Source organism: Teleopsis dalmanni, chromosome 1 (genome assembly GCF_002237135.1).
Source record: "Teleopsis dalmanni isolate 2A chromosome 1, ASM223713v2, whole genome shotgun sequence".
In the NCBI taxonomy this organism is placed as follows: domain Eukaryota; kingdom Metazoa; phylum Arthropoda; class Insecta; order Diptera; family Diopsidae; genus Teleopsis; species Teleopsis dalmanni.
Window position 1 is genome coordinate 196,712,569 of NC_051846.1, and position 69,070 is coordinate 196,781,638.

The 69,070-nt window shown below is 26.8% G+C and overlaps 2 protein-coding genes across 7 annotated transcripts; one reads left to right on the plus strand and one right to left on the minus strand.

The window, feature by feature from the left end:
- Positions 1–1,227: 1,227 nt before the first annotated feature.
- LOC119673375 (antigen 5 like allergen Cul n 1-like) lies at positions 1,228–2,295 on the plus strand. The gene is made up of 3 exons (XM_038084641.1): positions 1,228–1,401; positions 1,466–1,863; positions 1,923–2,295. Exons 1-3 carry the CDS (start codon positions 1,282–1,284, stop codon positions 2,164–2,166), a joined length of 762 nt encoding a protein of 253 aa, XP_037940569.1. The 5' UTR covers positions 1,228–1,281; the 3' UTR covers positions 2,167–2,295.
- Positions 2,296–7,933: 5,638 nt separating this feature from the next.
- LOC119671131 (Ca(2+)/calmodulin-responsive adenylate cyclase) lies at positions 7,934–60,558 on the minus strand (the record flags this gene model as incomplete). 6 transcript variants are annotated; one of them, XM_038081654.1, is given in 25 exon segments in its annotated part: positions 7,934–8,294; positions 8,362–9,107; positions 9,279–10,402; positions 11,589–11,768; positions 11,853–12,576; positions 12,639–12,813; positions 12,912–13,046; positions 13,436–13,520; positions 14,495–14,656; positions 15,265–15,505; positions 15,691–15,801; positions 15,876–16,051; positions 16,109–16,573; positions 20,787–20,918; positions 22,180–22,185; positions 22,721–22,957; positions 23,026–23,329; positions 23,453–23,580; positions 23,836–23,947; positions 25,675–25,943; positions 26,065–26,238; positions 27,798–27,977; positions 28,052–28,338; positions 51,166–51,212; positions 60,521–60,558. In XM_038081654.1, coding segments are annotated over 23 exon segments (6,360 nt in total). In that variant the 3' UTR covers positions 7,934–8,001.
- Between the last annotated feature and the right edge of the window lie 8,512 nt (positions 60,559–69,070).

Sequence of the window (69,070 nt, forward strand, 5' to 3'; positions counted from 1 at the left end):
AACGTGTTTTTGCATTCCATTTAGAGCTACTTCAGCACATTTCATGTACAATGCTGCTAGGAGATGGTAGATTCCCTAGAGTCTCCACTAATAGTTCCCCTTCTTCATGAATCTGGTCGCAGCGAAACTCCACATTTTCTGTGGATGTCATCTGAAGTATTTAATTGTCTATAGTATAGAATGAAAATTGATTACTAGTATATAGAAACAATATTATTATTAATATAATTTACAAAACATCGCGCTAGTTAACGTACTTCACGTTTTCAGAGGATTTCTTTGGTATATTATACCAATTATTTTACTAGAAGTTTATCCAAAAGCGTATTTTTGTTAGCATAATTATCTGAAAATATGGAAATGTATGTGAGAAACAAATTTTGTTTAAACATTGTGCTTCATTCTGTACTGAACTAAAAATAGACAGCTGTGACAAGTACTTTTGTCTGCATGGGATATGATTTTCCTACATAAAAGATGATCTGCCATACTTCAGAAAGCATATTAATTCTTTATAATTATAGTCTCTTTAAAGGCATAAAAGATCTATTAGAAGTTATGATGTCACCGCTATAATGGAAGAAAAAACGGTGATACATGTAATATATAAGAAAATATATTGTTTAAACATTGTGCTTGGTTTTATTCTGAACTAAGAATAGAGAGTTTGACAAATTGTCTATATTGGATAAGATTTTCCTGAAAAAAAAAAAGATTATCTGGCATGCTCGAAAAAGTATATTGATTTTTGTTTTTACAGTATCTTTTCAGGCATAAAAGATTCATGAGGTCATAATGACACCGCTATGATCAAAGTCTTTTATATTCCGTTATAATCATACTATTTTATTTATAATCATTTATTTTGTATGACGTCCAATTTTTTCTAACTGTTTTGAAAAATGTAGACTTCGATCTTAAAAACAAATGATTAAAAATATTTATTTTTATTTTATAAAAAAACACATGTCATCCTGAGAATGAATCAAACGACGTAACTCATAGTTCCAATGGATGATACAGAATTAATAAAATAAAAAAAAAAACAACTAATGTTTTGGTTGGACTTCATTACTAAATAAAGTTCTGTTTAAAAATTAACATTTGTGTCAACCTTAACTTTTTATCAAAATAGTTTCAAATTTCGTCTCTGTAAATAACTTCTGCATAAAAACAGATTTATTCATTGTACTCATTGGAAAATTTTACTATAAATTGATTTGTTCCAAAGCAAAAATTTATAGTCGCCAGTCTCAATTGTGTAGAACTACAAGCTAAAAAATGTATTTATTGCTTTCGTTAATTGTTATCTTTGGGGCCCATAATGCCTTGGGCGAGGAAGAAAATTATTGTGAAATTTACCATTGTGGTGAAACGCATATAGCCTGCAATAATGATGGAGTTAGCATAGCATTAGAAAAATAATTTATTAAAAAAAATTTTAAAATATGTTTTTTATATCTAGAACTTATCACCTGACTGTCCTTTGGGTACTGCAATTGTTAATATGACTCATCACGAACAATTTATTTTGGATCTACACAACGCAGTGCGTAATAAATATGCAGGTGGAGTTCCACCGTTGCCAGTTGCTGGACGTATGGCTCAAATGGTTTGGTGTGAAGAGTTAGCTGCATTAGCTGAATTGAATGTCAAAAAGTGTATATTGGAACCAGATGCATGTCATAGTACTATGAGAGCTCGCTACTCTGGGCAAAATAGTGGTATGACTATTTATAAGACATCACAAACCATCACTACTTTGGCTTGGTTAATCGAAAACCGTTTCGATACTTGGGTTAGAGAAGGTGAATGGGTAACAATGCAACAAATAAAAAAATATCCTGATATTGAACCAGCACTGTATGTTGCAAAATATATATAAAGTTTAACTTTTAATAAATTGTCAATGTTATTTTCAGACCGATCGGGCATTTTACGCTTATTATCAATGAGAAAAATACGCATGTTGGTTGTGCTGCTGTAAGATATAAGGAAGAAGCTTCTAGAATTTTCTTGTTCACATGCAATTATGCAGCTGGCAATATTATAGGTAAGCCAGTGTACACTGAAAGTAATGTACCAGGTCAAGAGTGTGAAACTGATACCAGCATACAATACCCTAACTTATGCGAAATTGATGAAGCGTACGACAATACACAATAAATTAAAATAGCTTATAAATTTGCTATTATATAAAAAATATGTTATATATTTATTTATTATATTATTATGCATAACCTGACATAATTGAATGACTTTTATTGAATTTAAATAAAAACCATATTTTCATTATCTGTTTGTTTTTATTTTATAATTAAATACAATGACAATGATACAATGATTCAAAATAATGTATTTAACGCAGAGAGAGAGAGAGAGAGATAATAGTTCAATAAATTATTAAACTTCTTGAAAACTTTAATTTAGGTTCTTAGGATTAAAAACACAACTGAACAATTAAATCCGCACAGACTATTTGATGTACCTAATTTAATAGAAAGAGACTTCGAAATTAACACCAAAAAACTGGGAAGTAATTGTTAACAAATTTAAAGAACATATGGAAACCAAAAAGTAGTCCACAACACCTAATATTTGAAGTATTTCTTGCAATAAAAGTGTTCTCAAGAAACCAAATTGTTAATTGTGATTATTATTAATTATTATAAACGAACACCTTATTATACTGATAAAAATTGCAATGGAACTATATACGTGACTGATCGGTTCTAAAATTTTGACCCAAACTGAGAATGGGTTAAAGGCTCAGGTTAAGTTAGAGTGGCAGTCCTGTGACTAATTGAAGTTGTTTTATATAATTTGGAACTCAAAAACTGTGTAACGTGCCCATTTGCAAAAACTTTCATCTAACTTATTCTTTCACTCATATAATTCATATAATTTATAATTCATGTAGCATTTAACTACAAAACAGAAGAAAAGTTTAACAACCTATTGAGTTACATGACGATTAATGAAAATCCCACTATAGTTGCAATAATAAAAAAAAAATAGAATTTGTTCTATTTCACTTCAATTACTATAAAATAAAATAAAAATAGAATAAAAATAGAATAAAAAATAAATAAAAATAGAATTATTGAACAGAATTACGTTTTATGCCAACGGAACCCAATTTATGCGGATGCATGTGTAGAAGGTTTAGTATTTCCGAATTATAATAATAATAATGTTTAGCTATTTTCGAAGACTTCATGACAATAGTCCCATTTTTTTATGGAATGTGTAAGCATAATACAACAAAAAGTAGGATAAGTTATTGGATAAGTCAGTTAAAAATTAAATTAATTAGATTAGAATGGCTAAATAGTTTCATATATTTTTCAAATGTAGTCACCTTTTGATTCGAAGGTTTCAATGGTGTTAATGCGTATTCCTCTGTCCAAGTGACACTTTTGCACAGCTTTGTTAACACAACAAGATATGAGTACGCGATGAGTATTGGATCCAACTAGAAAAGTGCTATTGGAACATCTTTGTTTGGATATATATCAGCCGGACTGATTAGTTCGTAGACTTCCATAGTGTAATGTCTTAATATTGCTTAGTAGTGTTTTAGTTTATTAAATATATTCCAATGGTATCTCGAGTTATTTACACCTTAATAATCTATAACTTTTTTCACTCATCCCATAATTTTAACTAAAATTGTGTTTAAATATTTTCTGGGTACATCTAAAGATGACATGTATGTATATATAGATAGATGTTGATAGATTTAATTTTATTTAATTATTTAGTAGTGAATAGTTGTTATGCAGTTTATCAAAAATAAGTATTGAAATCAGTAAGAAATTAATTAAACTGACTACAAGTCTCGATAAAAATGAATAAAAAAATGTTATCATGCTAGCTTCACTTAACTATTTATATATGAAAATATTACAATTATTCGATAAGTCAGTTTTTTAATTAATGTTCGATGTTCAAAAATAAATAAAAAAAATTTAAAAAAAAAAAACAAAAAAAATTCTAATTAAATTAATGCAAAAGAGATATGAGTTACTTGCACTTGAGAAAAATTTATCTGCATTTCTATTAATTGAAATAAAAACACATTGCTTTTTATTTTTGTATATTTTATTATTATACATAATTTGTTATTATTTAATTAAATCTAAATGTTATTTAAATATATATTTCACTTAGTTTGTAAATGTTCAGTTTTATAATGAAGTATATTTATGTGTTCCTGCTGTCTTTAGCAATTTTAGTGAATTTTTGATATACTTTGTTAAATAAATAAACATCATCCTTTATGTATATAATATATATATAGACATTATGTATATATAGTTTTTGTATGTATATAGTTTGTATATGTTTTATAAATTTATATATGAATACTTTATGTGTCTGTCCGTTTCCTATGCAATCTTTTAAGGTGTTTTCTGAGGTGTTTCTTGATGCGATTTTATTAGTTGAAAATATTTATTTTTAGTTTTTATTTTTTTATTTTTTTGTTAATAATCTGAATAAAAAATATTTTAATATTTTTTGTTTAGTGTTCCAAATATATATATATATCTTTTCAAAATGTTAGGTGATATTTTTGGTTTAGTATATTGTTAGCATGTATTTGTCTAGATTAATTCAATCATAATAAAATTGAATTATTTTGTATTTATTTTATATTATACATTCACATTATTTATTAATAAATTAGATGATCAAAATTTAGTTTATCGTATTACTTTTACAATATTTAAATTTCGTGCAAACAACTTTTGTTTCAATATAATTTATTGCAACTATAGGTTTATAGCATTATGGAACAATTTCATTTTTTCTTATAGGAAAAGATCAATAATATTTTATCATTAAATAATAAAATAAATAAAAATATTTTTATTGGATTTTAATATGTAAACTAAAATAAATTGATATGATTCGCTTCTTCTATTACAAAAAAAAGTTTGAGTTTATATAAAGAGGTTATTAAAAATAATTTTTTTTTTAAATTTATTAAATAAAAGTAAAAAATAAAAGTGTGCTAAGTAAATAGCAAATGTTAATACACTAGAGCCCTCTGTCATAGGGTAGACACATTCGATGTTATATGATTTCATGTTGTCTGAATCACTTATAGCTTACACATTCTATAGCAACTATCGTACTTGAAATAATTAAAATGGTTTTCTTTTAAAATTTATCCTTAAGATAATATGGCCATGATATCAATTATAGCCATTAAATAATAAATGTCTTCTTTTACAAGAAATGTACATATAAGTGTTGTCGTCTTGTACTAGCAAGATCACAATTTCTCTCTCGTGTGATACAAATCCATCATAAAATAACGCTTACTAAGAAGGAATCTAGCACTGTAAGAAAAGCATATCATATAATATTTTTTTTGTATATCTTTTTTTATATCTTCTTCAATGTCATATTCATAAAATGCAATGTTGGGGATGGATAAAAGAATAATGGACTATCTTGTTGTCTTTAGAAAAGTAAAAACAATTTCATAAATTAATTTTTATAAAACCTGTATTGAATAGCATAATAAATTTAAGTCGAACATGGAGGATATATGAGCAGAAAGCAACAGGTGTATTTCGAAAAATCTTAGCTAATTGGTTTCAAATATTTAATAAACTTAAACGACATTGAACAAAAACCGGTCAAAATATACAATTCCGTGTAAACCTACCTACCTGTTTTATCTGGGTAGTTATATATTTTTACCTTGTCCAGACTATTTCATTATTTTAATTTCACTCATTTTTTTATATTAGTTCAATTAAACTATAGACAGACAAAAATATTAAATCTAAATGACTTTATATATGTATATGAAAAGAGAATAGTGGATAGTGAGATTTTTCTATTTTAAAATAAAAAAGAAATAAATAAACTCGAAATGGAAGCTTTGGTTTGACTTGAAAGCTTCGATCTATTGGATTGGTAGCTGCGAGATACAAATCCATGTGTATCTAAAATATTACAAAAACAAAAACGTTTGAGAAAAACATTAATTGAAATAATGTATGGATTTGTATTGAAATCCTTTGTTAGTACCATTACATTCATGCGATAACTAAAACGTTTCGTATAAAAGCTTTTAGTTACTTTAAAGCGTTAGCTATTATAGACATTATTAAGAACCAAGCCGACCTATAAATTTATGTTGTGATCTTTCAGTATATATAATTAGCTCTTAATTAAGACAATTGTAAAAACGAGAAGAATCTATAAATTTGTGATAAATTGCCAGTACAGATAATGAACCCTTAATTCAGACATTATTAAGAACCAGAGCCAACTATAAATATAAATTTAATTCACAGGCAACTGGAAATCCAGTAGGCAATTAGAAATCCAGTGGGCAACTGGATTTGTTTTTGCTTATGCATTATTTTCCATACGAATAAAAAGTAAAGGTACAAAGATATATATTGTATATATTTTACGAAGTCAATAAAAGCTGGTGTCTAAAAAGACTTGTACCTTAGCGTAGTTGCATATTTTGCTATAAGGGGAGGTTAGCACCTACTCAAGGGTCTCCATTTATATAATCAATTATGAGTCAAAACATTGTTACATATAAGACTCTTAATGATATTCTTATATGACCAATATGTGATACAATTAAACCAAACTAAATCAAAATATTTTAATAATATATAGTAATCATAAAATCAAAATTTTGTGTTGTCTAGTAATAGGATGATTTCCTATTAACCCCATATGATTTAATGAAACATCATAGTTAAGTAAAATAATTTTGGGGTTTAAAGAACTTCTCATAATAAAATTGTGTTTAATAGGTAAGGATAAGTTCTACATTTGACTTATACATATAAAATTTTTATTAACATTAATTTTCGACTTATAAAAATGAAAATTTACATACATACAACATGTGGTTTTTATTACGTTTTTTTTTATTTTATTTTTAAGTGTTCGCCAAACTTTGTATTATTTTCGATAACACAAATTTTAAAATATAACTTTAACTTATTTAATTAAATTATATACAAAGTACAATTATTATTTTAAATTTATTTAGCAAAAGCGCTGAAAAACTAAAATTTAATTTGTGCATTTAATTTATGTTTGTTTCTGTAATTCTTAAGTTTTATTATTAAATAAATAAAAATACTAATATGATATAGGCATAACTCCTTTTATTACAATAAATATGTCAAATGTGTAAATAAATTAAAAGTGTAAAATATTTCGAAATTTTTACTGAACTTTTCAAAAACAAACGATCATGTATGAAATGTATATATTGATTTTATATGGGCTTAAAAAAATATTTAATTATAAAATTCAGCATTAAACGAAGTACACAAATAAGATGTAACTTAAACAAAATATAATGATATCCAGAATCTAATCTGATATACAAGTATATATAGTTGAAGCTGGAAAGCTCTTATTATAATTGAATTTTATTTGAATTTGATATAAATTCTGCCTGTATACAAAGGCCTACCTTAAATTAGATGATTCAATTTTTTACTTTATATAAAAGGCTTAATATATATTTATATTCTTAATAATCACACATAAAAGTAGTAATTTATTTAAATACGTATGCAATATAGTTTAAACCAGACATTTTTTAAAATTATTTTCTTTGATTTTAAATGTCATGAAAGCGCCGGATTTAAGATTTGATTTTTGTATGTTTTTAACATTACGAAAAAATTATTACAAGCTAATATTTAAATAAAAATTTGTATAACTAAGTTTAAGTATACAAAAGCAACAAATTGCGTATTAAATTAAGTTTAAGTATTTGTTTGTCATATGTAGTTCTATAACTAAGTGAAAGTATGTTACACACGTCTTAAAGCATAAATACAGCATTATGATATTTTTTGCAATTTAAAATTAAGTTCCTTATAATATATATACTTTTATACTACAACTTTAATTTGAATGAATTTTTGTGTTTTAATTTTTATTTTTTTTTAATATAATAGACACCGCTTCTTTTTAATTAAACATAATTAAGTTAAATTAACTTTGTTGTTGTGGCCCAAATTTACTTGTGATCTTATGTGAGACGTTCACAATTGCCATTTCATGTTTAGAATCTAAATCACAATCATATAAACCACTCAAGGAATCTAAGCTTAATAGTCTTGAACTAGCACGACTTGATACTGATGTGTCATCAACATCGGGTGCATTGTACAAGGAGTTAACATCTGAGAGTGCGCCTTCCGCATCGGTTAGGCCAGCTTCATTTAATAGTGATATATTTTCAAGTCCAGGTTCATCAGTTATATAGCCAGTAGACTCAGCACCACCTAAGTTGAGAAAAAATTTTTCCATTAAAATTTTCATTTAAATTTAAAATTCAAAGAAGTGATTTACCTGTTGCTTCTTCACGGCAGTCATCATCCGACCATTCTGATTGACTTTCCAACGGGTTTGAGTCTACTGACTGATGATTATGATGACCGGCACCATATTTCAATTCGTCATTTATCACATTCACATCTAAATGATGCTCGTCATTAGTAACATCATTGCTTAAAGCACTAACTTTGTAATCGTCTATATCTTCCAAATCTTCCTCATCGTCTACAACATCGTTCACATCGTCATTGCCACCATTCGTTTTATTATTTTTAATATTATAATGCTCTTCATCACGTTCGCGATTTATACCATTTTGATGCTCGGACGATGTAAGTAAACGTTTTTTCCTCACATCACGTCCCACTTCATCATCTTCAAATTCTTCATCGGCTAAATTATCTTCAGTGTCATCACGTTCAAGTTCATCATTGTGCAGAGATATGTGGTTATTACGCTGTCTTTGGTGATGATGATGATGATGGTGGTGATGTCGTGTATAACGCTGTGGTTGTGGTGGTTCTACACCATTTGCTAATTGCTCTATGCTATCAGAGCGATTTTGATCGTAGTCCTTCGAGCGTGGACGTTGACGATGTCTGTGGTTGTGCTCTTTGTTCTGTTGTGGTGTTTGATTTGGCATATAATTTGTGCCAGTAGAGGTGGATGATTTATTTGTTAACTGTGTGTCTAAAACAGCTGCGTTTATGTGATTACGGTTATCGTGTAAAATTTCACACGATTCGGTGTCTGATGTTTGCCTATTTAATATATATTTCGGTTAGGTAACATGGAAAATAAGCAGTTGTGTAATAGTATAATAAAAAATATAGTTATATAGATATTATAAATTATACATATATATATGTATAAGAGTATACATTGCTATTATTATATTGATCTAAATCGGTTTAAAATTATGTAGTACTTACATTTGACTTGATTCCGATGGATTCTTGTTTCGTGTAATTTCCTTTATAGCCTCTAGACCCACAGGATGTTTGGCAATCATGAAACTTGTACTTACAGGTATTTTAGAGTTAAGTCTACCTGTTGGTGATGCTAAATCATTTAAAATAGTAGCTGCCATAGCTGTGGTTACTGATTTTGTATTATTATTTCCACTCATAGAATTGCTGCCACTTAAGTTGCCATTACTGCCAGTTGCTATACCATTATTAGAACTCAATTTGCTGTTGCTAGCGGAATAGCACAGCTCTATGTTGTTACGACTACTGCTATTGCTAGTTGTATTGCCTTCCTGATTAGAACTAGAAGTAATATTACCACCATTAGATGAGGTTGCGGCCATAAGTCCACGTGCACGTGATGATTCATTTAAAAGTCTTTGCAGTTCCCTCTCAAATGGTGACTTTGCTGTCGAATTCGTAGCCGATGCTGTTGCGCCCACATTTTGTGATTTATTATTGAGACCAACACGGTCTTGATATTCAAAGCTATTGCAGGAGTCACCTTTATTTTGTGTCGTATTCGTATGCTGCCCCTGACTTTCTGTGGTGGAACTAACTTCAAAGTCTTTAAGATTTGACATATCGATTACTGGTGATGTTGGATCGACTTGGATATCACATGGATATAGCCACTGTAATGGATTACCATTACGATTAATATGATTTGCAGCTGTTATGCGTGGTGAATCGTCATCGGCTTCACCTTCTGTTGTCTTAGAGTAACTTTCATCTGATGAACTCATTGATGGTGAGTGCGGACGTGAACTTAGATCATCGGTGGAAGACATCTCGCGATTCTCTTCAATATCTGTCGGTAGCTTTGGCAGGGGCTTCATATATGTGCGTAAGAGAGGTGTATTTTGTTTCAGACTTGATATAACATTTGTGGATTTAGGTGGTGGAATGGGTAATGGAGGTTGTGTGTGTTGGTTAAAGTGTAAGTATTGTTGTTGTAATTGTTGTTGATGATGATGATGTTGCAACTGTTGCTGCTGCTGTTGCTGAAGCAATATATTATTGGGACAGGTATAACGTGGTGGTTCGTATTTAGGTGGATGCATTTGTGCGTGTTGCATTGGTAAAATCTTTTTTTATTGCATTTAGCACATTTTTAGCACATTTAACACATTGATTCAGGATTTTAGTAACGTTGATGAAACGGGAGATAGGCAGCAAATGCGTACACATTGATTATCACATTGACATAGATTTGAATTATTTGAGTAAGGCATGCAATAAAAAAATGATGTTTGTTTAATAACAAATGAAATTGGAATTAGTGACTAAAATAATAAAAAATATATGATCAAGAAAATTTAAAAATTAAGAACTTAACTTAGAGACAAATTTTTAGAGATAATTATAATACACAGTTTTAAAAATAATAAATTATTAACCCAATTTTTTCTATTAATTAACACCTATAGTCAATATATATAGTCACCCATAGTCAATATTATAGAGGATAGGAATTATTATAAAACTCTTATTATGTATGTATTAAATTATGTATTTATTATGCATTTATAAATATGGATTAGAGATCTTAAAATTTCTTAAATCTTTTATAATTTTTAAAATTAAAAAATTTTTTTTAAATTTTAATTATAAAATTTTAAACTAGTTGGAAGTCAGTATAATTACGGATTTATTAAAAATTTTGAAATACAAGGAAAGGCTTAAGCGTACAGAAGAGTTAGGCGCAATGCAAAAGAACGCCTTAATTAAGGCTCGTTTAATTATTAAATGATATTAAAAATGTCTCTGGAAAAACTAAAGTAGGTTTGACGTGGGCTTTCGATTGAATTTTGATCATGATAAAGATAGACGATATATGTTTACTTATGTTTTTGTCTATCCGTAAGGTAAATAATATTTTGTGTTGGTTTAATAAGTTTTTACTAAGCTCAAATATAGATTTGAAATTATAGGTGATTACTATTAAGTACTTGAATAGTATTATATTTTTCAGTTATTGAATTAATTTTAAAATAAATTTTCATTGCTTTATTCCAGCTATGTAGATATATAGACGATATATGATATATATGACACTATTAATTTTTTTAATTTATAATGTTTCTATAAATAACAATCAGTTATTAACAAAATGAAAAAGGTTTATAATAATTGTATTGGATTTAATAACATCTAATGATGGGCCCACCACATATATTAGCTGAGTGAAAATATTTATTGGTTTGTATGTATAAATGATCATAAGAGTATTTCCTCATTCCAGATATACTCAGCATACTCATCATCACTCACCTTGGCAACTGGTGCGGCATGCAACAACGGTTCACTTTCATGGCAATTATTATAATTGTTACTATTACTATTGGTGGTGTACGACGACGAATGTTGGTTGTGATGCAAATGATGGTAGTTGCGTGATGCATGCGTATCGCGTCTACCACCAACACCAAACAAATTGTTATAACTGTCCACCTGAGCATAAGGATCATGATTTTTATAATCGAAACGATTACCACTGGGATTTTCAATAATATTAAATTGTTCACGTAACATTACCATGTGTGCAGGTGGTAGTGCTGGGGATGCTGCCATCGCGACACCCATACCGCTCAAAGAGCTTGAAGAATGATTACGCTGATGTTGTGCATTATAGTTGTTAGCAAATTGTTGCTGTTGCTGCTGCTGCTGTTGCTGATATGAGTTGAAAGGATAGCTTCCGGTATGTTCGCCATTATTACCATTTTCACGTATATTCGGTAAACCGCCGTTTGCTATGAAATTTGGTAGCTTTTGTAATTTACTATTGAGCCGCTGTTGTTGTTGCTGTTGCAGGTGGTGATATTGCTGCTGCTGCTGCTGTTGTTGTTGTTGTTGCTGCTGTTGATGCAATAATAGTTGCTGCTGTTCTTCAAGTAGTGTTCCGGGAGACGGTTGCAATATTTGATTGTTAACCATGTCCACATTGTTGTAACCATAATTATCTTTTTTAATGTTATAGGTGTCATTGTTCATGTTGGAGTGATAGTTTTTATTTTGAAATTGTGCTTCTTTTTGATAAAACTCCGATGTATGATTGTGCAATTGCAAAGCATTTTGTTGTTGCTGAGCCGGGGGCAATTGCGATTGTTGCTGTTGGTGTTGTGTTATACTATTGCTCTGCACAGGATGGTTGCCGATCATTGCATTACGTACTTCGCCATTTAAAGCATTATTTGAGGAATCACTTAGGAAATATGTAATCATATCACCTTTACCCTTTACTTTAATTGTGCCACGACATCTAGTGGAGAAAAAATATTAATTTAATGTTATTTCTTTAATAGAATTTAGTCTTTGTCATACTTGAATTCGAAATGTGAACCATGTAAACTGTCCACTACTTCTTGAGTTACTTGTGTATAGCCTGGTATACCAGTAGAGTCCATGCGACTCGCCACATTAACTGTATTACCCCAAATATCGTATTGAGGCTTGCGTGCTCCGATCACACCGGCAACAACAGGTCCTATATTAATGCCTATAAAAAGTTTTAAATTTAGTAAAATAAAATAAAAGTAAATAAAAAATAAAAATTGTTAAATTATAATAAATATATGAACTTTGTATATAACTTACCCACTCTCAGCATGAAATTGTTATAGGAGTGACTGTTAATTTCTTGCAATGATAGGCGCATGGCCTTTACATATTCAATTAATGCCGTCATATGTCTTCGCACAGAGTTTGGATCTGCAGCATTAATTTTATAATCTACAATTAAATAAATAAAATAAGTTGATGCATATATATCTATAAAACTTTTAAATATTCAAGAAAACAACAACAATTGTCAGCTAAAATTACAAACAAAACTCTTGTGTGAATCCAGTATTATATTGTACGTTTAGAGTAATATCTATTATGTGTAAATCATTTAAACAAAAAGACGTTATTATTTTCTGAAATATCTTTTGAATTGCTGCACAAGTCTACTGGGATATACACACGTCCATATCTTTATTATCGATTATACTAGAAAGAAAACGGTATAGCCCCAAATACTCTCCTTGGCATATAGTGTGCTTAAGGGGGCCTATATGTGTTCCTTTACAATGCATATGCATTCAAATAAATATGACAGAACATGTATTTGAACTTACCTGGTATTAAACCTACAACTGCCATATAAGTACTGCCAACTGTTTTAATTTTATCGATGCCATGAAAACGATCTTCCTTTAACAACTGTAAATATATAAACACAATATTATAATTAATTTATATTAAAAGATGCTTTTATGTTTCAATATTAATAGCAGTGACGACTGCTCTAAGGTGCGGAGGTGTGCGGTGAACACCCTAACATAATTTGCAAAATGTCAAATAACATAGGTATATAAATTTATTAAGTATCTTCACATCAAGACTTATTATTATGTATTACATTTATATATAAATATATATTTTTAAAGTTTTAGCAAAAACAATTAAATATAATTGTCTATGAAAACTCAATCAATTTGCTTCTGTTATGCTGTACTGAGTGTGCTATAATTTAGCAAATCCAGAACTTTTATTATTTCGTGTGAAGAGTTGGCAGCACAATACGTTGCATATAAAAAATAATTTTTCGTTCGTAATATAGATAGAGATTTTTGTAATTGTATGAATAATCTGCATCAATACAACTCATGCAACGAATCAACATATGATTCAAGTGGTTGCGTGACGGCTGAAGTTTGCAGCCATCTAGCATACATTTTATACATTCGTCTCTTTTTAACATAGCACCCACGAATTTCTGTTTACTGTGCGGGTACTTGTGCGCACAATACGTTGCAAGTGGTTCGATTTTGTTTGATCACTGCACAAACATGTATGTTTCTAAGACAAACTCTTTTGTTTGAAAATTTGGTTTGATGTTACGAGAATTATGTGAAAAGTTTTGTTTCTTCCATATTGATATTATTAAACTTATATATAATAATTATTAATTTAATTTGTTTAATATATTATTTTGTTAATAAATTGTTAATATAATATTGCGAATATATTGTTGCCTTATACAATATAGTTATTATTAATAAAAGATCTCATATATTTTAATATAAGTGGTACATGTAAAAACAACATTATAGAAGGGCCGCACACCCTTCCAGATAGGGCACGCGTCGTCACTGATTAATAGGTACTATATATAACAAAGATCGATTTATTACCTCATCGAAATCAGCTATTATTTCATTAAGTAATCTTAAACATTCCAGTCCTTGATCGGAACCATCCATTTCGGTATAAAATTCATGAAAATTTGGCACTGAAGCGAATATAACTCCAACCTTTGCATAGCTCTGATGATAAAGTTCCTGTGAGGGAGTGACCTATAAAAGTTAGCAAAACCAGAACTTCTAAAATGATTAAATGGTTCAAGGGAAGGAGTTGGCAACACCGAAATCGTTTGTATGAAAAATATAATTTTTTTATTAAGTAGTTACTCAGTAGTTACGAAACGAAAGTTTTTTAATTGAACTGAATAATACTGGAACAACAATAAAGTCATCAGCAACGTAATAAACGTAACAAACAAGTGTACGGGGTGGAGTATATAAATTTGCTGACTTGGTACTAGATTAAAAAATGTAGTTTAATTAACGTGCAGTTACAATAAATATTTTAAATAATAATTTTTATGGATGCCAACACAATTTTAAGTAGTAGACATGTGGAGATAGAGAGATAGAGTGAGTAAGAAAATTATAGGTGAGGTTCTCTTAAAATCTGACCAAAATAAATGAAAATGTCATATTAATTATATATATTATTAATTACAAATAATAATATTAAGATAAATTATAGTGAAATACCAAATTGCAAAATAATAATGTTAATTTTGTGTTTGAAAAATTGAATTTGGAAAACAGAAATAATTTTTTAAAAATTAATTGAATGAATACAATCGTGCACTTATGAAGTAAACAAAATTATTCACCATATTGCTCCGGAATTGATTATCAAGGAAATGTGCAGCCACATGAGCTGGCAGCAAATTATGTAGTATCCTCTTATTGGATTCCTGCAGTACGTCCATTTCTTTTTTCTCTTGTGATGCTTGCAGTTGCCACAGAAAATCTAAACGTGCTGTCCACTCAACTAAGCGACCATGCACCAATATCGCTATCATGAAGATTATAATGCGCGCCAATGAGATCAAATGAAGTGGAATGGATGCACTGTGCAACAGAAAAAAAACATACAATTAAAGTCAAGAGTTTAAATATATGAAATGTTTAAAACTATGCTTTTGCTTTTAACTAGGTGAAAGGTGTCAATATATATAACAAAGAAATATTGACATTTACAAGGTAGCATAAAATATTATTATGTCAGTAGGGTTAATACATTCATCAGAACTTACTTTACTCGGCCATCGTAGCATTCGAAGATGTTTGTGTGTGATAATTCAATAAATAGACCGTAAATGGTACCCATCATCAAAATGAGAAAGGATTTAAAAATAATTGGTAACCTGCAATTTAAGTTATTTTGGTAAAAATTTTAAAAATAAATGGTAAGAAAATGTTTAGTATATTTTAAACTTGCCTTAAAAATACTGAAACTGATAGAAAAGCAAAGGCAGCGGATAAGGATACATATTGTGGTAGTGAACATTTGCGATGCGCTTCATTCTGATGTGTCAACATCAAAAACTCTTCCTCTAAATCCATTGGAGCTGCTGTAATATTACTTGAACATGGATGATCCGATATGCAAGTAAACTAAAAATGCATTTCTGTCATATCTTTCTGTTAAGTTACATTCATTTTAAAACTTACCACATTAACTTGTCCTACTGAATATATTAATACTATGGTGAATATGGTTATAGCCATGCGAAGTGTAAAACTCTGTGATAAATCCCAAATAATCCATTTTAAGCGCACCGCTAGCAACAGCATTAATATTGCACTTATCCATATGAATGCGGTTAAGAAAAGTAGCAGGAGTATTAGAGTACGCGGTAGAGCTGTCACTTGCAAGGCTGCACCAAGTATAAGTAATAATAATGAACAACCCATGGCCGTTGTAAAACCCAAATCGAAATCCTTGTGATATTCACGCTCCTTGTCACTTTCACGAAAACGTAACGTTATGCGATCGACATGCTCCGATTTATCACAATCGACGGATCGTGCATTGATCGCCTGCGAGAGGAAGCGATTAACGCGATTGGTCGGTTGATGGTGCACAGAGGAGTGACGCTTACGGAAGGGGCGTTTGAACTTATCCGTTACTTTTGACTGTTTACACAATTATTTATTGTTTTTGAATTTTAATTCAAAATGGTGGTGGTGTGGAGAGAGAGTAGCAAGATGGGATTTAGGTGTGTGTGTGTGATATGTGGAGACACATTGAAAATAAAATGAAATAAAAAAACAGTGTAAGATCATTTTTATATTCTTCCATAAAAAAATGTAAAATGTTAAATTTTTTTTTAAATATTGTAACGAAAATATTTGTTTTAAAAAAAAAACATAACTAGAAAATAAATTTTTAATTATGCATGCATGAAATGTACATGACAAGCTGACTATTTTTTACATATGTATGTCTTGAGATGTGGTCTTATATATTTTGATCATGCAAATTCCACTCTAAAAACCAACAAATTCCAATGTAAGATGTTTTATGGAAATTATTATAAAATAAATAGAATCTTAAAATATATAAACTAATTTTATATTTAAATATTTTTCTACTTGTTTTGGATTAATTTTATTTATATAACATATGTTGCATATAATTTATATGTATATATATATAGGTATATTGTAATTACATTTAATACACAAGTTGAGTTTTATAGTTCTATGTCGAAACTGAAAGACTTTGTTTTTTTAAGTTACTGTTAATTAAAATAAAGCATTGTATTGTATTTTGGAAAATAATAAACAAAGTATAGAGTTATAATCTACTAAAACAATATCTAAAAAAGAATTCGTAATTATATTATAACGAAATATCTAATGTAGTATATAAGATATAAATATTTGAAAATATGCTTTTAATTTTACCAATATTTTATTAATACTGATTCCATCTGAAATCGGATTTTTGGATAATAAAATATCAATTATATGGAATGGACTTAACTAAAGATTTTTTTATTTCATTTTACATAGTTATAGTGAAATAATTTCATTAAAAACTATATCACTCTCGCCCCATTACGTAAAGAACTAGAACCGTCTATTTAGATTATTCGTCAAATGTATTTAGTGATATATCATCACTAATATATTCGCAAAGGGTATGATGTTTATAAAGAAATATACAGAATTAAAAATGAAATTTTTCTTTACCATTTTATGATATACTGCTATTGGCAGAGATAATGGAATATTGCGACCTGTACGATCTATTGTATTACATTCTGTGTGAAAAGTATTCGGAATCCATTATTTGAAAAACATTTCTGCAATTTTTTTTCTATAAATTGGTAGCACTACAATGTGTTTTCATACCACATTTAAGAGCGATTTGTTACCTAGTATTTTTACCTAGTATGTATTATTTTTATAATTATCCTTTTGAGTGTTTTGCAATATGCATGATGAATAATTGCTTCAACAAAAATGTTATCTTAACGGTAATTCGTTTATTGTCAAAATATGGGCATTTTAATGATACAAACTTTTTAAAGTACGTCGATATGTGGTAGTTTATCATAGGCTGGTAGGTCTACTACTACAAAAATATTGAAAAAGCTGCTATTCTTAATCTTGTGACATTGGCTCAAGAATTGGATATGTCGTTTAAGTGAATAATATGACTCGTGCTTTGAGAGCATGAAGCCATCTTCAACTCATCATAAAGCATGACATACAAACAAGCCAGCGATTTCCGGAATGTCTCTTCAAAAAGGAAACTTAAAACTGCGTAAAAGTTGTAGTTCAACTATATATTTTCTTTTTGATTATTGTGGTTATACGTCATGAGATTTTTGCCTGACAATATCAACAGAAAATGACCGAAAAAATAGAAAATTTACTAAAGAATTACCTTAATCAGTTTACTAAAAATATACTAGATAGTTTTTTGCATACTTTGCCTGCAAAAAAATAAATTTTGATTGATTGATGATTTTTTTTAATTCAATAATTTAATTCCGAACACTTTTTACACAAAATGTATTTAGATAATATATTTTTCATATTTAGAGTTAAATAAGCCGGAACAACAAAGTTGTCTTATATATGATTTTTAGTACTTATATGGTCACTAATTAATTAAATAATTAATGTTGACGCAATTCATGGGCGATTTATAATCGAATTATTACATTAAATTAAAAAGCCGTGACAAAGTAAAGAAAAGGGTTCTTTAAGTTCTTACTTTAAATTAATCCTTTATTTATTTTTTTATTAAAAAAATTCTAAAATGTGTATTCTAATTATTAAGAGTTATCCTTAATTAAAAAAAAAATTATATTAAATTATAACGTTTTACCATAGACAAATAAAAACATAGCTTAGTTAAAGTTGAAAAATATTCATTCGAAGATGTCATATAAACAATATAATAAAATATTAGAAAGCAATGCTGCAATATATTTTACAAATATTTTAAAAGCAAGTAACGCAAAGGCAACACCAGCAAGTTTTTGGCAAGTTTACAGTATATTATGTATAGTGAAAACTTTTCTAAAAATTGTATTGAAGTTGGTATGAAATTTTTGACAATCTCTTTTTAGAAAATTACTGTGAAGTTTAAAATTTCTTTTGGTTAATTAAAAATTAAATTCAACATATTTCGTACTTGTGGTAAACATTCCAGTGTATGTTCGCAGGATAAAACGCAATGCTTAAATAAGTTCCTACATATGTATTTTATTCTTCTAAATGCAATGAATTTATTTGTCTTTAGTATCACGGCAGAATTATAGTCTATAAAATATATATCCCTAAAAATATATAAGTAATAAATAAAATATACATAGAAGTAAATTATAATAAAAAATAAACTAAATAATAAAAACAAAGATATAAAATTTTGAAGATACTGAAAATGAAACTGTATGAAAAGAATTTTAAACAAAATAAAACCAAAATCAAAATAAAAAGTTTATAAAAATTTTTTAAAAAAAGCAATGTAAGAAATTGAAATTAATCGATTTAAAAAAGCTTTGAAGTGACATAGTACATATCATATGATAAAGTGTGATCCATTTTGTGCTCCTGATTAGGCAATACTATTTCTGTAACATATGTCATCGTCGTCGTACGATTCGAATTATTATATAATTTTGTAGTAGATAAATCTTGTCACAAATTTCTTTTAGTGATGGCACTCATTTCTGTATTAAAAATTTGTTTTTAAAAGAACATTGCATTTACAAAATGGCACTGTATGGGTGTAGCATTTGGTGTAGTTGTACTCATTACATTTAAAATAATGAGCATGTGATATAAATCAACAATTTTAATTACTACAGGTTACTGAATTTAAAGACATACTATAGTTATGGAAGTCAGTGCTACAACACACACAAAACATTCTAGTTTGCCTTTGGTGCGCGTCCGGAAATTTTCCGAACCTCCAATTCCATAATTTGTTATTTTTTATAGGGATACGTAAAGAATTGTAAAGAATAATGTGGACTATACTAAATCTTTCGGTGGCTTAACAACAAATATTCGTCAAATAATGACTCAACTATTTGCAACTATGTCTCGCAGAATATCTTGTGAAAGACATTCAAATAAATTTGTATTTCAAACCTTATAGTAAGTTTCAAATAATATATTGAAGTAAAAAATCTGTTTTATTTGCTTTTACTTTCGGAACCACAAAATGGATAGCTCTGTATATATGTAATCTCTGTAAAAAAGTTCAAACCCACTCTCCAAATTTAGTAAACCATTCAAGCAATTACTTATCGAGTTATTTGCACTGTCAAAGACGATGCTAGAAGTTCACGAAATATTGCTAGAGTGAAATAACTTTTAAGTCTGTTATGAGAGTTCGAAAAAAAAACACTATGTAAATGTAAATTTAAAACCAAAGCACTACTTTTTTTGAATTCTAAATTTAATTAAATTTAGTTGTTTTGTTATTTGAAGAATGATTATTAATTTCAATAAATTGTAACAAGCAACCAAAGTATAGAAGTGGCTTCAAATGCAGTAAAAAAAATTGAAAGCCAACTCCGAAACAGCATGTTTGTAAAAATGTTATATTGAAAAAAGGAAATAATTATATCCAAAACACAGCAAAAACCAAAATCATTATTATAGATTATATATTTATTATTATTAAATTATTGTTTGTTGTTGTTGTAATGTTTTAAATTGAAAGCAACGAAATGTAAAAGAAACGCAACCAAAACGCAATCGAAACGTAACGTAACGCAATTGAAATGGAACATGATATCAAAATATATAACAAATTGAAGGAAACAATATAAGAAAAGAGAGAATGCCAGCAAACCGAACAAACGCATTTGATTCTCACTTTATTATTTTGATTGTGTCTATGAATGCGACTAATCGTATTCGTAGTGGAGTTAGGAGAAGTTCCTACTGATACGGTAACACTGCCACCGGGTGGAGTCGGGGCGTGTAAAATTTTTTGTAGACGTATTACCTAGAGAAAAATAAATAATTGTAAAAAAAGAAGAAACAAAGAACAAGAAAGTAGGTAAGGTAGAATATACAAAATTAAATAAAATTATTAAATTAATGTTTACTATAATTAAATCAAAAGAAAATTATAAAACTAATTAATTATATTAGGAACTATGTAATAACATTAACTATTTAAAAGTATGTAATGCTTTTATTTTGTGGTTAGTTATTGTATGTTAGTAATATGTTTACTGTAATTTTACAAAAGTAATTAAGCACAAATAGTAATTTTTCAATTTATGTAATATAATATATTATCTAATAAGTAAAATAATTCACATATTAAAAATTTTTATCAAGAAGTTTTTTTTAAAAAAATTTTAAGCATAAGGGGCAGTGTAAACATTAAGTAACGCACATTTTTATTAATTTCTACAGTTTTGGATAGAAACAGATTTCTTTCACTTTTAATAAGCATTTAAGTAAACAGTTTTATTTCATTTATATTTTTGAAAATATTTGAATATATTTTATATATTCCTTTATGTTTACTTCACTTTTATTTTTTATTTTCTTTTTTATATTTATTTTTTTACCATTTTTAAGGATTTATCATTGAGTTTTGGAAAAGTCACTTAATGTATTGTTAAATATTATATATACCAATTTTAAAAAAGTAATATTATGTTGAAAGAAGAAATGTAGCTCGAAGCTCTAGAAGCGTTTACCATATATATATCCGTAAATTTTATATATATATATAAGATATATATATATAAGACATAATATAGAAACATTTTCTTTATGATATCTATAAGACTAATCGATGGTATTAATGATGTACTTTTTCTAAGTCTAGTAATAAAATAGTAACTACAGTGCGTATGAGTAATTTTTACTATTAAACTGTTTTTATACGAGTAAATGTATACGTTTATTGTATTTAATAAATTGAAACTCAAAAAAAAATATTTAGAATGATTTCGTACTAAATGTGCTTAATTATATATATTATTTTAGTAGCTAGTTAAGTTAATAATAATTACATTTCTTTTATTAAAATTGTACATAAAATTAAAAACAGGACAACATTTATTACTAAACTAAATAGTTAAGGATTTTTTTATTAAAAAAAACTTATTAGTTACTTTATACAAAAATAATAATATAAACAAAAATTAATTACATTTTTTGTTCTTGTTATTTAGTTCAATTTTTTTTATATTAAGAGCCAAAGAGCTGTTAAAAGGATAGATTCGAATTTGAAATAAAACACTTACCGCATCCTGAAAATAAACAAAAAAATTTAAAAAAATAAATAATATACGCAAAAAACTATAAAAATTAAAAATAATTGAATTTTGATATCAGTGTGAATGTGAAAGCGAATTTTTATTAATAACATAAAAACAAGAAATTTGGAAAAGAAAACATTTGTATAACAAAAACCCAACCAAAGCAACCAAGTAAGCATTGTTTTTTTAGTACATAATGCCAATATTTTAATACAATATAAAAATTGTAACATAAAATCTTTTTAGCTATCTTTATAACTCATGCAAAAAAGCAATATAAACTTTTGAATACTCTAAATCATAATTTAACTACTTCTCACTAAGCCTAAATACTGGTTAATATACTGCAGAGCTTATAAACAGAAAAATAAAGTATTTTAACGAAATTTACGAAATTTACAAGCTAAGTTAATAATTAAACAAAAATTTATTACATATAAAAATAATATTCGTATATTAAATATAAGCATATTTATAAAGCAAAATATTTTATGAAAATAAAAGCAATCTGTAGCAAAACACTTACCTTGCGGGAGCTCTTTTCATTTAACTGGCCAGCGCCATCTGCAGTACTGCCACGGCCACCCGCTGTACTGCCAGCTGATGAAGGGAAGGAACCTGTAGCTATATTTGAAAATGGCACTGGTTCGGAGAATTTAATGGTGTGCAAAAGTTGCATAACAACATTTGAGACATTACGGAACGACAATTTCCGACGGCTACCAATTGCCGAACGTACGCCTAAAGTATTTAGCATAAGCGGCTAAAATAAAAAAATTAATTTAATTAAAATTTTGTACATAACTTCAAAGTGTGCGTATATTCACTTACTTTTCGCCTATGTGGTGGTGGCACAATGAAATATGTATCAACGCCATGATCACGTAGATATGATGAACGTTGATCGCCATGACCAGCTTCTACTTCATATTCGCCAGATAGCGAATCAAGTGTAGCGCGTGTTACATGCACACGTCCTGGTTCTCCACCTGATTCCATATGATTTGCCAAAGTGACATCATTGGACCAAACATCAAATTGCCATTTGCGTAAACCTAAAACGCCGCATAGTACACGGCCAGTATGTATGCCAACACGCATATTTAATATCACATCTGTAGCCTCAACAACCGTGCTGATGAATATAAGATATTGTTATAATTACATTTAAAAAATTATTTATTTAATATATAAAATTATTTAATTATTTTCAAGAAATTATTTTTAAACTTATATACATATTTATTAAAAAACTTACGCAATTGCATCGATCATATCAAGACCCATTTCAACTGCACATTTGGCATGATCCTTGCGTGGCTCCGGTAAGCCAGATACGCAATAATAACAATCTCCCAAAATTTTGATGCGCAAGCAATGGTTGTCCTATTGTGAAAAATTGGATTATATATTTAAATTATATTGTGTACATGATAAATAGAATGTGGATTTTAATCCTTAATGTGGTTAATGTGGTTTATTTACATACAAAAAACTCAAACATAAAGTGATAACTCTTTAATATTTTTTCATTTGATGGATTTTTTTTAGATGGAACTTGTTTTAATAACTTTATGTTTAATTTTTTGTATATCTAAGTATAATACGCATTATAGACAATTGGACTATTATTAAACTTACATGCGCTAATTGATCAAAACGTCCAAAAAGTTCATTCAACAGTCTTACTAATTCCTGTGCACTACACTGAGATGATAATACCGTAAAACCAACAATATCAGCAAACAGTATACTATAAAAATAAGATAAAAATAAACATAAATTAATTTATATTAAAAGTAATAAAAACTATGTATTTAATATATTTATAATTGTATAAAAATCAGCAGAGTTGTATTAAGTACTTTTTTCTTGTACCTAGATATTGTACCTAGAGATAGAGATGGAGATAGAGGAACTGTTTTCAAAAGTGTCTAGGTGAAGATACTTAAAGTTGAAGTAAAGATACACTTTTATAAATAAATAAAATATTTAAGATAAATTATTTTATATTAAAAGAAATATATATTTAAGTTGTGCTTATTGCAATAATAAGAAAATAAAAATATTCAATTATTTATAGATTATTGTTTTTGACTAGTCATACATACGGTAAAATTAATTTGAATACATATTTTCAATATATGTAATTATACATGAACCCAAATATATATACAGTCAAACTTCCATAACTAGAAGTACTATTTTGCAAAGAAAAGGTTCGACTTATGGAGACTTCGAGTTAGAGAATTTTTTAATTTTTTGTTTTTGAAACTAGAATTGCATTTTATTTTATTTTATTTATTTATTTGAAATCAAATAGAGCATAGAAGTTATAGTGAAGTGAAATACTCAGAAATGAGGGTTTCGGATTTAAATTTGTTTTTTCTTATTTTCACTTAAAAATATTCCAATTTATTGTAAACCTTATAGTGATCATCAGCTGTAGTATCATTCGTTTGTTTTAGAAAAAGGGAATTCCCCAACACCAAAATGGATTCATACCTAAAACAAAAATTCGACTTATAGAATGCACTTTTCCATATTCCTAATGGCACGTGATAATCTTTTTATTTGAGTTCTAGAGAAATTCGAGTTATAGAAGTTTAAATTATGGAAGAAGAATTCTATGTAATTTGCTCTCTAAAACCCTGTTGCACTCTTTTTAGTTCGAGTTATAGAAAATTCGAGTTATAGAAGTTCGAGTTATGAAACTTTGACTATATATATATAATTATATTGTATTTTGTTAATTAATCTAAATAATTTCGATATGCATTTAAAACATATTTATAATTTATACATTCTACCGTTTTGATTACTTCTCTAATGAAATGCTATAAAATTTTAAATATTTACTATTATATTAATTCAGAATAATTTATTTAGATTCTTGCATTACTTATGTCATAAAAACATTTCAAAATAATCCATCAAAATCATTTTGAGTTATTTCCCCAGCCAAATGTCATTAAAGCGTTTGCAAAATAAAAATTTCTTGAACTCAAGCCAATTTTTTTAATACAAATTATTTATTCTCCATCTTTACTTAAAAATTTGTAATGTGTATCTTCAGAGTAAACTGACATGAATCAATTATTTGCGGCACAATCGATCATTTGCATTGTTTAAATATTTTAAAATACAATTTTTCATTTTACCACGAAAAAAGCATTTAAATTTTAAATGCACATTTCGTTGATGTTGATTGAGTAAATTTTTGGCTGCACTTTGCCACAGACAATATACACAAATTCGCAGGTAAATACTACAATATCAAAAGTAAATAAATGGAATTTAAATATAAATTTAATGGACACACAGTTGACGTCAACGATATCTTTAATTGCTTTAAAAAAAATTTTTTTTTTTATTTGCTAATTTTAAAACTTAAACAGCCGTTTAAATAAGTATGACGTTATATGCATCTTATTATATATGCAAATGCAATTGAATGCAGTTTAAAATATAATAGCTTACCTAACATTTTCGTGTTTTTGTATGTAAATTCGGTGAAATTGACCAGCCACAGGTGACAGTATATCATTTTTCATCTGCATTGCAACATGCTGAGGTAGTACCGACAATAAAAGTCTTTCCAGTTTCTCATTTTCATCCTGAATTTCTAAACGGGCGGCTATACAATTCCGTGTATCTAGGAACGCACGACGCTGGGCACGTTCCATCATTATATTTACAACTAAGCCAGCTACATTAACGCCAATAAACATTACAATGTTAGCTATTAACTGTTATTAAATAAATAAGAATTTTATTTAATAAATTAATTAAATGATATAAGATTTTTTATAAATTTAATTTTGTATATTTTTATTAATTATGTTAATAAGATTTTTTGATTGAACATACCTGATTATATTCCAAATAACGAAATGAATCCGTAAATATTTTATAAACCGTCAAACTTATATGCACCGAAGGCAATAATATACCAAAGCAAACCGCTTCCCAGATTTGAAGTGGCATCATGGCATAAGCCAAAAACACTACGAATACAATTTGCCAAACTCCCTCGGCCATGACCTATACAGATTAAATAGAACCACATTTAACCATGTCTAAAATATTTGTTTCAATTAAGAAGATTACTGAAGCATGAAATATTCTAATTTAGTTTGATGACAGAATAGTCGGTATTGGTAGTACTTGTATTTTGTCGAGTTTCAGTTTAAGACGTTATCTTATTTTAACATATAAAATGCAAAATATTTTTTTTTTATATAAAAATTAATTTATTTTTAAATTCTATTTAATTTAATAACTTTACGCAAGTACGCAAGTAACTTCATAATAGTTATGACGATAGTAATAACTGCTAGTTTAACTGTTTAAACATTATTGTTACTATACAAGTGAATATAAAAAGGTAACTTTTAGTAATAATTTATTTTATTTTATATAGTAAACACTATATTTGAAGAAATAATTTATTATAAAATATGTATTTTATTTATACCTCAGCATTTCAAATTAATAAAAAAATTTATAACACAATATTTAACGAAATAATTTATTATAAAATATGTATTTTATTTATATCTCAACATTTTGAATTAATTTAAAAGTTTATAACACTGTATTATAAATCCTTAAATGCATTATAACCCTATATAATAAAGATGACCCTTATAATGTTAGTCGTAGTCAACTGCTATTATTATTATTCCAGCGATGTACATGTCACATAAACAAGTATATGAATAAACTAAATTCTGTATGAAATTATGAGGATTAATTGGGTAACAAGTCCTAAAATAGTTGTTGGCTATATAGAATCTTTCCGATAGAAATTTTCCAATAAAACTTTCTGACTAGTTCTGGTTCCTGCTAGTCACAGGCAAGAATTTGAAATTCATATTATTTTCACTGTCTTTTTCTTGAACTTCAGCTTTAAATCAAGTGGATGTTTTTCATGGGACACTAAACGATGAAACGGTATTGGTGCAAATTAAGTGAGACCTATCATAACTGAATGTGTTAGTTGAAGAGTGCCTGAGCATTTTTTTTCATTGGTCAGGCATAATTAAAACTAATTCAAGCACAACGGTGAATAAGTTTTTATCCACTGCGCAATATCCTTGATTAGAAAGCAGCTGAGAGCTTGTGTTACTTAATGCATTCAGCTGCTTATAAAGCCCTATATACCCTATATTCTCCATAAATATACAAAGAAAAAAATACGTATCCATTAATTCGAATATAAATACATTAAATATTTTCAAAAAAAAATCACATCCAATATGTAATAATATAAGAAAATTTGTTATTTTCAGATATTTACAGAAGTTAAAAAGACTTCTTGTATTCGTTCTTATTTTCATTTGAAGACCGCAAGTAATATTTATATACAAACATTTATTTCATATAAATCAAATAAGTTTTTGATATCTTAACTGTATTAGTAAATAAAGTCTTTCACCAAAAATGTTTCTAAACTCAATACCAACGAAAATGTATATGTTAATATATCATGTCATAACTCAAAAATGTGTATATTTTTCATAACACATTTATTCAATTCTATCTACCTTGTGTACTGATTAAGATACAAATAATTACTTTTGCATTTATTTCACACTTACCTCCTTTGTATCCACTGGAAAAATGCTGCCCACCGTTGGCATTGAGACAAAACAAATGCTGGCGGTGAAAAGTAGAATGCTATAGCAAAGTATTGGCAAATGATGATCTTTGATAACGCGACATTGCAGTAATATGAGTATAACGGCAAAAAGTAGACAAACAATGGAGTTGAATACATTCTAAAAGTGTATATATCGTGATTACAAATTACAAATACATATTTCTAGCGTTATGGATAAAGATTTTGACTTACATGAAAAGTAGGTGCATTATTATAGGCCAACGAGAGTGCCGCCATGACACCACACAGCACTACAACTAAAGCTACCACGCCCAGTACTGAGAAGCGTTGCAACTTTAGTGTGTAGCGCTGATAGAGGCATTCTAGCTCATCGTTTTCAAAACGTAAAGTATTCCATGGACGGCCGCGTGTCGCTTTAACCGCATGATCCATGATTGCACCGTCCAACCGCCCTTAGAAGGCGGTTAAATGGTGCCAACACAATGCGTGCAAATGGCGGCAAATCAATTGTGCGGAAACTGAAAAGATAAATAAATAAAAGAAACAAATTAGTACATGTATATATATATAAATATATTAGTAAAATAAATCAATATGACTAAATTAGTAAATATTTAAAAATAGACACAAGAACACCAATATCAGCCTGTCAAAATGTACAATGTGTATTCGAGGGTCATTCGTTACTGAGGGCATATGTTCTACTTCAAATTGACTGCTAAGTGCAACTGTCAAATTAGTAAATTGGCAGGAGGAAAATTAAGAAAATATATTGTTTAAGTTAATTAGTATATTTTTTAAGATTGCTTTTTGCCATTTTAACTAAAATAATTATGTATTTTATATATTTATTTGCTTTTGTGCTCAGTTTTGTAAAACTGATGTAATTGGGCAAATCTGTCAATTCACTTTGTTACTCAATAAGTTCTGTGCCGTTTCCCTGGCAAATTTTATGTACATGAAGTATTTTGTATTTAATTTTATATGAAAGGCACTTCAAGGATAACAATTTAAATAAAATAAATAAAAATTTTACTCTCATTGGCGCAGTTAATGCTTTTTGGGTAAACGCCAAGTGTTTCGTAATAGGTCATTCTTAAGCCTATATAAAATTGGTGTGTATTAAAATGTCTGCCATTAATTTCCGAAAGGCTTTTCTAAATGCTGCGGTATTTGCATGTCAGTGCTTTTATTATTTGAATTCCAAATCTATCTATAATATTTGTACTTTAAAAACGCAAATTTAAAGTTGTATTTATTTTTAAAGAATATCATAAAATTCTAGGGAATTGTAAAATATAAAACAATGAGCTCAATATATTGAGTTAGATATATGAATACAATTTAGTTTATAAGTGAATCCAATTTAGCATTGTAAAAAATAATTCAGACGAAATGATTTAAGTTTTACTTCTAATGTTTGTGTATAACTATTTTTAACTTGTAATCAAATATTATAAAATATATTTATAAAATAATATTTATAAAATTAGTATATATAAACATATTGTTTATATATAAAGATAAAGATATTTAAACAAATTTGCTTTCCATAACTGAATAATATATCTATTAGTTTTCGTAAAATTTTTTATATCAATGTTTGTACACTGGCTAAACTTTGACAAGATTTTTATGTTCTATTACAAAAACATATTATTATCGAATTTTACCTGAAAAAAATAATTTGGAATCTGTTAGTGTAAAAATGAGATTATATAAAATGAGATTATTATATAATCATGTGATTATAATCTATTGTGATTGATAGGTACTATATTCTCTTTATCTTGGCAACTTTTGCATAATCCACTAGTTGGAACTCGACACCATAGGAACATAGGCGCAATGGCATTATGCTCCGTTAGTACTCCAGTAAGCACACGAACTGCAGGTTTGCTGAAGCCTAAAAGGCTTTTTGTTTTGTTTTTGTCCAAACTAGGCCATAAGGTTCTAGCGACATCACAGAATTTGCGGTTAGTCCATAGTCCATAGTCGATTAGTCCAATTGTTCGTCACCGTATTGGTAGTTTCCTTTATTATCCTAAACAGTTCACATATCGGTGTTTGTATTGAGAGGTCGACGTCTCTTATATGCAGTTCAAATCCATTTCTGGCCATCTCATATGCTAGTGATGTTTGGATTTAATCATTTTGGATTCAATTGCTTTCAGTGCGGTCTGACTATCTACAAAAATCGTGATATTCGAGGACAAATTGTACATTGTTGTATAAGATTGGCTGTTTTCTTGATAGTATATATCTCAGTCTTAAAGATACCTACTCGTAAAGATACGAGAAGAGACCTACTCCTATACTACTCTCCATCTTTGAGCCATCTGTGTAGATGATAACTGAAGAATTACCTGTCACAGGTACAAGCTCCCAGCTACCTCTGTTTGGATATAAAGTGGAAATTCTGGTTCAAGTATTATAACTATCAGTTTTTTTAATTAGCAAAAAAGTTTGAAGGGAAAATAAACTTATATTACGTTGATTAAGATGTTACAAGTCTCATTAGTTAATATAAGAATTTATTACTTTCTTTCGTTTAATTAATGTCGTTAACAGTTTTACTTCCCATCCTAAGTTTGTGGTTTCTTTTTGTAAATAATCATCTTATACAAATGAAATACAAATTTACTAAGCTAAACGCAGTTTTCTCAAACCAGTCACGGGGACTGTTTTCTAGAAATGTAGAAAATCCTTTCATTTTCAAGTATTACTGTCTGTGCTGGCACTTAATGTCGTTCTCAAGTAATTAATGAGTACTTGCAGTTATTACTTTCTGTTCTGCTTAAGGTGTTAATTGTGTACCAACAAAGTAGCTACAATTTGTACAAAGTATTTGCAATTGTTTTTAATTGAAAATGAGGAAAACTAATAAAAAGCACATTAATACTCAAAGCCATAATTAAATTAAGTTTTACGATGCATCAAGCATTGAAATTTAATAATTTTGCTATCGAGAAAGATATATATTTTATTATTTTATATTTTATTATTATATTTTCATAGAAACAAAATTATTTTTAATTCTGATTAAAACTCTTGAATTTAAATTTATTTAAAAAAGTTTTGGTTATAAATTAATCCCACAAATCAATGCAACAAATTAACCTTCAAGTTGTTCATTTCAATTAATTAAGTTTTAAACAAATTATTCATTTTTAATTCTTCCAATTACTACAAATTTTTTATTTTTTTCCAAAATCATTTAAAAGAGAAATTAATGATTTTTAATTAAATTTGTTTAAATGGTTGAATTCCAATGAAAATTGCATTTTGTTTAATTAATTTAAAATAAAATAAAAGTTTGCTGATATCTGGAATACAAACTTAATTGCACAGGGAAGAGTTTTGTGAAGATTAAAAATCTACGTCATTCACTTAAACTTAACCTTGAATATTTTTAATCCTTCCGTCTGTTCAAGGTCCAATTTCCGCAATGGCTCCCGCAAGAAAATTTCGCCAAAGCTGATATGCGTTTTTCATTTTAAATTTTGTCACATCACCTGTGCACTTGAGTGAAAATATTATTCATAATATTGCTTAATATATTTGCCATGTCTTTCCTGCTTATACAGAATTTATTTTTATATAATCTAGTCGTATATAAAACATATTCTTCAAAATTAAATTACAGTCTAATGTGGAATCCATCACTGGCAATTTTATGTGGGGACACGGAAAACTGGCGTGAGAATTATGAAAAATATTACGTGTTAATATAGAAAATGGTGAAAATGTTCTTCTCCACCTCCAAGTGGCATGGCGTGTTCAAATGCGGCAGTGTTGGTAAACGCGTAGGCATTAAATTATATTCTGCAAATTTATTTAATTTTTCCTTCATTTTAATTTATTTTTGTAGGGGTTGTGTCAAGTGATTTATTAATGTTTTTGTTACACTTTCATGTTTGCTAATATTTCATTTGATTTAATTTCTCGTTAGCTTAACAATTTTTCGTTAATTTGTACATACTTTTCCGCAAATGTATTTCATGCCAAAAATAACAAACATTTTGAAATTTAAAGTGCAAAATTGTTTTATTGTTTATTTTAAGGCGGATTTAAATACATGAGTCTTGATTTTTATTTATATATATTGTATTATTAAGAATACTCTTTAAAATGTTAATAAATCTTCTTATATGTGTAAGTCCTTATCGTTGTTAATGAATGTGATATTTAAAATATTTATAACGATTAAGACATTTGTGGAAACTGCATACGTCACGTAACTTATCCGACAACTTTTTAACCGCAAGTTGTAAGTTTGTTTACTCTAGACTCAAAGTCTTTATTGCATAATATTTAATATATATAAAAAAAATTTATTATAAGAATTTTATGAAATAAAACCTTTATATACTTAGATTCTACTGATAATATATAAAAATATTATGTTTCAGTTCAGTACAGAATTAATGTGGCTCCTTGTAGAATATAAGGCCTTGATTTTGTGCGGTTTTGTTATAAGCTCATCACTTCGTTTAAAGTGTATTTCCCTAATTTTGCTTCTTTCACTATAGTATGGTCGCAGTGCAGCAAATTTAAAACAAGCTGCCCAAAATTTGGTATTTTTTGAAACAGTAGAGATTTTAAACAAAATGTTTCTTTAACATATATTAGTTTTTGATATGTGTAATAAATATAGGCACCGCCTACCTATATTTAAAGAAGTATAAAAATGTTTAGTTCGTCTGTGTAGCGAGACACAGGCGTCATCTTCTTCTATTTCATAGATAATTTTACTCAAACAGTTACTGGAAAATATTAAAAAGCTATTTTGCAAAAGATTTTACCTAATTACCAGGTCTCGCACTCTTAAAGAAGCAGCGATAAACATTAAATTTACATATTTGAATTTCAGTTATTATCGATAAGGAGTTAGATTTACAGCTATTTTCCACTTACGCAGAGACTAATGTGACTTTAGCCAGTTTCGCTTTTATGTTCGTTTCTGCAAAGGATTGTGACTGTAGTCAACCAGGTATCACAACTAGAGAGAAACCGCGTTAACACATTGAATTTTATTCTCCAAATTTTTTTGTTATCGACATGAAGTTGGAGTTACAGCTATTTATTACTTGCGCAAAGGCTAACGCAGTTTTAGCTAATCTAGCTTCCGTATCCACCTCTACATATATCTGTAACTAAAAACTCCTAAGGTAGAAAAATGAATCCGCCAATTCCTGTGTATTATGAAGTTTACGCTTTTGGGGCTCCTTCCACGTTAACTTTAAGATCATGTTTTTCATGATCTTTAGATTTTTAAGCAATGATTCCCTTATTTCTTACTACGTAAACGTGGTAGACTTTATGTTTTCTAAAATAGTTATGAAGTATCTCATTATGAAGAACGCTTTATTTAAAACTCTTATAATATGTCTTCATTGGACTGATTAGTATGGAAAGATCTTGGGTTTTGTGGAGATCGTTTAATTGGTTGTGCAATGTATGCTCTTGAAGTCCTTATGAATGATCTATAAAATGAATTTTACTCAAATTAAGCGGTGACATATGTACAATATATAGAATTTTATGATTTCATTGTATAGAAAACAGAAAATTTTTGTAATTGCTTTTAATATAGTGCTGTGAAATGAAGAATGCATTCCAGAAATGCATTTAAGATATTTAAGTTCAACAGAATATATAGAAAGTTGATATTGGTAAGATGAAATTCTATCTTTCTATATTTAGAAAATATCATAAACATCATAAACAGAAATTCAATGTTGATAATAGCATTCGCATATAAAATTAAAAGCCAATAAATGCTAGGTATTATTGGTTAAGCTGAGCTTGCTAGTTAATAAGTAAGTTACTTCTTTATAATTCAAATTTAATTTACAAACGTTGGTACTTATATTTAGAATACAATTACATGGAAAACATAAGACATTTTATCAGCCGTCTGTTGGACTGTTTAAGACTATCAAAAACATCAGTTTTGACATAGTAAAATTTTAAACACAGCTGTACTTAATGCGCTGACAAAGTTTGCAAAGCCAGAGTTGGCACACTTTTCGCTGTTTTCTTTACTTGTGTTGTTGTCTGGACTTGATGCGTGGTCTTTGTTGTGGTCTTACTTTTTAAGCGTAGTTGTAACTCATACGCAATGTATATCAATTACTGAATACAAATACCACAAGTTTCGTGTTAAAATAAATTAACTAGTGTCAGATTACTTTAAGTTAGGTCAGTTTATATATTAATTTTTTTTTTTAATATTTAATTATAAATGGTTAAAAATCAAATATACCAAGAAAACAAAAAGTTTTGATAAATTTTAAGGCATAAGTAATAATCAGAAATTGTAACAACTAATTTAAACAGCAATTTGTCAGAATTAACTTATTTTTAATATATTTTAAATTTATTTAAAATTTTAACTTTTGGCTATACGAAAGTTTAGAAATGAAAATAATAAAAATTTTAGTTTATATTATTAATTTCATATGAAATAAAATTTTTAAAAAGTACCACTCATTTTATGCTTGATACGCTCTGAACTTGTGACAAATTTTTAAATTGCAAGTATATTTAAAAAAAAATAATAAAAATCAAATAATTATCAAAACCAAAAGAAAAAAAAACGGAAAGGTAAAAAATCTATTTAATCCGTTGCCAAGACAGAAACGACTAACGCGTGCTCTTATTTTCCACCACATTTGAATCAGGCAGTAAACACTAAACTAAATAAATAGAAAGAAAATAAATTTCAACGAAAAAGTGAATAAATTTTAGACAAGTACATAAGCGCATTTTTCATTCATACAAAATGTTAAGTATCTGCAACATGTCACACCTTCAACATTTGTGTTACTCAAGCCAAAACGCACACGCATTCAACTTTTAACAATTGACGACAGCAACGAGATACAATTTAATTAAAATTTTTCACAAAGCATTGTAAAATTATTTTTATTATTCTAGATGCTATTTTTATTTAATTTTGTTTTAAATTTGTTGATTAGAACAAATCTACCAAAACATGACGCACCTCCTTCGTTCAATTTAAATATATGAACTTTCTCTAATACATTTTGCCACACAAGCAGTTCAGTATTTAGTATTTAATTAATGTTTATGTTTAAAATTTATACAAATATTTAAAAGTGAACACTATACAAATTAAAAAAAAATATTAAATTATATACTTTTTTTTGTATGAAGCAATCTTCGTAACAATTTCTTGTTAAATTCAACAATATTAATTGACACATTAAAAAATTTATTTTAAATAATATATATCTACAAAAACAAATTTTTCACCCAACAACCCTTCCTTTTATTCAAACTAGTATACCTTTGAGAAAATTTAATTGCAAATAGAATGTTTTTGATATAGGTTTACATATAAAGTATTCGAAAATTAATTCTTTGAATTTTACAGCTTAGTTTATATCTTACAGGTATAAAAATAATATTTGTTTGTTTTCGTAATTATTTCATATTAAGTATTTACATTCAAAAATGTTAGAATTTAATTACGCTTTGTTTATGTACACAAACAATATGAAAAGTTCACTATTTATTTTGTTTCAAAATTATATTCATGAAATGCGTAAACCACAAAATAACCTTCGGTTCGCAAAGCCTGTAGGACATTGTGAGATACGCCTGTTACTGCATATATCGTGTGGTTTACTGATGCTTGCAAGCTTAGTAAAAGCAAAATAGTGCCCACTCAACTATAAATTGTGTGCGACTTTGAACCACGCACCAAACACTTACTCTACTACATTCTACTACATTTCATACGGCAGGATAAAAATAAAAAAGTCCTTCGTTATTCACAGTCAACGAAGCATTAAATGATTTAATCACACTTATTCACATTGTCAGATTATGTGCTGTTAGTGACTCGTTCATTTTTATATATTAATTTACTTAATTTGACTTTTTTTCTCACGTTTTTGAACAAATTAGTGCTCTTATTAATAGGATTTGACCTTACCTCTAACACAGATTGTGGCTGTTTCCCATGCATTTAGAGTATAGTAGCATGAAATTGTGCATTTGGTATGGAAAATCCTAAAGCTCCAATAATCTTCAGTCAATGATGGCCAAGGTCGTAAGGAAATATTTGTAACACTTCTATAAAATCCATTCCAAGTAACAAAAGTGGAACAAAAAAAAAATTTTAAGCATATCAAAACTTTATAAAAATCAATTTTTGGTGTTATATAGATTTTCTTTCTGCTCAGATTAAGGATTTTATATTTTTCTTATTTTTATGCAAGGAAAACTGAAAAACATTTTATTTTACTTTTTCTTTTTTTTATAGTAAGTAGTAGACTTGCTGTTTATATACTCAAAGCATACTTCAACTTTAGTGCAATACATGGGAAATCTATTGGCAATAAGTGCTTTAAAAAGTGTCACACAAAACTTTGCTCAGATCTTTTATTACTTTTTTTGTAAACTTTTAAAATAAATTTAAAAATATTTGCAAAATTTTTTGTTCGTAAATCTCCATACGCCAATTTGACAGAAAAAAACTTTATTAAAAGTAAAAAATGTTGAATGCATCTGCGAACAGTCACCAAAAAATTAAATAATTTCAAACTTTTTACTTCTATAAAAAATTTCTTCTATTAGTTAGTTTTTAAATAAATTTGGATTTGTCCTAAGAAGAAATTTAAAAGTTTTCAACAATTTAATAAATAAAAGAACTAAATTTATTTAAAAAAAATACTAAATGTTTCGCTTAGAGTTACGAAAAACTTTATATTTTAATATGAAAAACTTAATTTTTAAAATATAATACAGTAAATATTAAACACAAAAATATTAGTTTATAATTTATGAAAAGAAAGAGAAATTAAGTAAATAAATAAATTTAGTTTTTTTATTAATTCAAGAACAATATTATTAGCCCAAAAATATAAAAATTGTTTTTTACCTTTCGGATAACTTCACCTTTCGGATAATGGACAAGTTTCAAAAACTTACACAGGTTCTTTATAAAGTCATCGTTTAAGGTTATTTTTACATTTATGATAAGAATATAGTTAAATATTTATTGTTTAAGAAATATTATTAGAATTTCAAAATGGTACTGGACACAGTAATTTACTGAATTTACTTAAACAACATTCCATAATAAACAGGCCTGTAGCCAAAAATTTACTTCGAGAAGGGCTTTCGGATAATGTGAGTAATTAGAAAAGTATTTATCTTGTTAAACAGTCATTATACAATAATATAATATGTATGTATAAATATAGTCCTACGATTCATTTCAGGGAGTGAGGAGAGAGACCCTAGTCCGTCATGCATTTTTCCAATTCTTTATCATTTCTTAATGTAGATAAATGTCGTACCCTCAAGTCGAAATTTCTAAAAAAAAAAATCAAGCAAGAAAAATATATATATGAAATTATTATTTGTGAAGCATTATTGTGCTTTTAAAATGCATTAAATGAGAAAGAGCAAAGAACTATTATTTAAAAGTAAAATGTAGTTAATAAGTCGGTGTGAAATTACAAACAATTGTTTTTTAATATTAAACATTAAATTAGAATCATTTCCATATTCGGCTTGTAATAATGGATGAACTGGAATTTATTTAAAAAGCAATATAATAATAATAAAATTTGATTTCGAGAATATCGTGATTTGATAATGGACTTTAGTAAAGCACCCGATTTACGTGCGATCTGTTAAACAGCATTTTACTTTTAGGTTTTTGCAATAGCCCAAACTCATCATTCTGCAAGAATTTTGTCAAAAAAAACTAGCTCACCATGTGACATGGGATCATGTAAATATTTTTGGTCCCAATATTCAAACAACAATTTTGTGGAAAGGGTTTCGAACCTATACATTTTCGCACATGAATATTGAAAAGGCACCCCGACGGTGGTTTTTATTCTCTGATAGTTAATATTCGATAAAAAATTTAGATGAATTTTATTTAGTAGTGTGGTCTTTAATGCGCCCTTCGGTTTTATAAATATCACAAGGAAAATATAAAAATATAAAGTTTCTCTTTTTCTTCATCTTAGTGCTGACCTATCTTTGTAATTTTCTTTAATAAAAGTATGATAGCAATGAAGACTTTTAAATGATAGATACCAGTTGTAGCAATCTACCTATTTGTAGATACCTGCAAGAACACATAACGGATTTACGGTGTTTACGTGGATCCTTTGTGAGTGGCCTCTATTAAAGCGTAAATAAGTTGTGCCGTGATTAATAAGCTGATATATAAATTTATGGCAAATAATCCATCCGAATATTGGTAAAAAACTACAACTGGGAGAAATGTAAGAATCTTTTCTATTTTGATATTTTAAAGATCGTATATAAACTTTTTGTGTCAAATAGTTCGGTGCTCAATATTTGTGTATTATATACTGTTTTTGGTGTATGTTCACAACTAATTATTTGAATTAATTTCACCCTAAATTATGAATTAACATTAAAAAGACCAAAAGAGTATTAAATAACAAAATTCGAATTTCTTAAATTCATACTGCTTTAGTAAACTTATGTATTCATTAATACATCTTATTATGATGTGATGACATTGTATTACGATTACAATATCCGAAATGTAGAAAAGTATATATGTATTAACCGTCTTTTAATTATATTTCTATATTATATTAAAAATTGATTTAAAATTGCTATTTATTTTTATAGTTACTTTGTAGCTTATTATCCAATTTTTATTTCATAATATAAGCTTAAATTATAATTAAATTATTGGTTATTTATATTTTTGTTAATAATTTTTACAATTTAATTACCTGCACGTGCTTCGAAATCTAATTAGGAGGCCTTACAAAGAATATCTTTTCTAATTATCCGTCGTAAAAATTCTAAACATAATAATTTTGTGTATGATTTAAAGCATCTTATAAATAACAAAATCTATTAAGTTTATAGTGTTAGAGTAATAAAATTTTAATTTTAAATTTAAATTGTACAAAAGTTAAAATGAAAAGACAGTAAATCAAAAAAATTTATTGTTAAAAATATATGCTACAAGCATACAAATTTCGTATATTACTGAGATAAAGTCATCAGTTGTTGAAAGAAATTCACAACTGTGTAAATAATAAACAAACAATATCGAATATTTAATTCAATAAATATAAAAAAAATATTATGTGTTCATCTAGTACATTATTATCTGCGAAAGTTTGTGAATAGTTTGTAAACCCACATAAAAATATATATCTCACATAAAAAAACTTATTCCTATCGAAAGAAAATAAATACATTATGACATTAAAATTATTTGTGTTATGTCAACCGACAGACTGCATGCAACATGACGCAAAATAATTTGGAAGTACTGCGCAAACAGCAGATTGATGTCATTTGAGGAACTTAATTCAATTCTGCTGTTATTAAGAAACCCACAAATTTCAACCGATTCATTACATATCAAAATAGAGTATAAAATGCATAAATAACAAAATCTAGAAAAGTATATCATGAAATATTTTTAATATTTTTCTAAGATATAATAAACAATTTTTGCATCTATTCGTTAATAGACTGTAAAATTAATGTCTTATAGTTATCACTTAATAAACATTATTTCAAAAATTGCACGTAAATATTGTAACAAAAAATAATCTTAGCAAATCTAAGCAATTGCTGATATTAATGGCGGTTGAAAATTCATTCATTTAAATTACAGCAAAAAATGTAATGTCGATTATTTCAGAATATTTATTTTTTATACAAATTCTATTTCGAATTTTTTTTCGTAGCCCCGATTGATTTAAGCAATTTGGCAACTTTGTTGAGATGTTAATTAAGTTATTTAATGTTGCTGTGCAGGCTTTTAAGTCAAACTCATTCAACTTTTAATTGCTGCATGTTTGATTAATAATCAAATATTTCCACATGCAACATTTGAATTTGAATTTTAATTTTCAGTGCATAGCTAACGCAATTAACCTAATCAATTGAACTTAGTGCCAAGATCACGGCCAGTATCTATAAGTTAGCAAGCAAGCAAGTAAGCAAGTCTACAAAAGTAAACTAAACACATATGCATTACTTCCTGATACAATATCGTATGTAAATATTTTAAATTTTTAAGTTGAAACAAGTATTTTTTTTACCCTAGATGTAAATACATTAGTTAGACCTTTGATCTTAAGTTGAAAGTGTTGAATAAGTAACTGGCTTATTAATTTTCTTTTGTAGTAACAATATAAATTCAGTTTCATTGTACTCATATATTACATATATAAATATAAATCATTTTGAGTATAAATATGCGCGATGTACAAGTACACACTTTATATAGTAATTAATATAATTAATTATAAAGAAGTTTTTAGAACAGTAGTAAACCACAACATTAATTAATTAATTAATTATGTTATATATAATATAATTAATATCAAATTAATAACAATGAAATGTTCAAATTAAATTTCAATATTTTAATGACCAAATTTTATTAATGCCCTAAAAATGACTATAACATAGACTATAGTCGAAATATTGATGATATTTTTATATATTGATATGCTTTTTAAAAGTAATTTAAAAAGTTGTTAATTATTTAAACAATTAATCAATTTGCCCATTTAAACATATATTATTAAATTATCCTTATTGTCGTTATAATTCTTTTATATATAATGAGGTAGATCCAAACTAAACAATATTTTATCCTCATCTGTTTAAATGGAATAACAACTTTACATATAGGGTATATTGCTCAATGGTTCTTCAGTTCGAAAAATGGAAAAATCCATATGAGAGGGAGATCCATTTATATTTATCTAATTTCAGTGTATCAAAGACAATTGTAACCAAAACAACATAGATTTTAAAAACCCTCACTGCCTTACAAATGGTTGAAGGATGATTATTTTTTTTTTCATTGGGTTCAAGAATTACACATGGTTTTCAACATTTTTATGGCAAATTCTAAATTATTTTAATATATGGTATATTATATATTAATATTAATTATAATTATAATATTAGTATTAATCATATTAATACTTTATTATTTTGCAAATTTTTTTGGTAAAAAAATTTTTTTCTGTTATTGATCCTAAGGAATATTCAAAATTCTTAGATATTTTGAAATGAAATTAAAATTGATTGGTAAACTTTTTATAATCATATTAACATAATTATTATATTATAATGAATGGTTTTTATGTCAAAAGTGGTAATAATTAATTCACCACTTTAGTGCTTATAAATCTGACAGTTGCTGATTTAGAATGTTATAGCCGTAAGTACAACAAAAATATTTTACACTTACGATATCCGTGATGTTCGCACACTGCCAATTATGTTGTCAAAAAACATTTACATGCACAACAGCTAGCGAATCAGTGAGCCAGCGAGCGATCACAATAAAACGGACAATGTCCAAGCAGAAGTAGTAAGTGGCGATTTGCTGAGATCCCAGCAGTGAGTAGAAAGCATGCTTTGTGTCAACTATTGTTTGCAACTTGCGCTTTACTCATTTGCGGTTTACTTACACTTGACAGAACGCTTCATGCACACGCTGTGAAATGAGTGTCTATCGGTGAGGCTTCACTGAACAAAACAAACCAGAATCAGAAATTTTTTTAATATATTGCCACTGATGCGGCTGCGGCCGCTGTTGTTGTTAATTTTTTTATTTTCTTTATTTTGATTTGAAAAAAAAAACTGAAATTATGAAGCATGTCCATATGATGCTGTGTATATGAGTGCGTCCATCCCTCCGATCATCTATCTGGTTTTTGAATAATATGAAGGCATTGCCAAACAATCGGCTATTTAAACTTGATATTGTTTGAGTTGTTTTTGTTTTCTTTGTTGTTTTTTTCTTATCGTGTACTTAAAACTTTAGTACAAATCAATTGTTAGCTGTCAACATTTGTACATGAAATTTTTATGTAGTTTTTGTAGTTTTTGTCGTATTTTGATTTAATAATGGAAATTTTTATTTGCTACTGAACGCGGAATGGCAAAATAGCCTTCCTTGTACAAGTGCCTTCCATAGGCAAGTATGTAGTAGTTTAGTAGCTCATCAAATGAATTGTTCGCGCGTCTACGTTTTATTACTTATACACTTCTGTCTCTTTCACTGTCTGCTTACAAAGTTCGTCACATTTTTTAATTGAACATATTTAAAAAGGCAGTAAAGACAAAAATAAAAATAAAAATTAAGATGAAAACTATTAAGATGCAACAACAAAATTTTGCTTCTGTGACTGTTTTGTTTTGTGTATGAAAAGGTGGTTAGGGAGGTTGTCAGGCTGTTGTTGAGTTGATGATTGTCTGCATACCAATAATAACAGCAGCAACAACATCAACAGCAGCAGTAGCAACAGCAGCAAAACTACAACAACAACACCATCAACAGCGTCAACAACAACGGACAACAGAAGTAGTAAGAGCAGTAAAAGTGGTTGGAGCTCGTGCCGTGCTGCGTTGTCTAACTGGCAGAACAAGTGTTTCTTTTGGAATAGTTGGAAACAAACATTTACACCCAACAACAACAACAACAACACTCCCTCCACTTTTTCCACATTTATTACAATATTTTTTAAAGCTCAATAATATGTCTCTTGTTGTTGTTCTGAGAGGTTTGATATTTTTATTATTTCTGATATACATACAAAAACAAATTGTATACATGGATAACACTACTTTGTATATACATACAAATATACAAACATATTTACGTATTCCTACTATCATATGCAAGTTTGTTATGGCTGCTGTTACTTCTGTTTGCCTGGTATGCAGTATGAATTATCATAATCATTTTGTTACTGCTGCTGTTATTTTGTTGTTGTGCTCGCGGTTGTGATATTTAAATTTTTCGGTTGCGCTGATAAAAATGTTGGCGCGCTTTGTGGTTTAATTTACGCCAATTTTGTCGTCGTAATAGATGTAAAGTTCTATGAACGATTCTCACAACAAATATTAACTATTCTATGTTCTATGTTATTATTAATAATTAATTAATTAATTGCTCAGAGTCTTTAAAGTAATAGTTAAAAAGTGCTTTTTAATTAAAACAAGATATATAATTAATTAGTCATGGAATAAGTTTTAAATTTATTTTAACGAGATATAATGATTTGCTCAAAGGATTTAATTAGTTTTCATATAACTGAAGTAAAATAATGTAGATGTTTTTTGAGTTCATACTGTTACAATATTTCAGTTTGAAAATGTTATCATTTCTATAACTTTTTATATTGAAAATAAATTTCTTGTCATAATACAAACATATTTGATTATATATTAGTATATTAAATTGTATTTATTTTATAAAATGCATAATCTGTAAAGAGATTAGAATCATATTTTTTAATAATAATTCTATCTGCTACTTTCTAAAAAATTATTAATTAAAATTTTTTTATATACTATCACAAAAAATGTTTTTTTTCTATTCAAAATACAAATACATAATAAAAGTGAAAAATTTTCAAATTCAAATTAATATGATCAATATTAATTTACAATTTTAATAACCGCTGGAAAAAGGTATTATATATAAGGAACAAGAAAGTAATAGTTTCATGGGCCTATCGAATCATAAAAAACGAAATACAACAAAAAAAATTACAACAAATAAAAAAAAACTTGCCAATAATACAAAAGACTTCACATGAAATATAAAAAAACTTACGGGAAATAAAACAAATGTAAATAAAACAAAATTTACAAAACAAAATATAAGAAAATCGTTTTTCATTCAAAAAAAGTAATTTTTATGCTCAAAGGTTTTTAATTAATTATACATTTCTCTTAATGAACTTTATTCAATGTGTATCTAAACCCAAATTTATAACTCAAAGCTTAATTTATTTAAAGTTAGTTTTTTATGATACCTACAAATTCCATGCCATTTAAATATTAAATAGTTTGAAGGCACCCGTTTAAATCAAGCTACTTTTACTTTTTGATTTATTTCAATATTTCTTTTAGTTAACTTCAACGATAGTGAGAGTTGGTGACATTGTGATTACCCGGTCAAAAAATACATAAGGGACAGAGCATTGAAGCTATTCGCGAAAATTGACAGGTTGTCCTACTTAGCACTATCTAATCACAGAATAATCTTTAGCCACACGGGGTAGTACGCAGATCTTAGATCAGTCATCGAATAATCACGAAGCTTTTGAGGAATATATAAATTAGTCAGTGAGAAGGACTATCAAAGAGTAAAAGTGCACAGATGCCCTAATTCGAAATAGACTTAACATAAACTATTAAATTTTTTTGTAACCTAAAAATATCCTGAATATTTATTAAAATCACAAGAGGATTGTTTATAAAAACGTATGAGTATAAGTTTTTATGCGAACATAAAAAGTAAACAAATTAAATTAAACAAACTGAAACATTTTTAATCATCAAAACGGCATTAAATATTACATCTTAATGTTACTTCAATAAAATGAAAAGATTTTTGTCAAAAAATATTAATAAGCACATCCAAAAGTTTCTTAATTTGTGCTATTCGTGTTTATATGATATACCACCATAGGATTCTTATAAAATATTTGCTGTCCTTATAATATACAAGTTCAAACACATGAAAAGTAATCAATATGAAAATTTGTCCTTGAACAGTTTTGAATAGGAAGTTTTGGAAAGAAGAAGAAAATGAGACGTAATTTCCTAGCATCCCATGTGGCCGCCTTTGCTCGGTCTGACATGACAAGCTGGTAATTATTTTGTTTTCCAAAGCATTGAGATTAATTTCTTCAAGTTTGTACAAAATTATAAATACAATTTAATAGCCAAAATTTGTTGTTGGTTGAATTGACCCACTTACAAATTAATAATGCACAAATACGTTGCCAAATTTCTTATGAAAAACATTTTTATTGCCATGAGTATTGTTTTGGTTTTGGCGCGGTAATTGTTATTTATTCGAAACGACAGTTGAAAAAAAACTGCATCAAACGAAAGGAAAGTAGCAGTCGTAACGCCTTGACAAAATAATTACTTTTGGCTTATCTTAATCTTCATTTTGTAGATTTAACAATTTGCGGTTAATAAAATTAATTACTATCTGGGTTAATTGGCTAATTTATTTAGGTGCGTCACATGTGCAAATATAATCAAATTAACTTCCTTCTCTCTATACTATAAGGTGTTAACAAAATGGAAATTGATTAATAATACTGCGAAACAAGTGTTATAATTAAAGTATATATAAAAATTTTGCATTGGAGATTAATAAACAATATGTATGTATTTCAGATTTTTGAATAATTGAATAATGTAATATTTTATTACAGTAATAATCAATCAACAGAAGTAATGGAAGTGTAAAAAAGATCATCGTCGCACAGTGTGACAAAATTAAAATTATATGATCATAATTTATTATTTTCTGAATTAGTAGAGATATTAAAATTAAATTTTTTCCAAATACAATCTTTGAGATGGGTTTTCTTTGAAATGAGTCCAATCGGCTTACCAGAGGATTAAAAATCCTTTGAACTTGGGTCCAAAGATTGACAGCTTTAAATATTAATATTTTAAAAACTCTAATAAGTATAAAAATAAAATACGGGATAAAAAAAACTTACAAAAACTTGTCACTAATGTGAAGAATGTTTCATGTAACATTCCCACATACGAAAATATAATAAAAAATTTTATATGTATTTAAAATTTTTCTTGCTTCTGTTATACTATATATTACATATATAAAAATACAATTTCTCCTATAAGTTATTAATTTGTTTGAATTTTATGAAATTTTAGAGACATTGAGATTTCGCAAAAATTGAGCCAACTTTAAACCCTTATAACGGTTATGATATTTATAAAAAAATTAGTAATAATAGTAATTTGCTAGTAATAACTTAATTTATTAAAAAGGACTTCTAAAATCATTGTTGATTAATAGGTAAAATAATGCATTAAAATATAAGCTTATCTTTCGAAGAACTATATATTAAGAGAGTATCATATATAACAATATTTTGTCAAATGAAACATAGATTTTGTTATATATTTCTTAGTACGACTTCAAAAAATTCGTTTCCAATCATTACATTAAAAATAAAATATTTTTCATATGATAACAACTAATATTAATAATGCCGATATTGATAGAATTGTAAAAGATATTTTAACAAAGAATTATTAAAACTAAATTTAGCATTATCAACGTATTTTTATTTTTCTACGGATAAATTATAAACGTTTGTATTTATTTCTGTGGCCTTATAACCTATTTATTGATTTGTATTGGCCCACAATTTTATCTGATCTGGACAGTCCTGCTCTAAAGCTATTGACTGAAATTTGCAATTCAAGAGACGAAGAAGAAGACTAATAACAACATTACGAAAATAATTAGCAATAGGAGTAGAGAGTACGAGAATATTTAGCCTTGAAATTAAAAAATGTGTAGTAAATAAAATATATAGGATTTAAAGATACTATGTTTCTACTTTAAATAAAAACAAAATAAATTAATTACCATACATACGAGCACATTTGTTTATAGTAAGTTTTCTATAAAATACAGTTTAGTATTCATACTGTTTCTTAAAACTTAGTATATTTTAACTTTTATATATACTTTTTTTAAATTTCCTTTTTGTTTTTTCCCAACCGCGTTCATTAAATTGTAAAGTACCCTTTTAATTCAATAATTTATTCAATTATATATAATTTACATTCAGCAAACGAAATAAATTTGGTTTCTTGTGGGAATATACATATTCATATACACACTAATTTGCCATGTTAAGCAAAAGGATACACTCAGCTTACGCAAATCGTGTGAACACAAAATTGCAGATTTATTTGTATACAATTTGTATTTGTAAGAAATCCTCGAACTTCTGTTCATGTGCTCAGAAGATATCAAATGTATTATTTTAATACCAAAATCGTGTGGTAAGAAATTTGATGTGCCAAGTATGTGTCATTTAACGGAAATGATTTCATATTCCACTGGCATATATCGTATATGTAGAAAGCACGGTAAATTCTAACAGATGTGACAATCTCTAAATTTTCAACCATTTTACAAATACGAAAAATATGTCACTTCTATCCGCAGTGCAAAGCGTGTGCCTATCAAATAACATATTGTGCATGTTGGTGAATAAATGAAACGTTTATAACGACTTTTATATGGATTTCAGTAAAGAAAGTATTAAATAATTTTCTTAAGAAAGGAAAAATGCAAAATAAAGGCGAATGATATAAATTTTACTACATTCGACTGCCACTTTTTATAAACCGAATTGACCTTCAGAAAAAGCGCTTCACTCATATATATTTAAAAATAGTTAATTTAATTAGGAGAAATATAACACTTTATGGCGTAAATATCGATTTTACTGCACAATTTGGGTTATGGTACAAGAATTATGTTAATACAATGAAAATTTGCAAACTGACTAAAAATATATTGTGTAAAATTTACGGTTTTCTGAAGTTTATTGAAAAGGGGCGCTGATTCGAAATGAATATTTACACGCGATTAGCGAAAAGGTCGTTAAAAAGTCAAATTAAAGCAAACAAAATATAAATAAAAAATATTATTGATTCCTTCTATAAATAAATTTGCTTATTTACAAATGTGTATATATGATGTAGATACATCTGTTTTTTTAAAATTTTAATTATTGCTTTTGAATTGCCATTTGAAAATAGTGAATGAAGTCCATAAACCAAAGTACAAAATATTGCAAAGGAGAGAAAGCAAAACTTTGATTTATATCCATTGAGGCAGAACATAGAATTTGTATTAATAGCGCAAAATTCAAAAATTCGTAAACTTAACATTAAAATGTTATACAATGAAAACTTATCCATGTAAATTCATGCGTAGTCTAATTTATAGTTTAAGTTCTATAAATTTGTTAGCATTAATAAAAATTTTGAGTTTTATGAGATATACAAAAATATATATTATACACAACCCACTTAGTTGTGAATCAGAACTTTAAAATCACTTTAAAGTTTTTAATAAATAATTTTTTCATCTCACGCTGTTTCTTGCGATTATACCTCATATACAGATGTCATCTGAATATAAAATCGGATTTTAATATAGTTTCAATTTGTGTATTTATGTATTTACTTAAGTTCCACATTCTACAAAAGTAGACCTATATGTTACCTTTTGATTATTACTTCTTCTTCATGTTCCTTATTTATTATATCTTCTCTTACAATGGGATTAACAATAAGTTTTAAAATTATATCAGTAATTACATAATATCACAATTTTTTTTTAACTATACTTTGTATAATATAAAATAAAATAAGTAATCCTTATATCACGGACCTCATTCCCAATCAATGGGTTAAATTTCATTCGGGTGAAATTTAGGTAGTTTATTAAGAAAGCATGTTAACAGCATGGAATATGACTTGAAAAATCTTTTCTTTTCTATCCAATTTCAGATTCATGTTTCATATTTTTCTTTCAAATTTTAATAATTACTTCTTCAATGTAAGACATAATATTCTTTCCATTATTTTTCTTTTATGTTAAGCATATGAGAAACATTTCGTTATTTATTATATTTGGTACAAAGTTAAATAGATGATATTATCTAGTAATGTAATGTTGAGCCTTTTCCGAGTTAGTGCATCTGGGCACTTTCCTCATAATCCTCATAATCTTCGTGATTATTCAGTGACTGATCTAAGATCTGTGTACCGCCCCGTGCGGTTAGTGATTACTCTGAGATTAGATACTGCTAAGTAGGACACTCTGTCGGTTTTCGCATATAGCTTCAGTGCTCTGTTCCTTATGTATTTTTTGACCGAATCTATTTTAAGGTCTCTTATCATGTCATTCGTGCGGGTGTACCATGATGACACATTTATATTTTTTTTATAAAAGAAACAAGTTAAAACTCATGTACATTTTTAATTACTTGCTTATAATGCGTTAAATCGGAAAGGTTGGCGCTTGCAAGTAAAATCCAAACGTTATTTAGTTATTATAAAATTTTATAAAATATTTTGCTTCTTATAAGAAACGTGTTTGATTAGCCAATTTTTAAGGTAATTTCTGCCAAATTATATAAACTCATAACTCCAAAGTAACTTAAGTTGAATACGGTATTAGTGGGTCTCTTGGTCACGTACAGTTAATGGCAAAAATACACAACGAAATACCTTAAATCATTGGCAGCACTAGTAAGCGGTAATAAAAATTAAAACAAAAAATAAAAAACAATAACAAATCGAACTAAAACAACAGTAGCAAAATAAATAAATAACAAATTTGAATGTCACATTTGTGTCGTAAGCGAAAACCGCAGCGCGATAATGATTGAATTTATAAAAGCCGATACAATGCAAACCCAAATGATATGACCATACAAATTACACTGTTTGACATTGACTTTGTCCTTAAATTAAAATATTTCTTTTTATGATTTGCGTAATATCGACTGCAATGAATATTTGATGTATAAAATATAGAAAAATTATTTGCTCATAATAAAACAATAAAGCATGAAATTGTCGTTAAGTTTTTTTTATCATCACTTTGAAAAACTACCAAAATTTCAACCATTATGTAGAAGCAACAAAATGGCGCCGGAAACAGGGCAGACATTTAACAAATATAACGAAAGTTGAAGATTGAAGGAAAACATGCGAAAACAAAGCAAATTGAGACTCTGTTGTTGGCGCCATTGTGCGGCGTTTGAAGGGCTTTTAGGAAATGGTGCACGAAGAGGACAGACGTTAAGTGCTTGTTTTACATGAATCCTTAGCACATCGCACAAAAAACAACAAGCAAATATTTTAAAAGGAATCAAAATACCTCAACTTCCTGCTGCAACTGTTTGTATTATAAATTCCTGGAATCGATATGATTTGTTTTTGCTCCTTACTTAACTGTTTTTTATTTGACATTTAATAGATTTAAAACGTGTTGACATTTCTTTATAATATTTTTCACTTTATATTTTGATTTTATTCATTATATTGGACTCGCACCGTGATATTTTTAATTTACTTGATAGTTTATAAAATTTAATCTTTTAATGGAACTTCAGCAAATGTATAGAAATCAATTATAGTGAACTATAATATGAGATTGCTATTTGGACAATTTGTTAGCTAAATACAGATGATTTCTGGGTGGAAGAAGCGAGATAAATAATTCATAAACAGGAGTATTGATTTTCACTATTTTCCGAAAAAAATCAGCATATTGAAGAAAGGCCAACCCGAAAAAACTCACCTTATAAAAATGCAATCGAAAATTATAGTGACTCGAAGTTAATTTTTTAAGAATATTTGGGACGAATACAAGTTTCTTTTAGGGTTCGAAGTTATTTCCAGGCTAGATCAAGCGACTTCATTTCAATCTTTTTAGAACAACGCTAGGTGGTGCGCGGCATGTCAGCACTACTATCCGCAACATATTTTTGGCAGTATTGTTGATCGGCATTTATTTCCTTCTTCTGTTTAGGTTTGTTTTTTTAATGACTTGCATTTTTAAGTTCCCTCTTGATGATCATTTAAAAACGTCCCGTAATAGCTGAACTTTACAATTGATAAATTGATTCCGTCGCTAAGGCTTTCTCATAGCGAAAGAAAGTATACTATAAAACTGTAACGTTATGTTAAATGTGAATTTACTCTATGTTGTAATATCACCATCACTCATATCTTAACAACACACTAAAAATTATAATTTGTTGAATTATCTCTCCTTTCTAACTTTAAGTTATTATTTAATTCGTGACCAATATATTTATCTTGAACACTCTCTTTAGAGTGTTCCTAAAATTTTGTTTTATGCTATTTATCCTCAATTTAGTAGTTTAACTCATGATTGCCACATCTGTTTTATATATTTCATCTGCAATTCTTTTTTATATAAAAAAATTCTATGAATATATTTCCTTTCAAAAACGGCTTGCATACTGTCTTTTTGTATCATATTCCAAATATTGCTTTCATTTGAACCGACAGGTCCGAAGAAGTCCGAATGAATCTACAACCACTAAATATCGGCTTACCTCAATGTATAATTGAATTATAAATTCAAATTGATTCATTTTACAAATAAACTGTTGAACTCATTAATCTTGAATATTAAACACAGTTATAGTTTTAATTGAAAAATATTAATACAAGGGTTCTGGGGAAAATTTAATATTTGCTCACTTATATAGTAAATGCTACTATTTCAATTTTTAATTGGAAGGGCGTTCAATCCTCATACTATTATATGATTATTATATAATATTTTTATTATAAATTATATTTTTATAATTTACTTTTTAATTATTTTAAATTCTAGAGTATAAATTGGAATATCTAAAATCATTTCCACATTACCTATGATTATTATATAGAAAACAAAAGCTTCTACTCACTTGTTTGTAAAAGTATGAATTTATTATACTTCGGATTGTTGACATACCTGTAAAAAATTGATAAAAATGTTTATATTTTAATCATTTTTAATAACATGTTTTTGTTATAATTTCAAAATTATATGATAAAAATAGAAAAAACTAAATAAAGCTAACAAAGTATAAATCAAAACAAAAGGAAAAGAAACTTTTTCTAATATATAAAAAAAACAATAAAATGATTTGTATTGAAATTGAAATTCGTGCCATAGATTAAAGTAAATGCATGCGAAATACAATTGCATACAAAAAAGGTAATTGTTTTCAATTGCAAATTGAATTGCAATTGCATAAATGAGTTAAATGCACTTTGCAATAACAGCAACACAACTTTTACAAAAACGTAGTATAATATGTATAATGCAATAATAACTGTGATGGGGTTGATGAACTGGAAAAATTACAAAACGAAAAATAACGAATAAAAGTGCTTGCGATGGAAATGTGCATATAATGTCGCTAGTTTAATACTTGACAGATGTACAGATACACACTTTATTAGAGACTCCTCAGTATGTGTAACTACAATGCATACATCAACCTATGCACATTTGCCAAGTGCAGGTGTGGAATGTTATTTGTAGTTAGTTACTTCAACAAGGATATGAATATGGCGTACATGTACTCCATATCAGTTGCATGTAAATTGGAAAAAACATTAGCGACTGCATGTGTGTTACTACAATTGTCGACATTTGTGTGTCAGAAGTATGGCAAGGATACAAGGATATCTATACAAAATAGCTACAAACTATTACATTTCATAATCAAAAGTATAAAGTTCTTGCTACGATCTACTAATGGTGGCACGTATTGAAGTTTATCTTTTTAAATTAATCAATATTGTACAAAATAGTTATGAGTACAATATATATATATATATATATATATATAAATACATAATATATTACATATATTGTTAACTTGATGTACTCTATAGACTTGACTGATTTTTAAATTGATAAGATATACGTGTATACTATAGGAAATATTAATAATTTTATGGAGTTCGAGAAGTGCTAATTAAAACAAATGCGTTATTTTGCACTTAGCTTAATGGAATGTTTTTTTTTTTGAAAATATACAATTGATAATAAAAAATACTTGTGATAATATATAAAAATTTTATGGTAAACATATTAAAAAATTTTTAGAAAAATTAAGTAAGATCCTAAAAAATAAAGTTTAGTTAGCAACCTGATTTTATAGCTTGATGTTATAGCTTATACGTAAATGTTACTTAGTAATTTAATCATATTAAGTTTTTTGAATAATTTTGGGTAATGATTCCGATTTCTTAAACCCAGTGAGATAGCCTATTGTGGTTAACTTCAATACAGCAAACAGTTTTTTCGACTATATTGTATGTCGAAATAAATTTCATAAATTCAAATCGGTTGCAAGGCCAGCAAAGGAATATCATAGCTGGTTGCACTACAAGTCTCGGTGCTGAGAATGTGTTGAGAATGAATTTTTAGTCCCTATTCATGTATGATTTACAGAGTTTTATCACAATTGCGCATGAGAATGGTATGGGCCATTTGTATCTTTATAAGATTTTTTCTCCAGATTTGTTACTAAACGAAAAAAAAATCGGAGACAAGAATAATTTAGAACAAAATTTTTATGAATTTATCGATCGTTAGGATCATATCTACAAAATGAGGGAGTCTTAAAGTCTCTAAATTGAAACTTTTCCTTAAACAGTAAAATGGAAAACTTTTAAAATTTTGAGTTGCTGAAAAATTGTTATTTATATAACTAGTTGTCAGAGTATATTTATAACTATTAATTTTTAGCAATACTTTCTTTAAAATAAGTCACATTAGTACATTATCTTAGTGCTAGACTACATTTATGTTTTAGAAAATTGCATTAACTATAAAAATAAGCAAAAAAAGTTGGAGACGAAGACAGATTTTTTTAAAGTCATTATAATTGATACCAAACTGTCAACTCAACGTATACAGAGTATATAGGCAATACATTATTATTTACTATTTAAATTAACAATACTGGTTTTCATCTCATATTACAGAGTACATGTACAGTTCCCCTAACAATATTTCCTTTAATTTTATTGGTAAATTTCTATATCCTTTATTTCAATTATTAAATTCAATTTTACAAGATTTTTTTTTACTCTTTTTAACAAATATTTTCTCATTATTTTTTTACCTTATCGTTTGTAAACCAATATGTTTATTATGGCAATTTGTAAATACACCTGCAAATCTCAAATAAAATGTTTATATAGTTCGACATAGTTCGATATTTTTCGTTGTATTTTATTTCTAGTAAAACATTATGCATCCACGTTGATAGCGCAAAGATTGGAATTCTAACTGATTGAAGTACACTTTTATTTCAATGATTTTTTTTTGTTTGCAAACTACAATTCAATTGGTAGAATGCTTACTTTATATATATTGTATATTCTATGTAAAACGTTTATCTTTAAATTTATGTTTTGGGGCTCTACATGCAATTTGTTTCACGATTAATAACACACGAATAGAATTATATCAGATCTCATTTCCTTGCTCCTTCGTTTTATAAATAGTTTTATAAATAATTGAAACACATACCTATGTCTTACAATAAAATATTCATTGATTTTTTTATATTGATTGCATTTCTTGTAATTACATTTTTAATTGTAAGTATAAATATTGTTTTATTTCTGAGAATATGATTACCTTTTTTTTTTGAATTTCATTTTAAGTCTTTTATCTGTTTGGTACAAAACTTGTATTTTTTTTTATAAAAAGTTTTTATTATGACATGGAAAAGTTTTTTATGACTTTACATTAGCATGGTTTATGGTATTAATGCATTTTAACACCTACTAAATATCTAAGTTTATACCTATGGCATTAAACTCATAAAATTCGCTAATTAAAATAATAACATCATAACATTTGCTCAATAAAAAATTTTTAATATTAGAGCTATTATTATAATTAGTTCATATTAAAAATTTTAGTTAAACAAAAAATTAAAAAATGCTATTACAATAAACTCTTCCTTTAGTACTTTTTATAACTCCATTGTGTATTTGTTTCTCAATAAATATCTTCAATAAACTTATAGCGAAACTAAAAATAATCATTTTTCATCCATAACTTAATGTGTACTTTACCATTTTATTAGAGCACTTAAAGTTAAGTTGAAGAAAGCACCTGAGCCGCATATCAACGCCAAGTACCATATTTTGCGTTAAATTTTTTATAAGGATTTCTTTGTTTAAGTTTGCCGCATAAGAAATACTTTTAAATTGCATTAAATTTTAAAATTTTCTGGCTGATATTGTGGTCAGACACTGCAGCAACATTGTTCTTGTTGGTTCTTTTGTGTCGTCAGTGTAGTCAGTGTATTTGAAAAGGCGATTGTCGTTGTTATTACTATGAAATTTTAAACATGGAAACATAAGTCAAGAGCCAATGCACTAATGTCAGTGCAACATTTTTAATGTACTGTGGAATTCTTCTTGATGATAACCTTCCTTAAAGAGTTGCCTTTAAGGAGTTCAGAAGAGGCAAACAATATCGGTATGTATGGGTTCATTGACTTGAGTTAAACTGCTGAAGAGCAAGTAGAAGCAATTGAATTGGTTCTTAATATTTTTGCGGTTGTGGTTTTAAAAGAAATATGAAGTTTTGTTTAATTTTTTTTTCTTTTCCATTATGCCATTGTGTAATTCAAATGCAGGTATTTCCACATGAGTAAAATAAATAAGAAATTTCATCTTTATAAATGTGGTTAATAAATATGAACTAATCCATTAAATGCTAGTAGATGAAGCATCATTGTAATAATAAATGTTAGTTTTGTTTATATTCAATACAGAATTTTTATATTTAATATTTAATTATAATATGAGTTTACAACTACATGTTTTTATTCATTCAAGTCGATGTCGCTGACGCCTAGCGACGCCACTGTTCGTATTTGTCGTATTTGAAAAGTACATAAGGCTATTGCATAATTGATATAACCTCCTAATTACATTTTCACAACAAAATATAATTTATATACTTTATAAGGATTACCAATAATATAATATTGTACTGTATATATATCTTTTTGAGTCTTCATCTCACTTTTTATACAGTAAATCTGTTTTAGTTAGGTTTTACTACTTCTGTGAACTTTTCGTTATCACTTCAATTGTCACAATATAATCTAAAACCAGTAATATGGGATTAAGATAAGATAAATAAGATAAATAGTAAAAATTATTAGAAATAATACCGTTTTATTTACAAATTTGTTTATTTGGTATAGAAAAATAATTAAATATCAATTCTTCAGCTGCTAAAATTGACACCTGAGAAATTTTAACATCTAGGGTGTGTGCATATATACTTTTCTAAACGATTTCAAAAAATTGAATCAATACTACACGTTTGCATTTAAATCAAATTATGTTAAATAAAATATGTGTATATTTATATTAAAATATATTTTCGAAATTATTAAACTGCTGAATAGTTTTAATTTCTAGTAAAATACAGAAATTAAATAAAATTATAGTATCTCATCATTTGGATACTAAATTGAAATACAAATTGAAATTTTTTTAAAATTTTTTAAAAAGCTTTAATAAAATGAATAACACCCGTTATTTAGTTTTTGTGTAAGTTTAAAATGAATATCACACTAATAAAAACATATTAAAAAATATAAACATTTTATTATGTCTATAAACCTCACAAAAATATATTTCTAACATAAATTGATTAAGATAAAAGTTTTTTTTGATATATTTCTTAGGTTTGATTGTTATATAGCAATTATAAAACACGCAATATATGTCGAAAAAAACAATTTAAAATATTTATTTTATTCTGTTTCAAAGTTAATGTTCTAATGTATTTAAAAATAAGAAATTCTTTTATTATCTGAAAATATTTCAAGATATTTATTAGATAATATTTTTAATTATAAAACATTTAAAGTTCAAAGCAATTCTTACCTAGAATTCATTCATAAAAATACAAAAAAAATTTATTTTACTTTAAATAAATGTAACAAAAATTATTTTTTTTTTGTAGAATTTTTTCTATTTTTTCCACTGATATATGTATATTAATCTATACAAAATAAAAAGTAGGCGTCTTAAAATTTGCAATCAGATAAACCTACATGAAGATAGATTTTTCACACGCTAAATAATAAAAATGATTAATGTTTCTATAAAAGTAACAATTGTAAGCCGCACTAAATCACTTTTATACTTTTATGGCTAAGAGTATTTAAGTTAATTTTATTAAACGTTTCAAAATTGTCTCTGTTTTAAACTGTCTTTGTCGCATATTGTTAAAAGTATATTAGGCTTAGCGGTCCAACATTGCGTATGTGTAGCATTTTTTTAAATAAGCGACGTTACTCATACAACGCGTGGAACAGATTTCCATTTGAAAAACCTACACTCTTCAGATACTTTGTTTCATTAATTATTTTGCTTTATTCACTGCACACAATCTTGCTCGACACAGTCTTGTTATTTATTTTATTTAATTTTTTATTTTCCATTTTTATTTTTTATTTTTAATATGTCTAATGCCTGCGTTATTATTCATGAACAAATTTAATAAAAAGTAATAATATTTGCAAATGATAAGCGTCAAAAGAAGATTTTCATTATCATCATAAATTTAATTTTGTTGCATACATTAATTACAATATAAAAAATATGAGGAAGGTATAAAATATTTATTTAATAAAAGAAGAAAAAAAAAGGTGAGTAAGTTGCAGTTTGTAATATGAATTGCGAAATATGTGCGATAACAATTCTCACGGGATAGAACATTGAGTAAATAAAAAAGTTTATTTGCCCGCTGTTGCACTTTAATTAAAATTATATCAGTAAAAATGTATATTTTATAGAAAACATAAATGCTAAATTAAAGAATGAAATTAAAACAAACGTAAGAGATTTAAAATCTTTTAAAAAAAAATTTTTTTTTGAATAGCGTTCGTAGTTTTTGTTTACAAATGATTTAATAAATATATAATACATATACGTATATACGTATATACGTCAATGTAGATTTAAGTCTAATACACAGCGTATCCAAAAAACACATAATTAAGAAATTTATATGCCAGTAATAATTCTACAAATGTTATTTAAGTCAATTATTTCCATATTTAAACACTTACGAGTAAGTACTTCCCCAATTTGTTTCACATATGGAATATTTTTAAGAATTTTTTAATAAGTTCAATGTCAATAATAGCAAATAACTAAGCACCAATTGACTTACTTATTGCCTTACAAATTGATTAATTATTTTTCGAAACAGTACGCAAAATAAACAACAACAAATTAAATAATCCTAATAACAAAAACAAAAAAAAATGCGTTTGAAATAAGGCATTAAAACTAATTAGAGTTCAATTTGCACTCAACATTTGTCATGAAGTATGACAAATTTATATCTGGTCAAAGTATCTAAAACAATATATAACGTCATATTTAAACAAACAAGAATAAATAATCGAAAAAATAAGTGCTTTAAATAGATTTTAATTAAAACATAATAGATAAATAAAATATTATACAAATTCAATAATATTACTGTGATTTTTTTAAAAGTTTTGTTATTATTTAATTAATTTTGATTGATCAAATAAATTAATAAGTAGTTTATTATATATATATATATATATATAAATATATATATTAATTTATTAATATGTAAAATTCTAAACTCATCGAAAGTGAATAATCGAATAAAAAACAAACATTTTGATTGGTAATTTCATTAATGAGAAATATCAAATCGCAACAATATGGCAAAATGGACAAGAATAAAAAAAACCTAACGTCAGATAATTCTTTCAGAAAAAGTAGTTTAGTTTTGTTAGTTGGGTAGTTTAAGTTTGGAGATTCGCGACTTCGAGTTTGTGTTTGAGTTATTTTGTACGTCAGTGTGAGAGACAAATAAGTGTGAGAGCAAATAAAGATTGTTCAGTTATCAACAATCATACTAACGTGATTCTTTTTGGTATTTAATCAGTTATTGACAATCCAGTGAGACTAAAGAGAATATCAAGATTGAATTGCAAAAGACAAATTCGTAACAATATTTTAAGAATTATTTTTGAATTTAATATATACTCAAGTTTGTGTAAATTCTTTATTCATCGGAATTACAAAATCGCAATATAAAAAAATATGAATATATGTTATAACTACTATTTTAGAGGTAAAACAAAATAATTTATTATTATAGTTCAACACACTGATTGCAACAAAGTCTACCTCTGCATTATCTTATCAAAACGCTCCAATTTTTATTCTTAAAAGCTTAAGCTTTTAACTCGAACGATTTGTTTATGTATTTATTTAAATGCTAAAGTATAATTTAAAGTTAAGATTGTAAGTTTATTTAAAGATATTACGTTTGTTATAAATGTTAATGTTGTTTAATTATGGTTATATGTTGGTGTTTTATATTGTAAGAAAATATCTCAACGGATAATAAAATTCTTTTGTGAGAATTCCGATCTTTGTCTTTGTTATCTTCTCATAAAAAAATACTACAGCTTAAATAAAATAACAAATAAATTTCATGGAATATATTTTAAAGAATGTTTATTCTAATTATAAATATTTATGCATTTTACTATTTTCTGTAGAAAAAAGAGTATGGAATTTCTTTCTTACATATTTGTATATTGTTAAGGCATTATAATTGTTTTTTAATTTACCTCATTTTATAAACACACTTATTCAAATATTTATATAAAAAAGTTCAATTTACTTTGAAAAAATATTTATTATGTATATAGATATGAGTACAATACAATTTTATACTTATTTAAAGAAAATTATTAAGTGCACTTATGATTGTAATATATAGACTAAAAGTTGGATCAATATATTAAATAGATTTTTTAGTCATGCAAATTTTTAGATGTTAAAAATTTTAACTCAAACATATTTAAAATATTTTATTAAAAAAATTTTAATAAATAATGCAAGGGGAAAAGAACAGTGCTATTGCTTTTAGACCCACAACCATTCATTGAGGAAGAAAAAGAGATATAAGGATTGTTATAATTTATTAGCGCAATCAAAATCTAAGTCGCTTATAAAGACCTCAAAACTTAATCACCCGCTAGTTAAACTGAGAAAAGTTTGTTTACAAGGTTAAGACTTTATCCAAACTTTATTGGGGCTTATATAATAGAAAGCCATAAGAATCGTTTAAGTAGATTCAACTTTAGTATCGTATTAACTGCATTCATTTAATTTTATTTTGCATGATGTTTTTATTAAAAATTTTAATATTATTAATATTAAAATATTAATATTATCGCAAACTTAACTTTAGAAACAAATAATTAAAATAATTTAATAATAATTTGATTTAATAATTTAATAAATAATTTAATTTAATAATTAAATACAAGAATTATTTCCAAGACCACTGATGATGGGTATTTGGCAATACTCGAAACAGTACAAAAGAATACTGGTCAGCCAAAAATTCAATTAATTAAAATAATATAAAAAATAAATTTTTGTTGTTGTATTTCACTACTGTTCGAAGAAACCTCTTTATAAATAATTTAAAATATATAAAAATTTTTTGGATTTATTTATCTACCTGTTTTTTTTTTATAATGGTCTTTATATATTTTTAATCTGGCTATAGGTCCCTTTTTTGTTAAATTATTCAACGTAAAATATTTTTTAAAATACACTATATTTTGACTCTCCTTGAGAGTCATCATCAGGATCACGATCTAACATAAATTAATATTACTAAAAATATATCTACGTCATCCTCTTTATTCTATCGTCTATTTAAAAAATATTTTACTTACATAAATATTTTCTGTATTTCCCTGGGGATTTTTTATACCTTGACCAAACAAACAATTTATATGAAGTTATTGACTGATTATTAATTCTATATTCTATTGTATTACATATGCATAACAAGCTAATCTTAATAGCTATATCTCAATATATGTAGTGTTAGACCACGAAAAATAATTAGTTTGCGCACGCGTATTAATCAATTACAAAATACGTGAGTTCATTCAATCTATCCACGCAATGGGTAAATGGCTTTGATCGGAGACAACAAACGCGATACATGCAATACAACACAAAATAAATTAAACACCGCCTCAGCTACTGTCTCACATTTATTCTGTGCTGTACATTTTCGCGCATGGATCTTTAATTCTTTAGATAAGTAATTATTTAGGTGAGTTTAATATATTTCATAATTATAATCATATTTCATTTTATTATTAATCATAATAAATGTTTAATTGTTTTAATACTCACGAAAGAGTTCGGCCAAATGACTCTCTGAATATGATTAACTTAAATGAATGAAAAAAAATTTTAAATGCATTATTATTAATTAGTAAACATATTTTTATTAATATATTAGAAAATTTTATATTTATATAATGATATAAAAAATGTGTATATAATATGTAAAAAATTGTGTTTATCTTAAAATTTCAAAATATAGTATTAAATAATATCTTTAAAAAACAATTTCTAAGTTATATGAAATCTGTTTCCAAAATATGTATAAAATATTTATGAATATCGAATCTTATTGAAGACAGATTAATTATAGGTTATCTGTGGACCTGTTAGGTAGCTAAAATGGCATTACTATAAAAAACGTTTTTTATCATATGTTTTCAATAAAAATTGTTTACAATTAAATAACTTATGAAACAGTATTATAATCATTTGAAAAATTTGAATTTAAATCTAAATAATAAATTTATTATTCAATTTAAATATTAATCAAGAAAAATATTATTTTTGACACTATTGAGAAATAAAAAAGATAATAAAAACAAACGATTACAAATTGAAAAATTTAGAGTAACAACAAATAGAGCTAATGGAGTGCTAGAACACTACATTGAACAAAAGCTAAACTTAAAGAACAGAAATACCTAAGCAATATAGTGAGGTTATGGTGAAAGCAAGTTGTACAGCAAGTTCTATTGCGATAGAGTAAATATATATGACAAAGCATTTATTGTAAAGCCAAAGCACAAAATTAAATAAAATTTAAACAAAATAATTTTTACGTGATAAAATTAGTTAGGTATATTTATATTAATTTGATTAAAGTAAAAAAGCTAGCTACAAAATTTTTTTAAACATTCTTTTATTTATTGCATCTTCTCCTACAATGAGGCTAACAATAAGTTGTAGAATCTTATCACTAATTACATAATATTACATTTTTTAAATTAACTACACATTTTATAAAAAAAAAATTAAAAATAAGTAAACCTTATATCACGAACCTCACTTAGATCAATGGGTTAAATTTTATTAAAGTGAATGTTAGATGGTTTATTAAGAAAGCAGTTCAACTTTATCAGTTTCGGTATTTGTATTTTTTTCTTATATTGTCAAATTCAGCTTTAACTTAGGGAATTTGTAGATCTCAGTGGATACTTTCATTCCTTATATACCATGGAGCCTAAAACATAAATGTAACTCAAGTCTTCAAATTATTCTTATAACTTGAATTGTTATAAAATTGCTTGAATTGACATATTGTTTCACATTTCTTGGTCTCGACAGTCTATCCAAAATAATTATCTTTAAACTTTGATATTAGTTTTAAAAAGCTATCACTTTACCACAAAAGTATTCATTATCATATAATGTTTATTAGTATTAGTAAAATAATGTTCTCGAATTGATTGCTATTTCTCAAATTGATAAGTTATAGGTCAACTGTCACTTACTGGCAGTTTTATTATTAATTATTATTACCTTTGAAGCATATCAACTGATCATTACCATCATTCTTTAGGGATTCGGTAGAACAATCATTTATTAGAGAAAAATTATTTCAAAACGATATATTATGTGTACATTAATTACCAACGAACTTCAAATGACTATTGTCAAACCATAGTGACAACGTAGTTAGAAAAAGGTTATTTATGTGCATTTGCCAATTAAGTCGTACACTCCTCCAATGGTAAGCCCAACATAAAAGATATTTTAATTTACTTTGAGTGATTCAGAACAGTTGGCGTTTAATGATTTGTATAGTAACTACTGAAGTTTTTATAGTTTGGTTCGAAGCAAGCAATAAGCGTACGTGATACGTTTCTAAATTTTTTATTATTGTGCGTATCAAATTTGAATCGACACGAATGCAGTTAAAAGTTTTTAAGTCGGCAAAATCTTTATTTATTTTTTTTCAATTTTTCCAATTTTTACAATAACAATAAACATTTTTGCAGTTAGCATAAAAATTGAGTAAATATTGCACCAAGTGTGCTTATATGTTCGATTTGATATGCTATATGAGTCTGAAGATCAGACACAAGTTGCACTTCGAGTACTGTTAGCTACTGTAAGTGTCGTTCGCTTTGTTGCAGCCATTGTGCTTGCATTATTGTTTGAGTTACGCAAACATTGTTTGAGCCATGAATGCAGCCAACAATTAATAATTTTGTTGTGGTTTGTGGCAAATGTATTCGCTCTAGACTTTATTGTTAATCTTTTTCTAATATTTTATATTGCAATAATTTTTTTTTTGTAGTATTAATGTTTTGTGGCACACTTAAGCTGGATTTTGATAGTTTGATTGATGAATGATAATGTCTTTTGACAATTCAAATGCATAGTAGATACAAAATGTATAATGAAGATAAATGTAAATGCACACAAAAGTACAGATACTCATATCCATGGTACTAGTATATATGATAACCGAATATATTCAAGTAAAGCAGCGCACCTTAATTTAGATTAATTTCGTATTACGTTAAATTATCCAAACGTGAATAATTTATGATAATAAATTAAATATTCAAATATTGGTAAAGACTTTTAATTTGAATTATTTTTAGGGCTTATTTATATATATAATTTTCGCAATTTTTAAGTAAATATATAAAAGTTATTCATGGCTTACATTTAATAATATCTTTTGAGATCAATTTTGTTTGAACATTAATAACAATAATTCATACCAATACCATTCAAATAATTTAATTGAGATTTTTAATATAAACAATTATTTAATTAAACTACTAAATTTTTTTAGGGAATGAAAATTTATAAACTTGAACACATAGTATAACAATAGGAAACTTCAAAATATTCAAAGATCTTATATACTCATATTTAAGTAGAATATCGTATCAGAAGGGCTAGTATAAAGACGACCATAGTTATTGTAAGAAAGTGGGAAGTCATTAAAAATGTGGGTGACAGTTAGAGCACATTGTATTACTTATGGTTGCGATGTGCGATCAATTTATAATTATTAGAAGAATTACGATATATACAAAAACTACTTGGTATTTTTTACTAAATTTGTTAAGTCGGACATAGATGAATTATTGAATAATCACGAAGATTATCAGGAATACTCAAATTAGTCAGTGAGATAGGTGGGACTCTACAGAAACCCCAGCCATCATAGAGTAAATGTGCTCAGATGCACTAACTCAGAAAAGGCTCAACATAAGATATACAGTGTTGTGCATAACAAAAGTAACCAAAATTTGCCCATCAAATAAATAAGTTTTTTGTCTACTTTTTACTTTTCATTCAAAAATCTAAATATACAGTTTTATTTGATATTGTATTAGCTATTATAAAAAAACAACAAAATCTACAATTCTTCATAACGGGTTAATTAATTCACACAAATAATAAAATATTGTGAAATGCGGCTGTGCAAAACAATAGCAACTCAGACTAGATCAATGATAGATCTATGACCAAAGTGCATTCTAGCAAGATATTTTTTTGATTTTTTGCATTTTTATGCTGTGATTTATGTTTTTAAGCAAATTAGAACAGAAACACAGAATAGTTCAATATTAAATCAGGTAATGGAAGTACGTTTTTATCATGGCTCGTGACACGTATACTTTGAAGTTTAAAAAAGCAAGAATTGAAAAATATTTAAATGGCAGTGCTCAAATGAAATAGCCAAAATATTTAAAATTAATTAGTTTATTGTTTCGCAGCTTATAAAAAAATATAATTTGACAAAATTCCGTTAAAACGGTTTATTTGGGTAAAGCCCCTTGTAAGACTACTCAAAGAATTGATCGAAACATCATATGAATTACAAAAAAAAAAGGATTCATTTTGTCGAAAAAGATCATATATGAGCTTAAACTATATGTGGACTCAAATATTGTACGTAGGCGTACTCTTGAAGCAGGTTTCAAAAGTTACAGACCAGTCAAAAAACCAAGGTTAATTAAATAGCATTTGCAAAAGAACTAGATTTTTTGTTTTACGCTAATTAATAGTAATATGAATTAATATTAATATTAATTTTGAACGATATCACTTAAATTGAACACTTGTTAAATGGAAAACATCTTTTCTCAGCAATAAATCGAAATTAAATATCTTTAATTCTGATAGGATGTGCACAGTACGTCGCGGAAAAGAAAAACGTTTGTATCCGCGAAACTGCCATGCGACGGTGAAGCATGGGGATGGGTCAGTAATGATTTGTGCGTGCTTCTCAAGATTTAGACTTGGACCTTTTCATGAAATTCATCAAATAATAGCCCAACATGTGTACAAAAAAATTTTAGAAAGCCATATGGTACCCCATGGCGGATGAGAAATGTCACTCCGACGGGTATATCAGTACGATAACGACCCAAAACACACCCTAAAGCTGATAAGAGAATGGATTTTGAAAAATGGAATTCCAATTTTAGATTAGCCAGCCCAAACACCTGATTTTAATTCAATTGAGAACATTTTAGTATTCTCAAACGTCCCTTTGGGGGTCGAAAAGTTTCAAAATGTTTGAGGTCATTAAAGATGAAAGATATAAAATTCCAAATAGTTTTATTAACAATTTAATATCACCTATGACCCGTAGAAGTGCACAAGTAATAAAAAGCAAAGGGCTTTATACAAAATTTAGAAAAATAATACAAAAATTTAATAAAATAAATAAAGTTGCTATTGTTCTGCACAGTCGCATTTCGCAATATCTCATTATTTTTGTGAATTATTTAACCCGTTATGAAGAATTGTAGATTTTGTTGTTTTTTTATAATAGCTAATACAATAACAAATAAAACTGTATATTTAGATTTTTGAATAAAAAGTAAAAAGTAGACAAAAAACTTATTTATTTGATGGGCAAATTATAGTTGCTTTTGTTATGCACAACACTGTAGTAAATATTTATGTTCAAATGAAATAATTAAAATTGAATATTACTGTAAAAAACATTAGTGTAAACATTTTTAATTATAAAACAGTAGGCTGTATATAATATAATATAAATATATATAATAATTCAATGAAAAATGTTTTTCAAAAAATGTTCTATGACATTACTAACTTAAAATGTTGCTTTCCCATTCAAAATTTTTAAAGTAGCCATCAATTAATTTAGATATAAACATATTTAACTGTATTTCAATTGTTTGCTATAACAAAATCTTATATAGTGTTTTTACTGATAGATCCTCTAATTAATAGTATTATTTTATGATGCATAAACATAAAAATGCGTGTCGTTTATGTATTCTTAATGATCTTATGCTTTTCCTTAACCTTTTGTTTTTAGTTGCTCAAACTTTGACTTTGTTAAATTCCTTTATTTAGTAAAGAGATGAAACTATAAAATTTACAAGTAACTTGATTTTATGCATCTATAGGTATATAGTAAAGATTTATATACAAATAATCAGTTATATATAGTCACATAATAGAGTGTTACTCATATGAACAATATGTCAAAAAGGTGTGGCTTAGCGGTTAAATATGCGTGCATGGTATTTAAAAATTATCAAGGTCTAAGATAAACCTAAAGCCATACATTTTTTTTTTTTTTTTAAAATGCAATTCCTTACTCGTGCTTTAGCACTGACACTGCCACGTAATATTACTTGAATAGCTGGCATATGAGCATTCCTAAAGTAACCATGAGAGGCAAACGTCAGGGTTAGCAAACTAAGTACATGTTAATTAAAATTACGGCATTCACCAACTTAAAACAACATGAAAGCATGTTTATTGTTTTCTGAGGGAATTGACTTGTAGAATATTTAATTAAATGCATTTGAACACTTTTTTAAACAATTGTTTTACTCTAAAAATTATACATGTTTGAAATTTTTTATTTAAAATTATTTAATAATGTCTTTAACTGTATACAACTTTCTTAATACCATTTTTGTTTAACCTATTTAAAATTTGTAATAAATGATATATCAGCAAACACAAAAACGACAAAATAAACGAATTCATTATGATTGCATACAATTAATAATCTATGTGCTGTGCCTGTTGACAACCACAATTACTGAAACCAATAACCAATAACCATAAAAAGATACTTCATTAATTTATTAACTGAACTGTAATCTTCTAGATAATAAAACGATAAACGGAATCAGTAAAATAAATTAACATAACTTATGTTAGTAATTATATGTAACTTAATAGGATACCAGTACCCATACCATTTTGTTTCGATTTTTAATTAGTTTTAAAAATAGCTGCTATAATTAATTTTAATTAAAAATTAAAGATAAAATTGTAAGATAGAATATGTAGAAATATATGAAGCAAGTTGTGTGCATTATCTTCAAAAACCGTTTCAATAGCAATAATTACTGTAAAAGATACTTTGGGTGTGGTGAGCACAGAAAGATCTATCACTCTGGTTTAAGAAATTCTAGCTGTCCATTTGTTAGATATGAGAATTAATGAAGTTAATGAAAAATGATAATAAAAATTAAAAAAATAATTAAGTAAATAAGAATTTACATTAAAAAAATTTATAGATTTTGTATTTAAATAATTTAAATTTTAACACACAAAACTATGGTATTTGTTATATAATTTGTTGGAATATACAGACAATAACAAAATCGAAGTCTATATATTTAGTTATATTTAGTTCTATACTTCAATGACAATTAATTGAACAGCGCAATGTTTTTAGAATAAAAGTTTCTTAAGCAATGCTTCACATTGATTTAGTAATTTTAATTAGCGATCAATTAGGTATTATTGAAACAAAGTTGGAATGCAACAATTTTTCAAAAATAATTATGAAAATACTCTGAAAAAGGACTAACGTTATACCTTTTTTAATTTTATAACTATTAGCACTTTTGACAATAAAGATTTTTATTTCATCTCTATTTTTAGAACAATCTATAGATGTTCTCTATGATATAGTATTGCATGCTATCTGATATATTAATTTAGCTTTGGCAATATAAATCCTATTAATATCCCTCTTATCTGGCATGCATTTACCAATTCTCATTAAAAAAATGCTTATACGTATAACTTCAGAGACTGGTGCATTAATATAATCGTTTCATTATTCTTATTCATGTAATATAGCTTTATATTTTCCACTAAATTATTAAATAATGTACGAGCTTTATCACGACATTGATGTGGTTCAGCAAATTAATATCCAGTACTTTCGTAAGCTTGATCATATCGTTAAAATGGATAACAATGCTCCAGAAGTGCTGTGTCAAGTTGAAACTTGATAAGGGGTGTTATGACCATTTAAGAAGAAGAAAAAAAAACGGTTTCCCATATATGTATATATTATAATTATCACAATTGTATGTTCATTTTTAAAAAAACTAAAATCTAAGTATTAATAACGAAATTATAGTAAATTAATTTTATTTTGTTAAATCATTCTATTAATTAACATATGAAAAAGTTTTTTTCATATATTATGTGAAATTCAATTTCCATCTCTTCATTTAAGTAGCAAAACGTACAATACGTCAACTGTTAATAATAGCAATAATGTCAAGAATATTCATCTTTTACTTTTTATAAATAATATTTCCACATTGTAAAATGAAATATATTTAACCTAAATCAAACGTATTTGTCATCGCTAAACTTTACTACAAAAAATGTTGCCACCCACAAAGAAAATGCAATAAGAAAAAAAAAATTTTGCTTTCGCTTTAAATGTATAAACTAAAGCAATAAAAAAATTATTACAAAATAATATATAATAAAGAAAAAACTTCAAAAGTTAAGTTCAGTTTTAGAAATATAAATATTTTTTGCGCACATAACGATTGTTATTAACAATCGGTTGGTGGGCGGAAAATATGGGCAGAACGCAACAATTTCAAACAAAATGCCGGAAAGTAAAATCAAAAGCAACAACAACTTGACCCAAAAATTATACTTAAACTTACATGAGCACAAGATGTCGCCTACAACAATAAAAACCAAACAAGCTTAGTAAAACATAAAAACCACAAAACAAAAATATCAAAACAAAAAAAAATAAGATCGTAAAAACAAAACATTACAAAATGCATACAAAAAGATGTAAAGAAAGTTCAAATAAATGAATAATAAAATAAAACAAAATTAAACTGAAATGAAAACGACTAATACAATAGAAATACGTTTATGGGATCAAAGAAACAAAAACTATTTTACGTTGGTATGGTTATAAAATTTAATTTTTTTATTACCCTTAACTGGTTTCTTTTGATAGAAAATGCAGTTAAAACCACTTCAGTTCTCAAAGCAGGTGCTTTTGCTCTTATATTAGAGTGCCACAGTGTTGTGTTTTTGTTGAAGGATTTTTTTTTTGCAAATATTGTGAGACTTTATTGAAAACAAAGTTTTTGAATTTAGTTTTCAGTTCAAGTACATTCCCATATTCAATACTAATTTGTTCTCATTTTTTATTCACTGATATTTAATGATTAGAATATTTAGTTTTATATTATTTAAAAACTTGAAGCTTTAACAAAATAATTCAAGCACACAAATAAATATTATACATAACAATATATTATTATACATAATAATAAATTATAATACCTAATAATA

Excerpts from the sequence above, each read along its gene's own strand:
- LOC119673375 (XM_038084641.1), top strand. The coding sequence starts at position 1,282 with ATGTATTTATTGCTTTCGTTAATTGTTATCTTTGGGGCCCATAATGCC. Across the intron at positions 1,402-1,465 it reads TAGCCTGCAATAATGATGGA|AACTTATCACCTGACTGTCC; the intron begins GTTAGCATAGCA and ends TTTTATATCTAG. Across the intron at positions 1,864-1,922 it reads CCTGATATTGAACCAGCACT|ACCGATCGGGCATTTTACGC; the intron begins GTATGTTGCAAA and ends TGTTATTTTCAG.